A 72,089-nucleotide genomic window follows, 5' to 3' on the forward strand; every position below is an offset into this window, starting at 1 on the left:
ACCGCTACATTAAGACCCTGACGGTCAGAATTCCAGAGTACCACCATCTCAGTGATCCTGACGGACTGACAGTGGGTGATCCTGATGGGCTTACAGTGGCGGAAGTCGGATTACGGCATGGTTCTCCGCCAGCCTTTTCATGGTGGTTCTATGGCCATGAAAATGCTGGCAGAGAACAGGTTTAAGGTGCCACGGGGGGATCTGCACCATGCACTTGGCATGGGCAGTACAGGGGTCCCCCTCCCCAGTACCCTCGTAATGCTGAGCAGACAGTGAACATTGAGAGGTTGCTGGTGCACCCTGCAGGCTACAGCATTGTAGCTGGCTCGATTACGAACAGGAGACAAACCTGCCCCCACTTTCCCGCTAGGCTTACTGGCAGACACCTCGGTTTCTGCCAGTCAGCCTGGCAGGAAAGTCTTAATGGGTCCAGTGGGGAGGTAGCCAGTCTAGGGGCAACTTTCCAATCTGAAGTTCGGCGGACGGATCTTCTCATCCGCTGAACTCTTAATTAGGCCCTTAATGTGAAAACAATCTGTGTATACAGACAAAAAGTATTCTAGGTCTTGGACGTATGGTCAGCGACTGAACATCAGCCTCATTGCAACACTCAGTACATTCTTGTTGCAGCTAACTTCTTGGGACAAGTCAGAGTTGATGAGTCATTTTCAAAATAGCCCAGAAGTAGTTTTCATATATTACTACATTTCTCATGCATCTGCCTTCCAATATTTGTTAACAATTCATAGCTGTCTTGCCAAGTTACCAATGCCTTTTTCCAGCATCCCGTAATTTCTTGTTTGTTTATATGACATAATATCAACAAACACAATATTGATTTACCACATTATTGGGGAAATATCAATTACCAAATTATTGTAATCCTGTAACCAACCAAGAAAAACACAAATATCGATAACAAAAATATCACTTCCAAAAATATTTCAAATAAGATTGATAACAACAATATTGATGAAATCTGTAGAAACTAAATAAAATATTGAAAGCAAAAATATCACCAGCAATATTGCCTACAAAAATAATTTAAACTATTTAAAAAAAAAGTTGATAACCTACAAATGAGATATAATTACTAAAAATATATAACATGTAAATACACCTATATTCTAGGAAAAATAATCAGTTATAAAACAAAACACATAAACTCTAATACAACTTAAAAATAATTTACAATACGCTAAAATGATGACCAAATCAGAAAAATCATACCAGATACAGGAACCTAAAAACATATTTACAAATATATTAAATACATACAAATAAAATAATATCTAAAAATAAAGACACACACACACACACATATATATATAATGTAATTAGTGTCCACCTAATAAGAGACAAATGTCCCAAAAATCAAAATACACACTAACTAACCAATAACATTTCACTTAAACCAATATGCCCAATAGAACGCTTTATTTAATTTAATTAATACACAACTATAAAAGGAATATAGAATCCAGCTACATTTTACACCAAAAATGCTACAACTGGAAGAACATTAAACTCTGCCAAATTTCCAGATGGAACCCAGGAGGAACATTTTACAGCACTACCTACAAGTCACTAAAAGTAAGTAAAAATAACCTGAAAAACTGCAATATAACTTACAGAATTTGCTTGCACTTTAACATAAAATAAAACTAACAAAATAAATAACTGATAAATACCTTTTTATTTATATCACCAGCTGTAGCTTCCACGTCAACACTGCAGATGAACAACCCATGTAAATGGTAAATATAAAAATGCATTTTTGAATGTTAGTAATAAGTATGATACAATGTTAAACACAAAGTAATCGATATATTATTCTACCATTTCAGACAAAATGGCACGTAGAGCCACATATATCACCTCACAGAACAGAAAACAATTATTATCTTTCATGAGATACACACAAAACAAGGGAAGCACAGCCAATGAAAATGTTAATCGAGATGCACTATATATCATGTCATTGCTTGCTATGGGAGGGCCATAACTAAAAATAGGATTGTGATTAATGATAGAGAACACAACCACCTCGTACATGTAACACAGATAGAAGTAAGGCATGTTCTATAAGATCTCAGAGAAGCAAGCACTAGCACTCAGGAAGCCACTGGCACAATTAAACAAAACTACCTCAAGTTCCTGAGCACATTACAGGCCAACTACCAGCAATCCCCAATCTAAAAAGATTACTAATTTGCACAAGAAAATCACAATTGAAATCCCTGCTGGTCCTGGAAGATACCAAGACATAAACACTCCAAAGCACCTAAATATTATACGCAATGAAGAATCCATTCTCTTGCATGATGATGGAAATAACTACAAGAGTATAATCATATATGCAACACAAAAAAATTACCCAAACTAACCAATGTATAATGTAGATGATGAATGGCAACTTCAAATCGTGCCCTCTTCCATTCATGCATATATCACAATAGATGGAGAATATTCCAATAGTAACATACCCCTAATTTAAGCACCACTGCCTTACAAATAAATGGCAACACATTAAGAACTACTACACAAAATTCAAATTCAAACTACAACTATCCTCAGAAAATAATTATAGATTTGGAGCAGACAGTGAGACAAACTATTCTCAAAATCCAAACTAAACCACCTTGGGGAAAGTGTTTGGCACTGAAGGGGTCAGATTTACTATGGCCAATCCAACGCAAACCATCTTGGGGAAAATGTTAGAAACTGAATGGGAAAAAGTTACTGTTCCTACTCCAATCTAAACCATCTTGAAGAAGGTGTACTAAAGGGGTTATATTTACTATTCCAATTTCATACTAAGCCATCTTGGGGAAGGTGTTAGACTGTAAAGAGGTCCAATTTATTATTCACACTCCAAACAAAACCATCCTGTGAATGTGTTGAGCACTAAAAGGTGCAGATGTACCATTCTCACTGAAAACTAAAAACACTTTACACAAAACATACCACTACAAAATCATTAAAATATATACTAAACCCTGGAACCTACATTCAGAACTAACGATTAATTAGTTCTGAATGTAGGTAACTACACATTAAAATACAAATGACATGCACCTTATTTTAATTTATTTGTAGTACTAAAATTTAAATACAAAATTTTTCTTAAGGTGATTTTATAAATATTACTTTATATTAATTTGAAAATGTTATGTTCAAAATGAAAATAACAATCAAAATGTTTTATTGTGTAAATACCCCATGTACAATTTGTAATTAAAAATTAAAATATAAAAGATTTGTTAAAAAATAATAAATCTATTTTAAAAAGTTATTAAAACTAAAATATAACATTAAAATATAATGTTAACACCTAAAATGCAGAATAAATAACTAAAATATTTCTATATTTTAATTGATCCCGAGCCCTTTCCCCTGTAAAACCATAACGCTACTAAAAAGCATTAGTACCTTATTTTTGTAATATTTTTTCTAAAAATTGAATGAATATAAATGTAAATAAGGTAAACAATAATATATTAAATAAACATTTCAAACACAGTTTGGTACGGGTAAGCAGTTTTCTGTCATCCTTGGCTATGCCCTCTAATTCTTTTAACCTCACCCCAAAGTCACAATTCCTGGGGGCGGAAGGAATCAGGTATCCCAAACCCTTCATAATATGTCTTAGTATTTCTTTTCCAGGTAACTAGAACTTCCTGGCCCTCCCACCATGTATGTAGTTCATATCATGCACTTATGGGCTTCCTCTAACATTTCCCATTAATGTTTGAGTAAATCACTGTGACGGGGTCTAGACCACATGGTATTATGACATTGTGGAGAAGGTTAGCACAGGACAGTAGCTGGTAGGTACTACGTCGTTCTATTTTACTTAATTTCAATGCGGCTCACAAGGTATAGAAAGGAAACAGTTCACAGGTGTTATGTCACACCACAATTGTCTTAGCTTTGACTTGTCTTTTTTTTTTTTAGGTTGCCCATGCCTCCTGGTTCATCAGTGTCCTCTTCTTTGGGGGGATACTTCAGAAAACACAGAGAGGGACAACGATTCAGGTTAGTCTTCTTGTTATTCGGGGCCTACTTCAGGAGAGTGAAAGTGAGGGGACTAAGGGTTAACAAAATGTGCACATATTTTCACCCATGGGCCATCATCAGCTTTGTGCTCCCGGTTTCTTTTAATCTTACACTGCACAACCCACAGAGCTTTGGAATAGCCCCAGTGTCAGCAGTGGGTAGTGTGGCGAAGGCACCCTCCCGCATGCACTGACAGTGTTCTGTCCTACTCCGTCCCACTCACCCTTCTCCCTCCAACCCTCCCGAGGGCCCATACCTGTGACAGCCACATTGCCCCTAGAAAGTGGTGGGAGGTCTCGTGCTGAGCAGTGCTTAATTTGTGCTTGTTGTTTCCGGTGCTGAGCACCGCACTTATTTTTGAGGGCTGGCGCTTATTCCTCTGCCCCAAGCATTTGCTGCGAGCAAAAGACACATATGGGAAAGACGGAGGAAGAGAAAAACGAAAAAGCGTCACAATGGGAGAAAGCAGAAAGCTGCAAAAGTGAGCTGAAGAAGCAGGGAGTGGCTGTATATGGATTAAAGAGGCCCAATATGGCTTCAAGATTATGCTGCCTCATTATTTTGTGTTCGCACATTTAATTGCAGCAGCCGCATGTTTAAGAGGAGGGCTTTGAGCACCGGCACGTTTTTATTTACAAATTAAGCACTGGTACTGAGTCTGGTTCACTGAAGCTGCAGATACAGCGGCCTCACTCCTGCGGACTTCTCTGCCTCTGATGCCTCTTCCTGCTTCGCTCCTGCTGGCTCTCTCAGACAGCAGCTAGTTCAGCACTCTGCCTCTCATTTGTGCCCCCGGGGTACCTGCTTTATTTACTTTACTCCTCACTGCGTCAGTGTCCACGTGTCTCGGCTCTGTACATACCGGCCAATCACAATCATCCTCAGTTTTCTCAGGGCTCTCACCAGTTAGGTATTCATTTGTACATGTTGTCTCTATTTTAAAGAGAGCACATCCGTTTTGTTATATCTGACCACAAGGTTTACCATTATTCACAATCAATGAGACCCTTCAAAGTTTTTCCTTACTTGCAGTTTTGTAAATGTGAAAGCCACCTTGTGACCTATACATGAGAGCGCTTAGACTTTTTGTTGAATTACACATTTTAAACAGTTTCTCAAAATGTGTTTGGTGCATGAGCTGAAGACAGTGGAGCCTTTCAGATTCATCATGAGAGAAATAATTTTAACAGTTATTGAATGGCTTTACTTTACCTCACTGGAACATAACATCCATGAGTTTACAGTGATTCTCCTTCCACTTATCAAAGTGCTACGTCTGAAGAGAAAGAGTAAACTCTGGATTGTGCTGAATGAGTGTGACTGGGGGGGGGCAATGCTGCAATGTTTGTGTCCATTGAGATTTTGTTTCAGACTTTGAAAAGAGGATTGAGTACTTGGAGTGGTGACGTTTGGGTCTGTATGATATAGCCAGTCAAATCACATCACAGACCAGCCTACTCTCCAGTGCATGCTCGATGTGGGGCCAGTGTGTTTCTCTACTTCTAAGTGAGCACTCAAATACGGCTTACAATTACACTGCCCTGTAATAGTGTTGAAAAGGGTCCCAGTCAACCTCTTTGTCTAGTCGCCTACGGAACCCTATAGAAATTGTGAGTTTTCCCTCATATGAACTTATCACACAATCAGGCACAACAACCTTGGAAGTACTTTCAGTTTCAAGGTTGCCGCTGTGAAAGCTGAATTAATTACTAATAATTTTGCATTGATTAATAGCTCAGAATTAGCATGAATTATGCTAATCAAGTGTTTTTGGAAATGTGCCCACTGAAGTGACCATCATTGCGAACCCTGAATTTTTAACAATAAAATATTAATGTATTTTGACATATGAATCTGCATAGAATTTTATTAATGTAGAAAATAATGTGCGTCTTGGAAAATGTGCCTACTTGATTGGCACCATTAATCACGAAATGTCTTTATTAAATGCTTATTAATATAAATTGATCTGCTCATGTTTAGGTTAATGAAGTGGTGTATTATATTAATGATCATCTATTATGCATTTGCTTTCTTAAATGTTAGGCCTTAAGTTAGCGAGGTGTGGGCCTAGTTGCACAGCCTCATGTAAAGCTGCACTGTTTAAATAATTCATATAAAATGGGTGTTTAGAGAAATTAATTCATGTATTGTTTAACTCAGTTGACCAAACGTTAGCAGATGTCTTTAACTTTCTCATGAGAACTGGTTGCTAGAATGTCTTGTACTAGTAGATGAAACATTGGATAGTTTAATGTGTGAGAGAGCGATGTTCCCAGGAGGTAACAATGGATGCACTGACTGGAGTACAGATGGATACAAAATTTGCTACCTGACGTGCCTGACGATGGGAACAGGAGAAGAGGAGACAATCATCGACATGTGAAAGACAGTTTAGTTTTCTCTTGGATTTAGAAATGAGCTCTTATTGGACTAATTGTAAATGTACGACTTTCTGACCAATGGCAACTTGGGAAGTTCTTTGGGTAATTGTAACTTAACCTGACTGCAGAGCATGAGACTGAGCCATTCTGCTTATTCTATTCTGCTGGAGGAGCTGACAAGTTCCTAGAGACTTTATTGCTTAACTTTTGATGCTGAATGATGATCCTTAGACTTTGTTTTCTGATGGTTCAGATTGCTTAGAGTCCCCATATCTGAGCCATTCCTTTTCATGGCCCATTGCTGATGCTGACCGAACAGATGTCCAACTGACGAAGATAATCGCAGCTTGCTGATCCATAATGAGGAGAGGCATAACAAAATGCTAATGTTTCATGTGAATTTTGCCTTTTGTTTCTAGGTACCAACTGCTAATTTTGATAGATGTTTTCTAAAATTTGTGTTGACTAAATTGTTTTTGCATGCAGTCCAAACATGCTCTGCTAATAGGATTGGGTAGTTAGGGAATTCTAAAATGCTATAAATTAAGGTTGATATTGATAAGTTGCTGAACCAAGATATATGCTATTTCTATTGTGCAGTTGTTCTTGTTATTGATTTGTACTGTTACTCTTGAGTGTTTAGTGACTAATGCCTTAACAAAATTGAGATTCTTTAGAAGGTTTGGTCAACCAGTGCTTTTTCTATATGCTTATCAGATTGTGTTAAGATTGATTTAAATGACTTTAGCATTGTTAATATAGGGAAATAAACTTTCTAACTTTTACATAAAGGTGTGGTTATTCGTGGTCAGATGGGTCATGCTGCTTGATAATTACTGACTCCAAAGGTAATTGCTGTTGTCGATTAATGACATTCTATTGTATTTGTGATTTATGGTGGGAACTTCTGTAAGCTCAGTCAAAAGGTCCATCGAACCTCTAACACGTCCCCTTATAAACGAAATGTAGAAACCAAATAAAGGCAGACGCGCTAACGGAGATGGTAGTAGAGTAGGATGGTCAGTCTCCTTAAGAGCCCATCATAAGGCCCAGTATATTGTTTGTCTCCTTAGGAGCCCATCGTAAGGCCTGGTATATGGGTTGTCTCCTTAAGAGCCCATCATAAGATCCTTTTTCCCCCAAACAAATGGTAAGAGAGTAGGATGATTAGCCCCCTTAAGAGGCAATCATAAGGACCGTTTTCTCGAAGGTGGTAGAAAAGTTGGATGGGTAGTCTCCTTAAGAGAGCAAGATAATTTGTAGATGTATTAAGAGAAATTGGTAAAGGTTAAGATTTTCACATTCAATGATGCAAACGGGCGAGAAAATGTCTCCCTAAGAGGCTACTATGACTTTCCCAGAACCTTAGAGCTTGCCAATGCTTGTTTGAGGATGTTCCCGGTGTTCAAGTGACAGTGTGAATGAATAGGTTTTGCGCTTGCACAGCTTAAAGCAAATTGCAGGTGAGAGGTGATGTTTGTGAGGATTTAGGGAGCTTGCGTACTCCAAATGAGGTTGTTGAAGGAGTTTGCATACTCCGAAATGTGAGTAGAGAAGTCATCGAACTTCACATGTGTGTAGCACTTTGTGCTAAAAAAAACGTCCACTTGGTTGTAGGTATACGGACCCTGGGTGGTCTTAGACTCCGGAGTATTCAAAAGTGTATGAGACACTTGGTTTTGTTGTAATTTGTCTGTTTGATTGGTCAATCAGGCATGGTTGACAAGTCAAGAGTGCGTGTTAAAGTGAGTGAAAAGTTTTTTGATTGAGATTTGGCGAGTCCTATGTGCACCAAAACAGACCCAATGACCAGTTGAGAGTAAAATTTGCTGGTCGAATTTTGCTTGTGAATCAGGGAAACTGAGAAAGAGTAGCTGTTAGAGTGAAAGGCCATCAGTGAAAAATCTGTAAGGTTTCTGAAGTGTGTTACCCTACCTGTAGTGGACAGACAAATTGAGTTTTTGGTTTTACTTAGTGCTTGCAATATTTTGCATTAGTTTTGTGTAAATCTGAGTTTAGGAGGGCAAGCCGAAATACTTTTTCAGCCGCTGTATGAGAGAGTGTGACGTCATTGGAGCAGTGCTGGGATAGGTCCGTTTGTGAGAAGGGTCGCAAACGGATTGGCTGACCACTATGAAGCGTAATTGGTTGAGAAAGTCGGCGAAAGGGATTCTTGGATTGAAAGTCACTTCCTGAATTTGGTTAAAAGTAGTGTTCGCTGAAGATGAAATTTTTCAAAGCTTTAAAGAGTGGCCTAAGGGGAGATATGTATATTCCAACTAGAATAGGAGAAGTTACACAGCCAGAAGGTACACCCGCCTATGTCGTATTTGAATTGAAGAGCAGGGTGCTGCGCCATGTCTTTGACTGAAGCAACGGTGCAAAGAGACAGAGAAAGATGGGAGCTCAGCATTTCCTGTTCATGGAACATTTAATTTGAGGATTTTGGAGAGTTAGAGGAGGGTACTGTATGACTTGAAACCTCCTCCGAGACCAGCACACCGCAACTGAAATTTGAGAGAAGAATGAGAAAAGCTGAGAAGACTCTAGCTGAGGCTAGATGGGATAGTGATCAGAAATTCTGTAGAACTGAGACTTTATATGGAATTAAGCTGTTTCCTGCAATTACCCAAGAGAATGGGAATGAGGCTTGAAGGAGTACTAGAAAGAGAGATTCTAATCCTTTTGATGACAAAGAGCAGAAACCAATAGAGTCTAGGAACCCTTTGACTCTCAATGAAGACTCAGATGATGATGAGTTCATTTTGCAGTTACTGAGAACTCATCCCCCACCATATGCAGCGCATGAGAAAAGTTAAAATACCAGTGTAGATCCTACAGCTCTACCCCATTTGGGCCCACCCAGAGCCAGATACAGATTAGCCAAAGTATTCAGATTACCCCTGTGATTCAAATGCCCGTGCTGCAGATGGACATACTGAGGATTTACCCATAAATGCCTATCATAAATACCGCAACAAACTTAGTAGTGCAAACAGGACAGGTTTACCTGAAGCCGACTTTAATCCAGAGAGAGTCCACCCCAAATTCAATATCCCCAGTGCAAGCACAGACAATTCCAGGATACACCACGATAACAGGATCTCAGGCAGAAATGTCTGCATTAATGAGTCAAAATACAGGAGTAATGTACCTGAGAGAGGCAAATGCTAGACCCAGTCCAGAGGCAGCGTCCATACCAGTTACAGGAGCAATGAGCAGAGAACCCTTAATCCGAGCCTTGAATTGGAAAGATTCAATGAGAATGCTAAAATGATGACCCCCCCATGAGACCGACCTTTGATGGATCAGGTCCACTGATTGATTTAGGTCCCTTCAGAACCCCTCAAAATAATCAGGGAAGACTCGAGACATGCCCTAATCCAAGCATGGTGACACCAAAGACCCTGATCTTAACGCCACAGCAGATGCCAGGTACAAGTAATAATAACATTTCTCTACAAGGATTAACAGCTCAGCAGTTAACTGAATGGATGGAGAAAAAGAGCAGCACACAAGGTGACTCAAGCGGAGGAAGTGCCCTGAATTTGACTAGACTTACATTGGAAGCAGAAGTACTGATTGAGGGAACAATGGGATTAAACAGAATTGAGTCATACAGAGAAGATGAATTGAGTTACTTATGCCAACTGGTTACCAACAAAGCAGTAATAGTACATCAGAAATTAGCCGACTTAGCGGAAAAATATGACCTAGACATTGAAAAAACAAAACACTTAAAGAGAAGTTGCAGGTTAGAATTTGACTCAAAAGACTATGAGAATATGAGAATACCTGGAATGAAAATTCACATTAGGGAATTAATTCAGAGCATTCAAACATGGGGAGCATTAGACAAATGGGAAAGCAGATGGGTGAAGAAAAGAGACAAGAAGAAAAGAGATTCCAGGAATCCCACTGCAGTTGTGCAACAGGTTGAGGACCCAGTGAAAATATTACCAATGAGAGAGAATCCAGGAAGGAATTTTGTCCATGTCCCTTATAGCAGAAGCAACATATAGTTGTTTTCAAATGATTATCCCAAGTTGAGGGTGAAGCCTGTAGAATGGTACCAGCAAACAGACAGGTTTGTGAAGCTCGCAAAATGCCTATGGGAAGATTTGAACACCCTGTTAGAAATAGTAGTTCCAGCAGATTTATGGGTTGAGTGCAAGAGGAGCATAGATTGGCTAACAAGGGAACCTCAGAGAGATCCAGCAACAGGTGCACCGTCTCCAGATGCAATGAAATATTACTATAGGGTGATTGAATTTTTGAAAACAACGATTTAGCCCAAGAACACTGACTGGCAGAGAATAGACAGGACAGCCCAGGAAGCGAAAGAATCAATACATGCATACTATGAGAGATTGTTGCAGGCATTTAACCATTACAGTGGTACAGAGATAATTGAGCCAAAAGATATGATTCATTTTGTGTTCAGATTTGTTGAAGGGTTGAGACCTGAAATTATCCAGATGATTAAAAGTTATTTGATCTGTTGGCAAGCGAAGCTGATTGATGAGATGTTGTGGTATGCAAAGTATTGTATTGACGAGATTGAATTGAAGCAGAGAAAGTTGAAAGAGAAGGCAATGGTGGTGCAGATTAAGGCGGCACAAACAGGGTTACAAGGATGTTTTCCACAACAGCAACCACATGGAAATGTGGTGTTTCAGAACCAGGCAAGAGGTAGAGGTAGAAGAGGAATGGGAATTGTGAATCGTAGACCTGATCTGAGTACGGTGGTGGTTCAGGGTGATGTGCAAGGAATGAAGAGATTGTTGCCATGTCACTCTTGTGGAGGCCTCGGACATTGGAAGCAAGAGTGTCCGATGTTACGTCAGGAAGGTGCTGTTCAATTCTTTCCAAACCATGAGAGGACTGAGACTAAGGGGTCACAATCCAAATTTTCAAACCAATATGAATCAAATGCAGGGTTTTCAGCCAGTGCCACAAATTCAAATGCCCTATTTGCAGATGCCCCAGTCACAGCAAATGCAGCTGCGAGTTCAAATGGTACCCAGACAGCAAATTCAAATACCTCAAGCCCCAATGGAGCAGCAGGCGGTGATGCTTCCTCAGCAGACCACAGGTCAAAGGTGTAATCAGAGTAATAACACAGTATACCAATTCCCGTTACACAGTGCAAATGGAATAAACGATGATTGGGTGAGTGACAGTTCAGCTGAGAAAGAGTGTGTGTTGGCAGCATCACTAGAGGTAGATCAGAAAGGTCCGTATGCAAAGGGAAAGGTAATGGGTCACAAACTCTCCTTCTTGGTTGACACAGGAGCTACACGCTCTACAGTGAAAACTGCAGAAGTTCCAAACTTGCTCCTTTCAGGGAAGACAATCCAGATCATAGGAGTTGCAAACCAGTTCTTAACCAACCCAGTTACAGAGCCAGTTCAGGTTAAGATTGGCACCTTTAAAGGATTACACAAATTCGTAGTTTGTGACTCGAGTCCGGTATCCTTACTGGGAAGGAACTTTGGGGTGTATTTATAGGCCCCTAGTGCCACAGGAGCGTCACTTTTCGCTAAGCGCTGCGCTGTATTTACAAAGTGGCATTAAGGCACTTTTTGTGGCTTAACTGCACCTTGTAAATACGGCCCCTTCCCATGCAGCAAAAGGAGCAAAATGCCAAAAATGATTGTTTATGTGCAGGAAGGTGTCCCTTCCTGTACATAAACAATCATTTGAAAATGACACTTTGGCACTTCTGTGTGTGCTCCATTGGTCAGCAAACACAGAAGTGGCAAAACACCCACCCCCTCATACACACACTAACCCCCACCCCGACACTCAGATACACCTCCCAACACCCCCATACACACAATAAGCCCCCCACCCCCTCCAATTTATCCACACAGCCCCCCACCCCCATACACGCACAAAGACATGCACCACGCATATAACCATTAACTTACACGCATTCATACACACATTCACACACATATTGGCATACAGACATTCATACACACATTCATACATGCATTCATACACACACTGGCATACACGCATCATTCATACATGTATTCATACACACACTGGCATACACGCATTCATAGGCGCATTCATGCATGCATTCATACACAGACAGGCATACACGCATTCATACACACACCGGCATACACGTATTCATACACGCATTCTTCCAGACAAACACAAACACATGCAGAGCACGCCCCCCACCCTCCCACCTACCCTCCCCTGTCGGATCACCTTACCTGCTCCGAGGAGGTCGTCCGGCATTTGTCTCAAATGGCTAGATATTACCATGGTCAAGCACATGTTGAGAGGGATGCAATGGTTTGAATGTTTAGACAGTTTTGGTTCAATCCCCAGTTTAGACAGTTTGCCGAAGCAGTTTGCCATTGTTGCGTTGTCTGTCAACAAATGAATGTGGGTAAAGGGACAGTGGTCAGTTTGAGCCACAATGGAAGAGCGGGGGTCCATTTAGCAGAATGCAGATGGATTTCATTGAGATGCCTTTGTGTGGAGGATTGAGATATGTGTTGTGGATTTTGTGCAGCTTTAGTCATTGGAATGAAGCTTACCCTACACAAAGAAATGATAGCCTCACACTAGCAAAGTTACTGCTTAGGGAACTGATTCAACGTTTTCTGGTGTCTTTAGAATCAGAAAGAGGAAATCACTTCAACAATTAAGTAATTAAATTGATGTGCTCAGCTTTAAACATTGAGCAGAAGTTGCATTGTAGTTACCACCCTGAAGCATCAGGACTTGTGGAGCAGATGAATGGTACCTTGAAATCAAGAATGGCAAAAAAGTGTGTGTCCACAAATCTGAAATGGCCCGACCACTACCATTAGTTCTGATGACCATGAGAAACACACCCGACAGAAAAACAGGACTGTTGCCACACAAAATCATCATGAGCAGAGCAATGAGGTTGCCAGCGGTTCCTGCCAATGCTCTTGTGAACATGACAGATGATATGGTGTTGGACTACTGCAAGGGTCTGGCTGATGTGGTTTGCTTTTTCTCTTGTCAGGTGGAAACCACCACACTGCAACTGTCTCAAGACCTAGGCCACAACCTGAGAGCAGGAAATTGGGTTTTGATAAGAAAACACGTGAGGAAGATGTGTCTGGAGCCTCGGTGGAAGGGTCCCTACCAAGTAGTACTAATTACTACTACAGCTGTGAAGTGTGCTGGTGTTCTGAAGTGGATCCACGCAAGCCATACGAGGAGAGTACCATGTCCGTTGGACAATGAAGAAGAGGTGTTGGGAGTACCAGCAACGACCTGACCTACTCCAGAATTGGAGAATGGAGAAGGAGAATCAGAGACTGAATCTGAGCAAACTGCAGCTAGTACAAACACCCCTGAGAGACACGAAGCAGAAGGAATACAGGAGGGTGAAAGCAAACCAGCCTCAATCAAGGTGACAGGAGAGTCTCATCAGAGGAGGGCTCTCCCAGAAGCAGACGGTCTTGAAAAACAAGCAGAGAAAACTACAGACCTTGAAAGTGAAGGAGTTGAGACGAATCAAAGCCGAAATTATCTGACTCCTGAACTAGTTGTAGGTCCGTCAAGAGAAAATCCTGCTGAAGCTGCAAATCCAGCATTGAAAAGAGCATTGACCAAAGGCCCACTGAAAGAAGATAAGTGGCCGCAGTCACAAACAAAGAGAAAAGAGGCAATTACTATGACGACAATTGAAGAGGAAGTAGACATAACAAGGAAAGAAGATTTGAGAGATGGCAAGTTAAATTGAGATCGAAGATTGAAAAGAAAGCAAATTGCAAGTCGAAGGTACTCAGGTCCTGAATGGGCGTATGCAACAACAAGAGAATGGCGGAGAGAGTTTTTGTCTTTTTGATTTGATCGAGACATTCCAGGTCAATATTTTGCCACGTGAAGAGGGTCAATAAACCAAACTGTCAAAAGTTGTAAACTAAAAAGAATGACTATTGAAAAGTAACTGGAAAAGACTCTGATAACCTGATTTAACAAGCTGCTAAACCGATTTTGACAAAACCACCTACTTTTAACAAAGGGTCCTGGAAGGAAGACTGAATGCTGCAAATAACTTCTAAAAAAGGTTGAAGATTTTTGTTTTTGATTTTTTTCTGCACAGCTATAATTTTTCACTTCTACTTCCTGATTCTTTACAGATCATGAGTAACCTTAGCCAGCAAGGTAAGAAGAATAAGTGCTGTAGATACATGGGTATTGGTTTGGCAATTGTATGCATGATATTATGTCTGGTGTTGACTGTGAGTGTGACTTTTCTTGTCACACTCACATGTAAACCATACCTCAGCTTTAGAGACAACTACTACACTGACAGAAGTAGACACGTTTAGGATAAATGAGAAATATTTGTATGTAGATAGTGCAAGGGGAGAACTTTCTTCTAATGTTTTCTATCGCTTATTGCGTGAGTATGTTGAGACAATGGATACGAGAGAGTGTTATTTTTGCATGCAGATTCCTTCTTCAGTGGAGGAAGAGGTTACCTGCCATAGTTTGCCACTTACTTACAGGATAAGTTGTAGTCTGTTACTAAAAACATTTTATAATCAGGAGTATATCCAATACTTCTATTCCAACTATGACTTTGTGTTTTTGTTTGTTCCTATAATTTAGTATTTGAGTAGAGTAGCTAAGGAGAACACAATAGAATTAGTGAGAAGATTCTTTGAACCTATCTTGACATTTGGCACAGTTTACGCACATAGAAATAACCTTACATGCTTGCTAACACCCATAGAGAAGAGCTTCTTAGATCAGACAGATGATAGAAGAAAAGCATTAAAGGAGAAGTTAGAGATGGGCTTAGAGAAAAGGACATTTAGAAATGATTATGCACTTAGCGACATAAAGACACAAGGGAAGTTAGTTTTAGATGCACAACACATACGAAAGCTTTGTATATATGGGCTGAAGTGTAACACTGATACGTTGTTTGTGGGAATGAGTGAATGTACGCATGTGTTTTTGTTTCAGAGTAAATGGACATTTATGTTAAATGGACAAGACCCAGGAATTCCAGGAGTTTATTACTTCTGTGGACCAAATGCGTATTACCATCTTCCTAGAGGATGGTATGGCACCTGTTACTTGGGAACAGTTTTCCCAAAGATATTTCAGCTTGAGAATCTGAGTAAGATACCGAAAATGACTGAATTACATCATACTAGACAAAAGCGAGAATCATATTCTGGCATAGTTGGAGACATATTTAGAGCAATAATTCCTCTAGTAGAAGTTATTCTGAATTCAATGAAAATTAGAAAGTTGTCTACTTTTGTGGATAACATGCTGACAATTTCTTCAGGAGCCATAATCCTAATGGATACAGAAATGGCTGCGGTGAGATCTATGACTCTTCAGAACCGCCTTGTGTTAGACATCCTGTTAGCAAAGGAGGGCAGAGTTTGTTAAATGCTGAATTCGCAACATTGTTGCTCATATATACCTGATTATAGTAAAGAGATTAGAAGCCTTCTTACTAATTTGACTAATGATAGTGCTGATTTAAAAGAGCTGAAAGAACCTGGAGTTTGGAAAATGTTGGCAATGGGATTGCTTCCGTGGGGAATTGGTTTGGCAACCTAGGGAAAGGGATAATATTGAAAATGATACAAGTGATATTGATTATTGTGATTTGCATAACTGAGCATGGGGAATACGTAAATTGTATCATGTGATCAAAATATAAAGAATGAAAAATTATCAGAGGAGGGAAGAAATTAAAATGGAAAAATTGTTTAGAGAAAATTTGAAAAGGGAAAAGAGAGTTAATAACAATAAGGTTGATATTGACCAGTTGCTGAACCTAGATGTATGCTATTTATATTGTGCAGTTGTTCTTATTATTATTGTATCAACAATTATGTGTCTTGGTCATTCGATTTAGCCAAGAGTATTATACAACAAGGATCAAGTACGCTCTTTGATAGGCTTGGCTGAATATAGCTCTAAATGTATTGCTAAATTTGCCAGTCATTACCTTTGAGGCCACTACATAAAAAGAGTGTTACATTTGATTGGTCTAGTGAGTGTGAAGTGGCATTTGATTGTATCAAAAAGATGATTGGTGCATTACCTACATCGGGTCATTTGGTCCATATAAAAGACTGTTTTATCTATGCATGCAAGCTTGAGTGGTTTGGGTGCAGTATTATCACAAATTGTAAATGGCGAGGAGAGGGTGGTAGTCTTTGCTTCAGCTTCCTTGAAGTGTGACGAGGAGCATTAAGCATTGCCTGTTTATTGGGCAATATTGCATTTTAAGTTCTTTTTGTGGGGGATTACCATTTATTGTAAGGTCAGATCATCATCCTTTGACTTAAATCTTCACATGTAAGTCTTCTAACATTATCATGACATGTTTCCTTGATCACAAAACTATGCAACGGATTGTTTGTCGAGATTACCTATTGAGAGTGCTTGTGGCATGATTGAAATATTTTGGTGGAATGGATAAGTGAAGATGCAGTCAACGATGGAAAGCAGACTGATGCCATGTCAGTTGATGCAGCATTGGGATTGTTAAAGGAGTACATAATGAAGGGTTGGTCGGAATGTAAGTGTGTATCCCAGGAGCTGAGTGGATTTTGAAATGTACATGATGAGTTGTGTATTGTAGATAACAAAATTTGCAGAGGTGATAGAGTTTTGCCACCTGTGAGCTTGAGAGAGAAACTGGTTTATCTAGCCATTGAGGGACGTTTAGGTAGAAATTTGACCAAGTCTATGATTCGTGGCTGGTGTTGATGGCCAAGGATGGATCATAGGGTAGAACTGGTAGTCAAGGAGTGTTTGTTGTGGGCACAGAATGATGAGTAAATCTTGTATGGGCTGCTCCCTGTGCATCTGTTGAGGTTCCTTCCAGGCCTTTGGGTGATATTAAGACTTAGGGCCTCATTACGACCCTGGCGGTCATAGACCGCCAGGGTGGAGGCCGGATGTAGCACCGCCACCAGCGGTGCTACATCAGGTATTCCGACCGCGGCTGTGAAGCCGCGGTCGCCCAGCCGGGTCCGGCGGTTTCCCGCTGGATTTCCCCCGGCTGGGGGAATCCTCCATGGCGGCGCTGCATGCAGCGCTGCCATGGGGATTCCGACCCCCTTCCTGCCAGCCTGTTCAGGAAGAGGCTGGCGGGAATGGGTGTCGTGGGGCCCCTGGGGGCCCCTGCACTGTCCATGCCACTGGCATGGGCAGTGCAGGGGCCCCCTAACAGGCCCCCATAATGATTTTCAGTGTCTGCTTTGCAGACACTGAAAATCGCGACGGGTGCCACTGCACCCGTCGCACCCCTGCAAATCCGCCGGCTCCATTCGGAGCCGGCTTCCACTTTGCAGGGGCTTTCCCGCTGGGCTGGCGGGCGATCTTTTGAAGATCGCCCGCCGGCCCAGCGGGAAAGTTGTAATGGTCCCCGCGGTCATTTGACCGCGGGGCGGTGTTTGGGCGGTGCCCGCCGCCCGCCAGGGTCAGAATGACCCCCTTAATGTTGTTGGTCCTTTTGAATTGTTAGGTCCCAATGAGTGATATGTTCTGTTGTTAGTGGAATACATGCCTAAATAGGTGGTGACCAAATGTGTATCTAAAGTGGACACAAGTGTTGTTATTGAGTATTTAAAATGTGAGTTTTCTTGTGAAGTCTTTCCTGAGTGTTTAAATCCTGATAATGGAGTGCAATTTGTATCTCATTAAATATGTGAATTTTTGTCTAGTTTTTCGGTAAAGCATATGAGGACAGCATTATACTCACCACAAGCAAATGGCCTGGCAGAACGCATGAACAGGATGATAAATAGTTGTGTCCAAAGGACTATTGACAAGAGGCTGTTCCTCAAGAAGGTGTTGCAAGAAATGTGATAGAGGCATCATAATACTCCCAATTGTGTTACTATTGAGTCACCATTCTGTTTGCTTAAAGGTAGAAGATAATCTTCTAAACTTAACCATGCTCAGCCTAATTTAGACATTTAGGCTCATATTTATGGAAAGTTAGCGCCGCCTTAGCGTCATTTATATTGATGCTAAAGCGGCGCTAACTTAACTCCATATTTATATTTTGAGGCTAGATCTGTCTAGACTCAAAATATTGAAGTTAGCACCATTTTCAGGAATCGCCAACCCATCTTGCATCTCATTGCGACAATGAGATGCAAGCTAGGCGTTCCCTTCCTACACATGACGCTAGCCCCCCAGTGCCACATTTAACTCCTGACGCTGAAACAATGATTAGTGTCATTATTTAACGCCTGGTCAGACCAGGAATGGGTTTTCCTTATGGAAACACCATGGAATGGGCAAAAAGATGCCCACCCCAACCCCAGCATCACCACCACTCACACCACAGGGACAGTACAGGAGGAGGGAGCTCATCCCAGGTAAATTGCAGGTAAGTGCACGTGAGTAAGTGTTGTGTGCTACTGGGGGCCCCTTATATGGGGCCCCTGGCTGGCACTGCGTCTGTTGGGGTTGTCCTGAGGACACTGGTCCCCTGTGGTGGGCATTGGGGTTGTGGTAATGACTCCTGTCTACACTTAGACAGGAGTAATTTTTTGGCTGCTTGTGCATCAAAAAAATGACGCTAAGTTGACTAACGACAGATATCTTGCCTCTAATCAGCCTACCATCAATTTTGACCCACTAGCGCCATTTCTCCTAACGCCATCCCTCACCGGCTATTGTGTTTTTTTTGAGACGCTAGCCATTCTTTAGCGGTGTCATTGTGTCATTTCTTAAATGTGGCTCACGGATGGCGTTAGCTCGTGTTAAATTTTTTTTTGTATAAACAAGTTTTTATTGTTTTTAGAAAGGCAGAGTTTCAAACAGTTAGTACAGACAGTACGACATAATTCAATTCCATGCATTGTTGACCTTAGACCATATAACATTTCGGAGGATAGATATATTACTCCAGCAAGGTCCGACCACGAGGGGCCTTCCCTTTCCATTCTATCTTATAACAGCGTCCCCAGCCAGGCACCCCATATCTTTTCATACTTTCGGGGGCATCTTCTCGACTCGTACGCTCGCTTCTCCTGATTTGCGCACCAATCCACACCTCTCCTCCATTTTTGCAGGGATGGACCAGATGGTGAGCTCCAGACCACTCGTAGTTTCGCGGGAAACAGCAGACGGTATTGAATGTCCATTGCTCTCAATTTTTGTTTGACTTCAAGAAATGAACGTCGCTGTTGTTGTACGTCCCTTGTGTAGTCGGGGAAGAGGAGGACCTTAACCCCATTACAGAAAAGCTCTCCTCTGGAGTGAGCCTCTTGTAGAACCACATCTCTGTCCTTGAAGTTAAAGAGGCAGAGAATCACCGGTCTAGGTGGGGATCCCGGGGGGGCTTCATCTGTAAAGCTCTGTGTGCTCGTTCAATGGCGAACCATGGGGTGAGGCATTCCACTGGAATCCAGGAGCAGATCCATTCTTCGAGGAATGTGGCAAGGGACGCCACGGCCGTGGCTTTGGGCAGGCCAATCACTCTGAGGTTGTTTCGTCTTGATCTGTTCTCGGCGTCCTCAACTCTCCGGTACAGCTCTGATGTACGAGACGTGAAGGTAGACACCTGTGCCTTAAGAGTGTTTACTTCATCTTCCACCGTGGAGATGCTGCTACTTTTTCCCAGAGTGCGGTTTCTGTTAGAAGGTGACACTATCAGCAAAAGTATGAATCTAGATAGGATGATAAAAATGCTGTGAAACTCATCAAATGGACTGTTGCTGATAAAGTGTTAGTGTTAAGGCCGAATTTTGTTTTAAAGAGAAGATCTAAATTCATGGGTCCTTTCTTGTTGAGTGAAGGTGAAAGGAATGTGTTGGTTCTTGATTCTGGTGTACATGTACAGACATGTGTTTTACAGTGATCTACAGACTTCTACAAGTTCTAACAACAAGTCTGATCATAGTGTAAGCACAGGATCAGGAAATTTTGATCCAATGGTGAACAGTGGTAGATCTGCGTTTGCCGGGCCAGGAAGGGTGTTTATGAAGAAACCCTTTTGCCATAATGATTATCTTATGTATATAATGATTAGGTACTTTATAGTGTGTAAACGTATGTTTGGATAAAACAGCAGTGTATTTAAGAACGTTTCTCTTGCTTTTTTCCATATTGTATATATTATCCTGTTTTTCCTTTGTTCCTTTACATTCATTAGCATTGCTTTTCCCCCTTGTTTCTCAATTCGTTTTCGAATTTTGTTCTTGTGTTTGGTTATGGGGGATGTCTTATATGCACATGTGTAAGTTCAATTATTGGGAAGAATCTTGTGTACGCAATGAGGGAACTTTGGGTGTTGGAATGTTAGTGATGGAATTCTGGTGACAGAGATATCTAAGCACTGGTTGGAAGTGGGCTGGATAATCCGGTGGTCTCTATATCTGTACCAGAAATAAAGCTTCAAATCATCTCACCTGAATGCTGAAGTTTGCATGGACTTAATACACTGTCACGTTTACCTCGTCAGCATATACCTAACACTGTAGCTCTCTTGCTCATTTAAGTCAGTATATCTCAGATACAAATCTAGTACATCTAACACTGCAGTCCTGTCACTTTTATACCTAACACAGTATTTATCTCACTGATACGTGTGTATGCCTGAAACTGGAGCACTCTCACATATACAATTCAGTATATCTAACTGTACTGCTTTCTCACTGATAGAAGTCAATATAATAGCATAGTTCTCTCACTGATACATCCGTAGAGCTAACAGTTTAGTCCTAACACTGATATGAATGAGTGAGTATGTCTAACATCAGTCAGTATATATAATACTATGGCACTCTCACTAAAACAAGTCAGTACATTTAAAACTATAGCACTCTCTCAGGAACAAGTCAGTATGTCTAACACTATAGCACTCTCTCAGATACTAGTCAGTATGTCTAACACTGGCACTCCCACCGATACAAGTCACTATGTGTAATACTGTAGCTCTCCAAATGATCACTGAGGTGGTCATTCTGACCCTGGCGGCCACGGTGGCGGTCTACAACGCTGACAGGCCGGCAGTGAAGACCGCCAGATTACGAGTGTGGCGGTTGGGCCTGTGCCAAACCGCCACTTACCCGTTCCTACCACCAGGGCGTTCGGACCCGCCGGGCCGGAGATGAGCATCTCCCACCCGGCGGTCCACCCAATACCGCCGGCGGTATCACGAGCCCCCTTTCCACCAGGGATTTTGTGGCGGTAGTACGGCCACAAAATCCCTCATGGAAAGGCTACAGGTGACAGGAATTTGCATTCCTGTTGCCGGTAGGCGACTTCCCCTGTCTACCAAAGAGCCCTACACCCTCTTCCCTTACAACATTCCCACCCCTGCCTCCACGAACCCCCCAGTAACCCTCCATCCCCCCGCTCCCAGTAGTGAACCCCTATACTCACTCCCTGCATACACGCATGCACCCACACACACCCACAGACAGGCACACCCTGCACTCACTCACTCACAACACCCTTACACTCACGCGTGTGTACACACACACACACAACACCCTCCAAATCCATAACACATTCACGCACAACTCCCCCACTCACACACACACTCACTACATTCACCCCATTCACACGCATACACACTCCATACACCCAAACCCCCTTTTCTCAACATACATACACAACTCCCACCCCTGTCTACATGCATCCACAAAACACTCCGACCCAGCATTCACATTCACCCACACACGCATCACCACATTTACACACACACATGCATGCACAAACACTCCCCTCCCGCCCCCCATTCATGACATGCATACACACACTCACACACATCCATTCACATCCTCACCATCCTCCCCTTGCAGAGGACGCTTACCTTGTCTGACGAGGTGCTCCTCCCAGAGGGGACGGGATCCGGCGCTCCCACTGCCGGCAGCGCCCCAACATCAGGACACCACCAGGCCATATTACTGCTCGTAATACGGCTGGTGGAGTCCTTTTGGTGGGGCGGAGCCAGTGGTGGAACCTCCTCTGCGCATCCAACCGCCAGCACGACTACTGGAGGATTTCCACCCAAATTGTGGCAGAAATCCTTCAGTACTCATAATATGGCGGTCGGAAGACTGCCAGCAGTGGCTGTCTTCTGGTACCCGCGGCTTCGGCAGTCTAAGTAAAAGACCGCAGAAGTCAGAATGACCCCCTGAGTCTGCATATCTAACACTATAGCACTCTCTGTAATACAGGTCAGTATGCTAACGCTATGGTAATCTCTCTGATACACGTAAGTTTGTGTAACACTATAGTACTGCCTCTGATATAAGTAAGTCAGTATGTCTAACACTATGGCACTCTCACCAATACAAGTCAGTATGCCTAATACTGTAGCTCTCTCAATAATCATTGATACAAGCCAGTTTAGCCATCACTGTAGCACTCTCACTGATAGAAATCAGGGTGTCTAACACCATAACACTATCTGTGATACCAGTCAGTATGACTAACTGTAGCGCTGATACAAGTCAGTATGTCTAACATTATGGTACTGTCAACGATATAAGTAAGTTTGTGTAACGCTTTAGTTATGTCTCTGATACAAGTAAGTCAGTATGTCTAACACTAATGACACTGTCTCTGGTACAGTCAGTATGTCTAACACTATTGTGCTCTCATTGATACCAGTCAGTATGTCTAATACTATAGCTCTCACCCTGATCCTGAGTCAGTATCTCTAGCACCGGAACACTCTCCCTGCCGCTCAGGATTGGCGGGAGTATTTATAACTGGTAGATGTCTATTTCGGATGCCTGTGCAGGATGCAATAAGCAGTAAATTCTTTCCTTCGAGGTGCACGTTTCTTTACTGCCACGAGGTTTCCTGCCTGAGCACTTTAGAGCTCTGGGTTTCCGATGGCTGACTCAAATCCACTGGGCACATTGGGAAACACCCGCCTCCTGTCATTTTCTTTTTATATGGTTCCCATTCTGGCAATCGAGAGAAGGTTGAACTCGATGAACCCTTTGTTTTCTATGTGGTTTATGTCGGATTATGGATGCAATACACGCCCTGGCTCGTTATTAGAGGAGAGGTGCGGATGCAGGAGGGGGCATTAATGCTGGCACACCCCCGCGGTTTGCAGTGCATGAATAGCGGTGTAAGAACATATGTGTTTGGGGAGGGATAGAGTTTGCTATCAGTTGTATTCATCAGTAGGGGAAGGGTTTCCTGGGTCCTTAAGTGGTAGGGACCACCCATCAGTATGATAGATGCGGCTAGGTGTGTTCCCTATTGTCCAGGACGCTGGTTCCCTGGTCTGAAATGGAAAGATGGGACTCCTACGCCTCCTGATATTTTATGGCATCATAGTTGAGAAGTTAAGGCCAATAAATCATACACATGGTGTGAAGGTTGAGTCAGATGCAGCATAGCACACCTAGTTATCTCACACTCGTTCTCTCTCGTGGCCTCCTTTAGAGTTTGGAGGGCCGCTTGCAGATGAGTGCTTCCAGTCACAGGCGAGGTCGAGGGCAGGCTTCTGTCACCCGTGCCTCGGCACAGGCATGTTGTTGGCATACTTTTATGATCGAATTATTTTTGATAATTTTGTGATAGAGTGTCTGGTCTTCAGTTGGCATACAAAACAGCAATAGCCTATAATAATCAACTTAATGGTTATTGTTTCCTACTAAGCTCACACCCCTTTGTCATTTCCAAGTCCACCCTCTCTTCTTTCCACCTCCCCGCCCCCCACAAACATGACCCTCCTCTCCTCACTCGGCCCCAGAAAACAACAAAACATTGGCAAGCCAACAGTTGTCGCCTTTGGGACCTACAGTCTTTGCCACTGGTCTTTAGCCATGCTGCACAGCATCCTTGATGAAAACAAGACGGAGGGTGGGAGTGGCGGGAAGCAACGGGGAGGACGTGGGTGGGGGAAGCAACATGGAGGATGGGGGAACGGAATGAACATGGAGAGTGGTGGTGGGAGTACAAGCAACAGGCAAGAGAGATCAATATTGAGGAGATGGGTCAGAAGCACATGGTTGAGAAAGCAACAGGGGGGAGAAGTACACAAGAGCGAGTGCAACATGGAGAGGGAGAAGCACACGAACAACAGAGAGCAACACAGAGCATGAGAAGTACGTGAGGGAGGCAGTGGGAAACACACACTAACATGAAAAAAAAAAGTAGTGCTTGAAGATCAAGCAAGTAAGGACACAAGTAATGTGTTTATGCTCCAAGGGTAGGCCAAACACAAGAAGAGGAAGGAAAGCCCACACAAACCAATAACAAACGTAAAGCAAGCAAATGAGCATTAATGCTTACTGTTATCTGACAGTAGGTTATTTCAGCAATAGCTTGTGCTGCTGCGTAGGGGAGCCCTAAAAAGAAAAAAAACAGCAAGGAAGGAAAAGAACAAAAGTACACTTTTAAACTTGTGAGTATAATTTAGGGAAGGTAGATTCAGGATGATGACGATGTATCTACAGGGAGCAGCGCCATCTAGTGGAGTAAATGTGTTTATACTACAATGATCTGTAAAGAACAACAAACAAGAAACTGTTATGCATGGTAAGTGTCTGTAACATTGCTTGCAACAAATACACACATTCAAAAGAATCCATTACCCCACCTTTGTTGAAGGCAGGGGTAAGCAGAGTATAGTTTGAACACAGGTCACTACTGTGTATTTCATTGCAGATATTACAAAAGGGCGTCTCTTTCAGAATTTCCAGGGGTGGCTAAGACGCATGGCAGAGAAATTCTGCGCAGAAACTGAGGGAGATGTATAGGAATGTCTTTCATCACTCTATAATAATGCCAACGGTGCACTAACATACGCAGCATGGAAAGCAATGCCACAAGCTTCCTCTGCACACAGGACAGGGAAGGCACATACAACATGTAGCGAAGATGTCTCACACTCTCATCTGGTAAAGTATGGACGTACGCAGTTAAGGTGTCCTCACATGTTGAACAAGTACGGCATCAGACAGCCGGCGAACAAGCCTCCCAAGGCCTTTGAACTCCTCACTTGAGCGAAATAGCACGTTGTGGACCGCTAGGCCTTGGGGACAAGACGACCTTCAGTGTACATGCCTAAGTCAGAATATGACCTCCCTTCCGATGCCTCAGCTAGGAAACTGAATTTGGACCAATAGTATAGCCAGGAGATAGCCTTGGAATTCTACAGTTCATTGAGGGGAAGACCTTAACACTCACACCTCAGACAGTACACAGCATCAGTAAGCCACGCAACAGTGTGGAGAGGCCCTTCGAGAACCATACCTCCATGATGGAAAAAACGTAAGACCCATGCCTCATTGAGGAAATGGCAGTAGGACCCCGGACCTTAATGTCACCCAATGTCTCGGTGACAACAGTCCCTTCCTATTATATACCTCTGTGAATGGCGTCTTGGGCCCCTTACCTTATTCATGATTTGATAATGGATCCTCTGCCTCATTTGGCCATCTATGCCTCAATGAAAATGTGGCATAAGTGGCTGTATGAGCTAGTGTGTCAGTGAAACCACAGCTTAGATCATCAAGCCCCCGAGAGATGACCCCCCTCCAACCAAGCCTCAGCGAGTGAATGGCCTTTTCAACCCAGGCCGCAATGCAGAGGCAACTGTAAGAACCCATATTTATGTGGAGAAGTTCTTAAAATCCCAAGGTTCAAGGCCCAATGGATTTGGGACACAATGTTCAAATGATGGGACGTCCTTGAATGATCTTGGGGAGCCATACCTTATTCAGGAGATATGTTGGGACGCTTCTAGCAACGAAACCCCCCAAAACATGTCATGCTTCGGGGGGGAACAGCAGCCTGACACATTGTGGATTAGATACCCTGGTACCCCATTTCTTCATAAGCTGATGTCTTTAAGAACACGCTTTTGGAAATATCTCAGAAATGAGGAGCCGCTCAGAGAGAAATATGTCTCAGACTTTTGGACACCAGCCCACGCCGTACTTAAGAGACAGCCGTAGTACTCCATGCCTCACTGAAGTAACAGGTTTTGGAATCTAAGCTTCATTGTAGACAAGACCATCCATCACAGTGATGCACCAAGGCTCAGCCAGAACACCGACTTCATAATCAATGCATCAATTAGGTATTGTTAGTATCTTCTCTCCAGTGATCAAATCCCATTTAAATCCCCATGCCACAGAGAAGAGTTGCCACGGACGCCACTCTTGCTCCTGTGAAGAGATGGCAACCAGTTCTAACATCCGCAGTTAAAATAAATATAGAATGCTGAGGCCTCAGTAATGAGACATCCATAGGCAGATTCTTCACAGAGGAGCCATGCATTAGAGCCCTGGAGCACAGGTATTTATAGATATTTTCTAAATAATTGAAGAGGTTCCGGCTCAGCTCCATGCAACTTCAGCGTTTCTGTAACACCTTAGATTTACTCTGTGCACAGAGTTGTGCAAAGTGCCATATCACTAATGTGTGAAACCTTTGATACACATATATGGCCAACCGACTACACCTGTGGCCACAGGCATTGTCGAGTCATCCACTCCTCCTAGCACACAGACACTGGTGCATGCAACTCACTGACATTACTTATACAAAACAACTGAAAAAAGGGCACTACAGACAGACGCACCACACCCGCCGACTCATGGGGTTTACGAAAAGCATCACCACTGTTTCTGCTGCACACAGATACTGCATTATGCAGGAGCTGTAAGCTGTAAACATATGACACACCCACACAGCCAAACACCACCACTTGGGATACAGAGAGGCACCGCTGACCAATAGCATTTGGACCACATAGGCAGTGCCACTTAAGCCCAGTGCTTAATTTGTAAATAAAAACATGCCGGTGCTCAAAGTCCTCCTCTTAAACACACGGCAGCTGCAATTAAATGTGCGAGGACAGAATACTGAGGCAGCGTAATCCTGAAGCCATCTCGGGCCTCTTCAATCCATATAAAGCAACTTCCTGCCCCTTCAGCTCACTCTAGCAGCTTTCTACTTTCTCCCTCTGTGACGCTTTTTTCTTTTTCCCTTCATCCGTCTTTCCCAAATGTGTCTTTTGCTTGCAGCAAATGCTTGAGGCAGAAGAATAAGCCCCGGCCCTCAAAAATAAGTATCGGTGCTCAGCACCGGAAACAACATGCACAAATTTAGCACTGCTTATGCCGTACAAACACTGCTGGCCCACTGCTTCGTAGACATACTCTGGAAGTGGTGACGAGTTACCATGTTGGTGAAATAACCAGGTCCATCTGACACAGCGCCTTGGTTGCATGCAAGCAGTGCAGACAAATTGATCTTGTGACACAGAGGCTAGATCCCACCCTGAGCTAGAGACACACAGGCCAAGCTCACACTGTGCCTGAGATATTAACGCACTTCTAAACTCTGCATCTGCAACATACCAATGCCTTGCACACTCACTGTTATGCAACATGCAGACATTAGCGACCTACTGCAACTGTGGCATAGATAGGCTCTCTATACTTGTCAAGCTTGCAACCAACAGGCAGTGTTGACCTAGTCTGCATATCACGGGCAGACAGTGCTGTGCTGATTCACGGGCTTGCTACACACTTAGGGGCATATTTATACTTTTTGATGCAAAACTGCACTAATGCAGTTTTACATAAAAAAAAAATTGCGCCGGCTTGCGCCATTCCTGAGCACCACCCGAGCGCCATATTTATGGAATGGCGCAAGCCGTTACAAAGAGGGGGCTAGCGTAAAAAAAAGACGTTAGCCGAGGGGGGTGGCGGTGGCAGTATGAGGGAAGGGGGATTTGCACCAAAAAATGACACTAGGCTAGTTAGAGGCAAACAAAATGCCTCTAACCACCTAGCGTCATTTTCTGATACAAAACCATCCATACCACATGACTCCTGTCTTAGAAAAGACAAGAGTCATGCCCACCACCCCAATGGCCAGCACAGGGGACCAGTATCCCCTGGGCATGGCTACTGCACCCCCTGCCATGCAGGGTGCCCCAAGTTGGGCCACCGATGGCACTTTAATAAAAAAAAAAATACTTACCTATACTTACCCTACTTACCTGGGATGGGGTCCCCCCATCCTCTGGTGTCCCTCCGGTGGGGGTGGGGTGTTCCTGGGGCTTGAGGAGAGCACCTGTGAACCCATTCCATGGTGTTTCTCCTACCTATACTATGTTTGAATACAGTGTATTAAGCCTAATCCCCATGGGGGTACATCATCCCTCATACCTGGAAGAAGAAGCCTGTAGCCTAGAGAGACATCATTCCCGTGTGGATCAGGGGTCCAGCCATCTAAGCAAGTAGCTGCAGCGAAGCAATTAGCATACAGTCGTGGTCATCTGGCTGGAATCTCCCTCTAATGTGTCTAGGACAAAGGGGTGTTTTTATAATAAAACATCTGACATTCTAAGAAATGGTCCCCACATATGAGTGTGTGTTTTTCTGTGAATGTTGGAGACACTGCATACCATGTTTGTCGGCAACCCTACATGACTGCAGCACAAAGAATAAAGCACAAAGTGAAATAAATGTCCAACTAAGAACGGGATGCTTTCCTAGGCGAAAGTACAATAAGATAAAGAAAATAAAACAGCACTGCAAATGTGGCTATTGCTAGGAAAATAAAGCAATGCTCAATAAAATGTAACTGAATTAAAGGGCACAGCGGCAGGCCTAGTTAGCTAAAACAATACAACAAATCTTTTCTTATGTTTTCACTTTAAGTGAGAGGCCCTTCGTAGAGTGGGGTCCTTGGCAATTACTCTCTGCTGCACCCCCCTTGTGATGGTCCTAATCTGTACTCCAATTGGTTGTGTGATTGTTGTAAAAGTCTTGTTGGATTCTGAATTCTTGTAGTTGGTGCACTGAGTCTTGAAGTTTGGTACAAGCATTTGCGCAAAACTCCTGTGTCTCCCTGAGGCTGGTGTAACAAGGATATATATCTTTATTCAGTAACACACATACAAAGAGGAAATTGCAATAAAGAATAGTTTTTTGGTGAAAGTTGCCCCTTGATGCACAAAAACTATGCTGACCACAGTGCAGACACCCTTTCACTATGGTGCAAAGGTGCCTACGTTGAAGCAGGGTAGCTGAAAGTGCATCACCAAAGAAATAGGGTAGAATTGTACCACTCCTTTGTAGATATTGCGCAGTTCTGCTTGCTCCATTTCAAGCAACGCAGTGCAGCATTTTTGAATGATGCTCGCGTTGACTAAACTCTTTGTAAATCTGAGCCTTAGCGTTTCAATGCAAGAGTCAATCAGTTTGGCTGGGAGTCATGAACCATCAATTTAAGGAAGGAGAAAAGAGTAGGTTACCTAAGGTGATTTCTTTCTCATATTGCTTTGCCCTTCTGTTTCATTTGAACTACAGTGCTTCATTCACATACCAGTGTTTCTGTTACTGATGTAGTAATTACTTTCTTTACTTTTGTTATTTTAACACACTATGTAATGTACAAGGTATCAGAACCCCTTTCAGTGGGCCACGGGCAAGCAGGGGCTAGTGGCCCCAACCGTCGTGGTTAAGACCTTTCACTCCTATTGTCCGAGGGCTCGACCTATTATGAATCCTGCTCAACTGGGCCAAGTACCTCTTCTGCACTAGCTTTGGTACAGAAGTCAAGACTGCCCATGAGTAAGGTGGGGGAGGGGAGGCGTTGTGGCTACAAGTCAGTGAACACAACTCATAACTCAAAGTGCAGACAGTACGAACAATACATCAAATGTCCAGCCAAAAACTTGCTTTTATAAGGAAAAGTTGTATTTTATTTCTAACTCTACACATGCAAAGGAATACGACATTCAGAAGCAACAACACAGTCTCCCTTAAGTTTGGGCTCTAGAAGTTGTCAGGCAAATCCCTGTCCCACCATCCTCAGTGTGACATGTTCAGGGCTATTCCTCATTTACTTGTGGCCGCATTGGGTAATACAAACTATTAGGCCATATTCAGGAGTTTCCATATGACTCTTCAGAATTTCAGCAAAATGAGTTTATGGTGCAGCACCTTCAGCAGTAAATCTCTGGGGGCAACAAAGGCCCAGTTTCAGTCTTACCCGCTCCAGCAGTGTGATAGTGTTTAGTGGTGAAGTGGGAGCCCTCTTCTCGGGTGCCCTCAAGCCGGATCCTGCATGGCAAAGTCTGGATGCTCACGATGGACGCAGCAGCACCCAGTGGCACCGACTCTTCCTTTCGAGCAATGCTGGCAGTGCTTTTCAGTGATTGGAACTGCTCCAGATCGGCAGACATGAAAGGTAAGCTACTCTCCCCCTAACAAAGGTGGGGGGTGTTCTCCAGCCCCAGCTGGAGCTCCAGCAATGGTGCAAAATCATCAGCGGTGCCTGCGATCCTCAGGAAAACAGTCAGGTGCAGTTGGCAGGCTAGACCCACTGGTCACAGCAGTAATATTCTCGTCCGGGCTACAACCTGGACAGTTGGCAACAGTGATTGCGGCAGCCCCTTCGGGCAAATGGGTTTGCCATGTGGCTTGCTAGCGGGTTCAGGTTCTTCAGGGTGGTTGCCCTAAAAAAGTCTCACACTACAGCCCAATTCAGTTCACCGGTGGTCCCTTCTGTAATATGGGTCATCTCGGGGTGATAGTGCAGGCCTGGTGCTTCCTGACCGGTGCCCTTCACACAGCTGAGGTCACAGCAGCCCTCTCCTTGCATACAGGGGCCATCTGACTGTTCCTGCACATGAGCAATGACCTGATAGGTGTGCAGCCTCTCTCCTTACACCTCGCTCAGATATTCCTCTCGGTCGGACTCCCCACTGGACCTCGCTCTTGCTAACTCTCTACTCTTCCTCACATGCCACACTGGTCTTGGCAAGCAGGGAGGCGTTGGTGCTCCAGGCTCCTCGGCAGGTGGACTTGGTTTCCCTGGTGATGTCGCCTCACCCAGCAGGGTGACTTGCAGACCTTGGCCTCCAGTGTTGGTCACAAGCAGAAGTCTTGCAAAGCTTCCCTCCTCAAACTGTCTGTCTGGCTGCTTGATAGAGGACAAATGTTTGGGGACTGAGCTTCCCATTCTCATAGTCCTTTTTTCACACACCAAATGTAATTTAAAGTCTAGTCTTTGAGGTTTTTTGTTGGGGTTCTGCTTCTTGTGAAGTGGGCACTTCTTTTCATCTTACTTCATGAAATATGTCTGCCACAGCAGGCATGACTCTGAAGCTGATTGTCTACAACATAATTCATGGGAGTGATCAGAGTTTAAACCTGGATGTCAGTCACAATGTATGTGCATCAAACCGTTAATCCCAGACCCCCAGTCCCACTCTTTATGATTCTATGATCAGCCCCATCTCCTTTCTTGAGATGTGTCCAGACCCCTACCTTGTGATTTATCACTGCATCAAAGAGTAGTCTTTTGAGATGTGAAAGGAGTCTCATCCATCCCTCCTCTGTGTCCGCACTGAGCTCATGGGAATGCAGCAGCACACAAATCTGTCTGAGGGATTCATCCCCTCCTCATGTCTTTAATAGGGAGGCCTGAACTTTTCCAAAATGGAACCCAGGGCTCTCCATACAATGTACCATTGCAGGCACACTCCCTCAGTGTACTTTCATATCACACTTGCTGTTCTGCCGTAACACCTCTATGCCCTGTACCCTCATATGTACACATGCATTCAGTGCCCAAAGTTCAGCACTGAATGTTTTCTAGCTTCAATCAGTGTGTATTATTTAAAAACAGATGCACTGCCAGCCCACACACTCACTAGGTGCACGCTGCACAACTCTTCACCCTTATTGTATTGTACTTCATGCAAGCACACAGGGACATATGGTCCTGCACATGCACTGCACAGTACTGCATATCGCATGCAATGTTCACCCAGCACATGTACTGAACACACATGTACCGCACAGATTTGCTCCATCCTTGTACTGTACCCTTCCCAGGCACATATACAACTGACACAGAGTCACTACTCCTGCACTGTGCAGCACTCTACATCTACCTGAGGTAGTCTAAAGGTGAATTAAGCACATAGCAGCGGAACTTTCGAAGAAGGTGAGTGTGCCTGTAAGCTTCACTCCAGTAACACAGGGTAAAAAGGTCCTTTTTACTACTGATCACTACACGGTATGCTGCCACCACCGCGCTCACGCTTCTTAACTCCTGGTGATGATAGTGGCTTTTCACCACTATGAGGGTAGGGCCTCGAGCACCCCTCTTGGGCCACTTAGACTGCATTCCATAGGACAGGCCTGTATCATGGTGCACATGCAAGATTTGTGCTCACTTATGATAAATAATCAACATTAAGGATCCAGACAACAGTACAGTTGTGCACTGAGGGCAGGTGTACACGTCTCTTACCATGCAGCCGGACGTTTCTATCCCAACACAAGGTATAATTATATGCTGTTCATTGTGGCTTGTTTTCTAATTTCTTTATCACCTTTCCCAAACTTCAGTAAAAATGGAGCAACAGCACCTCCTAAAATGTCCTTAATTTGGTAGCGCCCCAACCCCTTCAAGAGAGTTATTATTTGATGATAAAATATTTTAACAACCTCTATTTAATTTAAAAATAATAATTGTTATTTAAACAAATATATATTTTAAGTAAATTTAAATTTAGGATGGTTTTCTAAATAAAATTTTGAAAACGAATTTAAAAATGTAATTAAAAAAGAAGTTATAAGAGCTGTAGCACACACACACATATATATATATATATATGTATATATATATATATATATATATATATATATATATATATATATATATATATATATTTTTTTTTTTTTTTCCTGGTGGTGGACACCTCTGGCTAGTTATAGTTAGGTCAGTGTTTCTATAGGAAATATGTTTTTTCTGTTGCTAATAACTTTGGCACTGTTTGACAAATCTCGACAAAACGTTTCTGAAAAGAGTTTTTGGCCTACTGTGTGCATGGAAAGTTTCAGGGTGATACATCAAGTGGGGGCCAAGGAAAAAAAAGGGGGTCCCAAAATGCTAAATCCCCATGCACTTCCCGTAGGCTTCTTTAGGCAGGGCTACAGCAGAAACTAAGAATGGAATTACAGCAGATTTGGCAGGAAGCTAGATATTGCTACACAGGCTGTGCTTTATGTGATTTGATGTAAATCTGTTCAGTAGTTTTTGAAAAATAAAGGAGTAGAAATATTTGTATATCTGGACTGTTGCTCTGTAAGAGGTTTGCAAGGGTCTTGCCAGAGCGGCAGTTTAAAAATAGAGCTGTTTTCCCTTTGGGCAATTTGCTCCTGTGACGGACTCCTGCAGGAGCGAGCACTCTGATTGGCTGCCAGCATAATCAGAAAATTTTTACTGACAGCATCTACAGAACTCGGGGACTGAGGGGGTCATTAGGAGTTTGGCAAATGGAAACATCCGTCCCCCAACTCCCGACGAAGAGACCGCTGCGGTGCTGGCGGTCTCCCCATTGGCCCCATTACAACTTTCCCACTTGGGTGACCAGCGGAAATCAAGGTTTCTGATGGTCAGCCCAGTGGGAAAGGTGTTCCCGGCTCATAATTGAGACTGCAGCAATGCTGCCGCACACAGGGTGCACCAGCACCCTTGAAATGCACACTGTTTGCACAGCAGACAGTGCGCATTTCAAGGGTGCTGAGCAGGGCCCTCCTGTGGCCCCCTGCACTTGGTCTCTGACAGTCTTTTCATGGTGGTAAAACCACCATGAAAAGGCTCGCAGAGAACAAGGTTGTAATCAGCAGGGCGGCGCTGAGTTCAGTGCCATCCTGGCTAATTGCAACCAGGACCGCCATCAGCACATCTGGATCTTGGATCCTGGTGGGCCTGTCCACCAACCTTGTGATGTGGTGGTCAGACCGCCACAGCTGCGGCATTCTGACCGCCACCGCAAGTCTGGCGGCCTAGTGACTGCCAGACTCGTAAGCGGCCCCTTAGTCCTGTGTGCTGATTTTTTTTTTTTGTTTTATGATATATGGTGGAAGTGTAGGGATACCCTGTCACCCAGGGCCCCATGGGGGAGACCCAGATGATCCTTCTCACCCCATGGGCCAAATCAGAAAAAACAGCAATTTTCACCACGATCACACAGGACTCCGCAGGATTGAAAAAAAGTTTAGGGGAGGGGCATGCGGCCCCCCTCTCCAGGCCGGTTTTCAGCCCCAGGGACCCCATCCCTCGGGCCCAATGTATTTTATTATGGGAGAGTCTTCCTGAGCCTTTAATGGCCCCGGAGACCCCATCCCGTGGGGATGGCTCATTTGCTGTTTCTTGTGGAACCCACTCCCAGAACGTAGTGGTTTGTCTGTCTGCACTGGCATGGGCAGGGAAACAATCTCCTGCCAAGCGGGAACAAACACAATGGGCCTGATTACAACTTTGGAGGAGGTGTTAATCCGTCCCAAATGAGACGGATATACCACCAGCCGTATTACGAGTTCCATAGGATATAATGGACTCGTAATACGGCTGGTGGTATATCCGTCACATTTGGGACGGATTAACACCTTCCTCCAAAGTTGTAATCAGGCCCAATGTCTGCTCCCAGAGGGCAGCAGCTTTGAAAATGCTTTCGCCGGCTAGGAGCAGACTTGTGTTCTGTTTCCCTGCCCACAGTGATGCGGGAAGGGAAGCAGAAAAACAGATTTCTCCCGCCATGTAGGGCTTCTCCTCTTCAAAATGAATACGGCCTTTGGGGCTAGAGGTCCTAATGAGACTTTGGGAGGAAGGCCAAAAGACCCCCTTTCTTCTTTTAAATAAGGCTAGCTTGGGGGGACGGGGTCTCTGACGCCTAATTAGGCTCAAGGAGGGGGGTCACTACCCCCTCCTTTTAGTAATTACTCTGACCCAGGGCATAGGGTCCCTGGGCCTAATAAGGCTTGAGGCTGTAGGCACATGCCCTCCTACCCTTTTTTATTGAATTTGGCCTTGGGGGATGGGGTCCCTGGGGGCAAAAAGGCTCAGGGAGAAGGGTTGCATGCCCCTTCCCTTTTTAATTGGCTTTGCCCTCAGTGGAGCCTGATGAGGCTTGCGGAAGAGGAATGTGCAGCCCTCCCTCCCTTTATAAACAAAAAATGTCCCCAAGGTATAGGGTACCCAGGGCCTATGACGGCTTGGGATCCATGGGGCCTAGTAAGGCTCGGAAAGGGGGCTTCATGCCCCCTACCCTAAGATGCTGGCCCTGGTGGAAGGGGTCCACAGTGCCCAAGAAAGCTTGGGGAGGTGGCTGTGCGACTATCCCTTCTATTTTTTAATTATATTTGGCAGGAGGGTATGGGGTCCCTGGGGATAATTAAGGGTCAGGGAGGGGGCTGCCACCCTCCTCACAATAATATTTATGTTTTGGCTCCAGGGGTGGGGTCCCGGGGCACAGCGGCCAAAGGCGGTGCCCAGTGTGGGCTTGGCAGCCTGCTAGTGGTTTGGCCACATGGCCTGGTGGCATGCCAAACCTGATGACTAACCCCTTGATGTGCATGGCCAAATGCTCTGTGCAGCTTGGAGTTGGATGCCTGCCGGGAGTTAGAAGAATGATCCAGCTGCAACAAAGGCCCTCTGGCTACTACCATGTACGAGCAGATTCCATATGCATTGTGGGGTTGGCTGCCTCCGTGTTGCTGCCTGTGGAGAGTTGGACGCAAACCAAGATCAAAGCCAGACCCTGCGGCCAACCCCACGCCATGTGTGACAAAAAGCAATGCGCAGCATAAGGTCGGCTTTCTTCAGGGGGGGGTAAGCCTCCAGTGTCTTCCCTCCAGAAAACTGTTTTTGGGGATAGGACACAAACGCTAAATCCAGTGAGTGGGTACACACTGCTGGTATATTAGCACCAATGCTCCCAGGTGCATTATGGTTTTTGCAGTTCACTGTAGTGTTTGCACTCACATTAAAGGTGGTCACCCGTAAATATCAGCAGAGCAAGTGCTGGACATCTCTGGACGGTGTTCATAGGCGGTGCGGTTCATTAGCAGAGAGCAGTGATTTGTTTGGGGTGTTTAACAGGCTGCCTTGAGTGTACAGTACAGACCACAGTAACCCAGACATGAACATAGGTGTAGGTGAGGGGATAGTAAAGTCCGTGGGGATAGTTGGTCGATCTTTACTGTCTGTGGGATGTGCTCACATTGTATCCTTTGTGTTCCTCTCCCTCAGTATTTGCAATGAGATCCTGTGTATGTCTTTTAAGATAGTTAAAACGTTCTCCAAGGTTTTTCGTTTTTTTTTCTTTGGTGATTGTATTAATGATACTAACGCAATCGTCTTGTACGTATTTTGGCCGATGACCTGTAAAACTAATGAGTCCATATGCTTTGTGGGAGATACCTTGGGACATAACGGCTGAGTTTGGGGTGAACGGCAAGGGGACACAGGAAGCACACAGTGTGTGTGCCTGTAGAGCCACGGAGGCTTTGCAACACTTGTCATCAGACACTTCCGGGACGCCCGAAGGTGCCTTGGGGAACCCAAGAGCCAGAGTTAAGTGAGTCATGTCAAGTCATACCTTGAACTTGTGTCGGGGAAACTGGCTCTGGCCTTTTACTCACACATCGCTGCCAGCCCTGAAGCGTTTACCGTGCTAACAGGAGCACAAATGGGAACCCTGAACCTGAGTGACAACACCCTGCAGAATGTATTACAAAAAGATTAATGGCTGGCTCCCACTGTCTAGAGGAGTGCATTCTTCCTTCTGGGGAGGGTTATGTTAATGTTATGTTCTGGGACAGAAATGAAAAAACAATACAAGCTGAGAACCCATAAATTGAGGGTTGTGACAGAGTTGGAGACGTGAAGGGAGGAATTTTGGGGCGCAGCTCTAGTATGGACAGGGCGAGTAACAGTCACATAGACATTACTTTTTACAAACTCTGTCCAAAAGAAATGGGCAACAAAGAAAAAACGTAATACCAGAGCTGTTCTGGCTCACTTCATTGGTCGCAAGAAGCACCCTGCGCTGGTTTACAGGGTGAAGGAACCTGTTGTAGAGATATAGGTCCCTCCAGCAAGTTTCAGGTTTCAATCTCAGTAAGATCTCGCGGCGGTCGATGCACTTGCAGGAGAGATCTGTAGCACTCTCTGGATGCAGGTTTGAATCATCATAAAATATCTCAGGATAGAAATGTTGTTGCTGCAGAGCAAATTGTATAAATGTGTGTCAAAGACTTGTATTTGCGTAAAATGCCTCAGTGGGTTAAAGTTTTTGCTATAGAGATCCTTGCTTTACCTTGAGGCTGCGAATTATAATCCTGGTAAAACCACGTAGGTGTTAATGCGGCCACTTCAAACAGCTCCAGATAGTATATATATATGACACAAATTAAAAACATTGCAGTTTTAACTGAATCTCTTGTTGTTCTTAGGTTGATAAAATTGGTTTCAGTTAGTGGTAACAAACTCTCATTGTCCAAAAAACTGTTTGTGTTCTGTTCTGCATAAATAAACATTATGAACGCACTTATTCTCACAGAAATGCATTTTTGATATTTATGCATAGCGTCCCTAGACCTATATATGTTACTTAGACCCAAAAGCTTAAAAAGTAAAACAAAAACATTGTAAAGTCTTATTTTGCCTCTTAGTAACTGGTGAAGTCACCCCGCAAGGCATTACTTTGTTTCTGTGAATGGGCTGCTGAGACGCTTGGGTGTTCCTGCTGTGCTTTAGATCATCTCCCGCTGGTCCCACCCTCATACAACTTGGAGAAAAGACCGGTAAGTGAGGCATGTGCTGCCCTCTGGGACACATCCAGGCTGATGGATCCCAGCTCCGGGAATCCGGTAGGTCCCCTCTCTGTTCCAGCACCGGTGTTGTTACCTACTCTCACATAGCACATACAACATTCGGCGTTAGGTCCAAGCGCTAGACAGATGTCGGAAAACACTGGTTTTACGGGAAAGAAACCAATGGAAAGTGGAGCGTGCAATGCAAATGCCACATAATAATAATATGAAACAGGCGAGTTTTAAGATCCTATTAAAATGACTTTAGAGAATAGGAGTCAGAATACCACTTTTACCCCTCCGGAAGGATTGCTTGTGTCCGGAGAAATTGGGTCTCTTTCTCTGACCTTTCAGAGGTGCGGGTGGCGCGCCTAAGAAATAACGCGGCTTTCCAGAAACGCTGCTGAGGCAGTCGAGTGAGTTGATAACATGCTACTGAGATCCTTATTGGTCCGCAGGTCAAGTCGTGGTACAACAAATACACCTTCCGCCCTCCCAATATAAAATACCTAAAACAATGTATAAACGTGCTCCTAATAAATGCTTTCGGGCGAGAACACTGAAAAAATTCAAACGATGTTATTTTAATAAAAATGAGAAGTGCTTGTACTGAGTGCCTGTGCTCTTAAAGTGCTTTATAGTAGGTTCACCTAGGGACAGCCTTGAAACATCACAGAACGCCACATATACGAATGCGTTTATATCTACTCGAGGTACTAAAGTGTTCTTATAACTGATTGCGCAATGGAATTGTACTCATTTTAGCAACTTCATAAGTGCGAAAGGGTCACTTAGTCGGCCTCGGTGAGATTTGTCCTTTTTTCTTAGATGTTGATCACAGATGGAGTTACAGCAGGCACGTTAACCCACGGAACTATCTAACCAACAGATGGTGCGGATGAGACGGATAGCCCCAGACCTCATTACGAAGCATAGATGCCCTTTCACAGCAGCCCCCTTATGTTTCTGGTACATGGTTCAATATTCCTCACAGCTCGCAGCCTTCACTTGCCTGAGCAGAACACGAATACGGAACCGCGACGCCGCTCTTTCAGTAACTGACAGCAATTTCTCCCCATCAGTTATGGTGGCATCAATACTAGATGATGGATGAATAGCTGAATGAACGAAAACCTGGCTAAAGCTGACGATGAATAAACAGATGAGTGAACAAAGCAGGCTGTGGGTGTCAATCCCTGTTAGGAACTGGCCATCTTCTGGGAACGGTAAAATCTCTGGGCAGTGGGCTTTAGGCAACAGCCTCTGGGTAAAGCTGGAGACTAGGCAACCTCTCAAGGTGCGTTGCCAGGTGGAGAAAGTGACAGATTAGATGGGCCTAGAGGTCGTTCTCTGCGGTCACCGCAGGAGCGTGGTCGGGCACGGCTTGATTCAGCGCCCTCAAGGTCGTCGCTTGGAACGGGAGACTGGTTTTATTTTGTATGCAAAGTTGTGAATCAGTTTGAGGCGTTGACATCCTGTGCTTCGCAGCAATGCGAGTTGGAAGAGTGTTTCTGGCAGCTTTTTTAATGTGTGAATCTTTTCATTTCATGGATTGATTACTTGTCTGTAATCGGCTCGTTTTTCATGAATCAATTTGTTTTGGTGCTAACTGTCTTATTTTTCGAACGATCGATCGTTTTTGATCAAATTTGATTCGATTTTGTAACAAATTACATTCCTGCCATGAGTTACTTGTGATGTCGGAGGTGATCCGCAATCCACTGTATAAGCAGTATAATGCCCAAATCTGTCCGATTTCCACATCGACCCCACGGTGCTGGCACGAGCAGGCTTTTTACACGTTTTGTTTGTTTCAATTATCTGAATTTCCGAATTCTGCCATTAAGTCTCTATTGCTTCGAAATACTTACCGTGTTCCAAGGCGCTCTGACGCCCCAGGTTGGGCCCACACACAACAAAACACACACCTATATTACAATTGGGATAGCTGTAGAACGAACGGACGAATTTAGGATTGGAAGAACAATAATGAGTAAATAACTAAATGTATGTCATATTGTTGACTAGGTGATCGATTGTATGAAGTTAGCATGTGCAAATCTGCAAAGCCTGGGGAGTCCACCGATCTGACAGGAGACAGTGGGGTGCGGCTGCGTCAGGCGTCTAGAAGGAAAGCTCTGAACAGGCACGAGAAAAGGACGAGGCGTCGTGGGACTCTCCTTTCAGGCTCAGCACCATGAGATTGTGGGGGCCGCACTCAGTCATCGGACATGACATGCCTTTTAAAACCAAGTTAGAATGGGCTTTGAATATCCTACCATGAACGAACCCGAACCTTCTGCTGAGCTGCACGAGGCTTAGAACGTTTATTCTCCAATATGAAGAGAATCAGCATGGCACACCTAGTGGCAGGAGAACATTGGATGGTCTCGTTCATTTGCTGTACTCTATATAGTGAAAATACACGTGAAAAATGAAAACCCGAAATGTTACGTTTTCACATCAAGAAAATGTGCATCTCTGCTGCAGATGACAGACCTTTGAAGTGCTTGCCATGCATTGGAGAGGGCAAAAACGGGGTATTAATCACCAACATTTCTTAGCGTGCCTGTCTGTTTTAATGGTGTAGAGCTCCTGCATTAAAGATGTGCTAAGCAGAGAATGTGCATTGAGTGAATTACATAATTTCAATATATATATTTGTAGCAAGGTCAGCAAGTTCCTGTTCCCAGCTATACACAATATAACATCTGAATTACATTTAAAACCAACCTTTGAATTTCCTATGTGAAGTCCCAGCTTGAGTTCCTCGTTTAAGTCCTTTGAGAATGTCAGCATTTCTCTGCCGATCTTTGGGGTAATTGTATATTTCCAATATAGCAGCGTAAGTAACAGCAAGCAGGAGAGCCGGAACAACGGCTTGGAATACAGTCAAATGTGCAGAGATGTTCTGGAGGCTAATTGGCACCAGAGCGAGATAAATTAAGTAGTTGCTTTACCTCGTAATTGAAACATATTTGTAAAAGAGAACAGCCAATAAGATGTTAATGGGGTTGTGTATGATGCTGAAGTGATTGTACAAACTCATCATGCAAGCAGCGAAGGAAAAGAGACAGAAAGTGTATTTTTCATATTTGTAAATTAAAGTTGATAGACACGAGAATATGTGTATGACAGGTTAATTTCTAATTCTATTCCCCATTGATATAAATTATATATAGGTTTATTGTGTCCGTAGTTTGAAGTTAGGAATTCATTTGGAACTTTTACTGTTTGATATGCGATGTTTTTAACCGAGTGAATAATTAAATAGTGTTAGAGGTGGTCATACCGTAGAGGATTTTAGTATCCAAGGTGACCATGTGCCATTATTGGGTGCGGTCCTAGAGGGTAGGAGATTTTTTCCTTGTTGACCATCAGCAACCCTTCATAATAAAAAGACCAAGCGGCCTATCCTGAACAGGACATGTGGACCAAGCGGCCTATCCTGAACAGGACATGTGGACCAAGCGGCCTATCCTGAACAGGACACGTTGACCAAGCGGCCTATCCTTTAATAGGACATGTGGACCAAGCGGCCTATCCTGAACAGGACATGTGGACCAAGCGGCCTATCCAGTGGTGGCAACAGTCATATTTGCATTATCTTGCCAGGGCCTGAAAAGCATGAGAAGGGTTAGATAAAGGCTCTAGGTTTTGTTACTCAATCCACCCATCTCTCTCTAGAGTGAAGAGGGGAACAGAACTCAACACATCATTGTATGTGGATCTATTGTACCTGATGCCCATTGCCTGAGATGAGTAAGAGAGGGGATCTGTTCCTGTGGTCGCCTGCTAAAGGAATGTTCCTTTGAAAATGTATGCTGCAGTGCACTGGAGAGTTATTCTCAGTAAGTCCTATACTTAGTGAATGTTTCATTATATTAAAAAATGTGCAAATATAGTGAAAAATGTCAATGGCTTATTGGAAGCCACTATCATGTAATAAAATAAAGAATTACTTCAAGGTTAGAGGCTATAGTGAGGATTATTTGACTAGGTTGGAGAATAGGGTTTTGAAACTGCAAAGGAAAGATACACTAACGAACAAGTCTTGGCAACAACAAACGAAGAGGGATAAAATGCCGGATGCTGAGATTGCTTTCATTATCCAATATGGGACCTGATTTAGAACTCGGCGGAGGGGTTATTCCGTCACAACGGTGACAGATATCCTGTTGTCCAAAATCTAAATCCCAGAGGATGGAATGAGATTCAGATTTTGGCAGACAGTATATCCGCCACTATTGTAACGGAGTAACCCGTTCGCTGAGTTCTATATTAGGCCCATAATTCCCATAGTGGTCAGATTAGTAATACACATTGGTACATTCTCACAGGTTTCAGATGCCCCCTGATTTGATTTCCAAGAAACCTACAGTAATCTATAAAAGTGGGACTACAATTAAGAACAAAATACATCTCAGCTCTATGAAAATAAATACATTCACCAGTAAACTGGCTAACTGGACCCCAGGCAAGCCGAGGGGTTTTAACCCATGTGGCATGTGCAATATGTGTCCCTATGGGAATAATAGGCTTCAGGAATTTAGTTACAATAGCAAGAAGAAATATAAAATCAATGTCTTCATTAACTGTAATACAACTTTTAATATCTATGTGGTTGGATGTCCCTGTAAAAAGATTTATGTAGGGAGCAGTATACACCTTTTAATGATCAGAATGCAAGACCATGTAAGAGTGATTATGAATAGGAATACTAAAAATCCTGTATCAATGCATTATCAACAAGCCCCTGCAGTTATAAATGATATATAGCTTCAATGTCTAGAACATGTCAAGAAACATGAAACGGGAGGCAACAGAGTTGTTTCTGAGGAGGATGGGAGCAAAATGGATCAGTAGGTTAAGAAGTTTTGGTTACAATACAGTAAATTAATTTCACCATTTTCTATGATTCATTGTTGATATACTGTTTGGTTTGACATTAAGGTGACTGTATAGATGTATTATTACACTAATATGGCTTTCTGTAGGACCTTATAAGCGAAGAAATTCTGGAACTTGTGTGGTAAGGCCCCCCTGGACCCGAGATGGTTCCCCCAATTCTTAGCTTTATTTTAGATTTCATATTTTAAATTTTTTAGCTGCATCACTTTTAGCAATGACATGTCACACACCTTACTTAACTTTGCCTGCATATTATTAGAGGAACAGATTGTACGAGATGCTTGTATTAGTTAGCCTTTTCTCAACATGTAATCAGTATATTCTGTGCTAGAGTAGGAACACAGTACACAATATCCTAGTACTTGTGTTTCCCATTCAGGAGACAGCTTCTAACATCTAGATAGCATTGTATCAGAGCTGTGTTTCTAAGACAGTGCAGTTTTATTATATGAATAATGCACTGACAAGGAAGGGGCAAAGGATCATTCCAGCCGCAACCATCCTTGCACGAATGCTGTGCTCAAAATGCAGCTCTGCTGTCTCTAATCTACCAGTTTCCTAAGAGGATTGCCATCCACACTACAGGCTGACTCCTGATAACATTTCCAGGTAGGGGGCTAAGGTTAAATCCTTAAATTGGGCAAGACAGAAGGGTACGCCCTCTATGCTCTCAGTATAGTCTTAGTATAGCCCTAGGGTTAGGTTGGAAGCTCTAGAACTTCTAGAGCCCATTTGCCATGGTTGGACTGTTTATTATCTTTACCATGTTCACATTCTGGTAACTTTGCTTTGTTTCATCTGACTAATTATTGCATCTCACTCTCTGTGTGCAAGATTATGATTGTTTCAATAAATGTATTGGAAACGTATCCCATATCTCTCTTATGTTTTGTCTGGGCGTGCATGAGTAATGCAACGAAAGGGTGAGATCTGTCTACACAACTTCCTTGGAGAGTCAGATTGTCATATTCAGGTTGTCATGATCACCTTCCACCCCAGTCAGGTTAGGGGTTCAGGTGAGGCACTGTGAGTTAGTCAAGAATTGGGCCAACAGTTTCCGATGTTGTGGAAGGACTCAGTTCCCCCCATTCTGAAGTTCTGCCATCCTAATACACAGCCCATTATCTCAGTAGGAACCGTGTAACACTTGGATATTCTGTTTTCAAAGTTTGCATTGGTTATATGGTTAACATGTATGTATTTGGGTTTGGACAAACAAGTTGGCGCCTTTTAACCTTAATTTGGTACATAAAATGGTGTCTAATATGCAGAACATTATGAATACCTTGTTACATGAGCATGGCTTTTGGCTTGGTATTTTAAATATGAACATCAGGAACATGAAATATTGATGAGCCTTTATGAATAGTCTTTATACTCTAGTTTTATCACATTGATATTCTTGGTGTTTTATTGATTTATGCTAACATCATAGGAATGTTGGATAGGTCATAATTTATTGTTGGTGTTTGGGTTATTCTGAGTTGGGAGCCCATAGTTAATTTTTATTGAGAATGATGGACAAAATTACTCTTGAACTTTCTTGCAGAATGTTGAATATTGAAATTGGGACTCTATTGGTCAGAGTGAAGTTGTTTTTAGTTTACCCTATCTATTGTTAACCCACTTGAAATGCATACTGGGGAAAATTAGCACAGTTTTTTTTCCTTCATAGTTTGAACTTTGGGCTTTCAAGATGGTGGATGGCTTCAATGGAAAAACGGTGGTCCGTTGCCTCTATCTATCAATAATTGTGGTCTCCTGCAATCTGCATTCAAATATTTTAGATGGCGCAATTGTAGACTCCTATTCAAAGTCTTAAATATTAATAATGGGATTTCATTGGCCAGAGAGAGGTGGCGGTTTTTTTTTTCCCCCTTTTTATTGTTACCCTCATAAAATTTTTCATTCACACCGTCTTTGTTTTTCGTATTTGGAGTTTTTGACTTTAAAAGATGGCGTATATTGGCACCGGAATAACGTGGTCCATTGTTCCTGTTTATCAAAAATGATTAATTTCTGGAACATATATACATGCATCCAAAATCGCACATATGTGGAACTCATGATACAGCTGCTAAATTTGGGACTGAACTCCACATTACAGGTCCACTGCTATGCCGGATTAGGAACACAAGATAACACAGTGTGGATTTTTGTTGAAGTGCTTTATTGATAAGTATCACATTGCCCAATTATATGTTATTTAGTTAATTTTACTTATGTTATTACTGAAGCCACTACTGGTTTTAAATTGTTGTGTCCTTGGGGGTGGTATTGACTTAATGCAGTAAACGGAAGATAGAAAGAATTAGGTTTTAAGACATTATTTTGGCTGGGGTTTGGATAAAGAAGTGAATGCAGAATAGATAGAGTTCAGCTTTAAAAAGTTACAATAGTTTAACTTTCTAAACTCAAACCGTGATTTGGTATGCATGTGCTTATCTGGCCGAGGACTGGATTTCAGAATGTAGTCAATGCAGAATAGTTGATTGTTTGACTCTGAATGAAAAACGTCATATTCAATGTACATGTGTTTAGCTGTTTTATGAAAATATGAGTAATAAGATCTATACAGGACACTTGTTTGGAACGCCGCTAGTAGAATTTAGCTCATAGCTACAAAACAACAATTGGATTAGTAATGATCACTTTTTTAATAGGCTGTGTATTCCTGTACAACTGGCACAGTATTTCCTTATATGAATCCTATATGTACCTTGTAATGGATCGGTTCCTTAATTTGATTGAGCTCTTACTTTATCATATATCGTAGGAGGATATTGTGTACCAATGATTAACTCTGGAACGGATTGCTCGAAATGGTAATTTTTTTAGTTGATTTAGAAATATATCGGACACATAAGGTACTATTTCGATCCTCCAATAACTTGGATGCTTTTTTCTTACCTACGGGTTGATCCTTAGATGCCTTTTTCGGTATATGATGACTATATATATATCTGTGTGTGTTTATATATATATGTATTTCCAAACACTATGATGGATGCACTATGACGCTATAAGGTACTGGCTGAGATAAGAATGTATGTTGTATATAAGATACCATTCCGATCCTTCCCCTTTTGATTGCCTTTTATTATGTTATTTACATAAGGGAAACATTTGAATACACACCCTTGATTGTGGCAAAAAACATACACAGGTGATGAAAGATATCAGTGATTTATGTGGATTTTGCAATTAGTTAAAGTCTCTCTATTAAGTATATTAGCACTGCTTCCCCACTCGGTTAAATATGCATTGTTGTTCCATTGTGGGCAAAAAAGTGAATCGTACGCAAAATTATTTTTTTATAGAAAGTAGACGTTTTGATTACCATTGGCAGTCTGTTTTTATTAAGTGTTCTGGTCAGTCATCAATTTTGAAGTTTTGGATTTAAATTTCGCCTGGACATTTAGTATAGAGTGCTGAACCATACTCTAAAAATACTATTGTGTACCCTCCGCTGACGTCTCACAGGGACAGTGTGGCTACAGACATGAGTCCATCTCACAGCCTTCCAAATCATTATCCAGCTCATGGGAGGAACAAGATATTAGTGATGTGCACTGTGTGATGATCGTGACATGACTGCGGTGAGCGATCAATGTATTTTCGGTCTTTATGAATAGTCCTTATACTCTAGTTACATCGCACCTGAAAAGAAAAAAGAATATTCAAGACTTAGGGCCTGATTATGATCTTGGTGGATGGGATACTCCATCACAAACATGACAGATATCCTGCCCGCCGTGTTACAAGTTGCATTATATCCTATGGGACTTGTAATACAGCGACAGGGTATCCGTCATGTTTGTGACGGAGTATCCCATCCGCCAAGATCACAATCTAGCCCTTAGTCTGATTCTACCAAATGTTATTAACACCATTCAACCAACCTCTTTTTAACTATGAACACCTACCTAATGAATTCTGAACTGCAGGCATATTGGAGCTGTGGTTTCGCCTACATAGAAATGAATAAAGTTGAATGCATTGAAGGTCTGTGATTCTGCAGTAGCAGGGCAGCTAACAACACGAACCCACTGATACGGTGACAGCTAACATGTACAGCCAGGTACGGATATCAGTTTTTACCTTTTAAGATCACAAGTACTATATAGCATTGCTCCTGATAGCACTCATATGTTGAAGTTCTCAAACCAATTTTTGAAACCAGGTAACTCTCTAGACAGGTGGAAAAAGGACTTTTGGTCACGTTTCCTGACCCTTCCCAGGACTCAGCTAAGTATTTAGCTCTGTTCTATTTTTTTGGAAGCCCATAATCCTTCTCAGAGGGATCAGTGTCACACATGTTCTAATCTATTATTCAGTTGTCCAAAACGAATCATCTCTACCTACTTTGGTAGTATGACTATCACTAACTTTTTGTATGTACTCATATCCACAGGTGCTAAATTGCAGCACACCATCAACACAAGGATGTTCTCTAGTACAGCGTTTAGGACTGAAGCGATTGGGAAGAATCGTCATGCCACAGTTTGAAACACACAAAGCTGAAGAGCAGAAGCGCACGCAGGTAAGTCCTTCCTAAAGTGTAAACTCACAGGTGGAGTGGGGCTCCTCTGTGTCGTAGTTTAAATAGCAACTGCTCCTACTAGAGTTGGCAGATTCTCGGCAGAAGTGACTTCCCATAGAGCTCATTTACAACAAACTGAGAGGTGTAGCCCAGAGACTGTGGCCACCAAGGGTAGAAGCTATGAAAAAATAGAGCTGCTGGGATGGCAGGAAGTCTCCCAGACCGGTGTTTAGCCAACTACCTCGGTAGATCACTTCTGGAGGCACCACAAAAGGTGGCTTAGTGGGACGCTAAAGACAGAAAGTAATTTTGGCTGTAAATAAACCACAACCCCTGTGTGCATTTTGTTGTCAGCTGCAACGAATGTTAGATTAATTTGAGATTAAAATAGCACAAACTGCTTTAAATGTAGGGTCCACTAAAGTCAACATGTCATCATTCCTTTTCTAATAAGCAATAGTTCTGTAGCAGATGTTGATTGTAGTTGTCAGTACCTATGCATTTTATCTATGCACAAAGTTCTCCATATTTCTTTTTTTTAAATATTTGAATATTTTTATTCAAGAAAAAGCCAAAATAATTGACATGCAGAGAAGTGCAGTGTACAATCTAACGTAGCCTCGCATTTACCCTGTGGTAAAAATGCCTCAAAAACGTAGAATCAAAAAGATATACATTACATAGGTTTGGTCCAGTCTTTATTTTTCCTTTCCAGCCGGGTATATGAACATCAGGGAGAAGCCAGATTGCATTATGAATCAGGACTTTCTACTTGAAGCCCTTGTCTTTTCACAATTCTTAAGTCAGCCTTTCTCTTCTTAGTTCAATTTTCCATCTTCATGCGCGAGTCTAAGCCCTCTCTATAAATGTTCAAATAGTGTGCCTTGTCATTCTCTCGTGCCACTATGATGCCCAGGTGGTACAAGATTTGTTTTCTTTTTGAGGTAATCAATATTTCCTTCTATCATCAATTCTGTGTGGGGGGCGCAGCATATATTGGACGCCAAGAACTTCAGTAAGTTATGTGTGTGTCCACATCCACAGTGTGTGAATCATTGTACACTACCAAAGTTATGAACGAAAAGAACTAAATAACGAAAATAATAACTAATAACTCCCTTGCGAAATCTGCAAATTGAGCTTTCATCTAGTTGCACTGTTAGGAGGTCTGACCTGTTACAGTAAAATCTTGCCAACATTTTGAACTGGATGTGCCTTAAACTGGATTGAATAGCCTCTTCTCCTAGGGGTGGCAGTGCCTCTTCCATTTATCCCTCAACCCCAATGGCGATTTGGGAAAGTTAATATTTATTCTGACATTGATTCAAGAAACTGCCCTGTCTCTTAGTTATTCCATCAGCGCACAGGCTTCCAACGGGAAGTGGTCATAAAGAGTGGTACACACTACCTTGTCAATTTCTAAGGCACGCTGAACTTCTAATTAATATAAGTCTGTTTTTCTGGGACAGATCAAACTGTATCATTATCTTGGCAAAGGACTTAGGGACTGATTACTCCCAATGAGGAGACCGCCAGGGTGCTGGCGGGCTCGTCACTGGCCCCATTATGAGTTTTCCACTGGGCCGACCGGCGGAAACCAATGTAGAGCCGAGTCCAATGCTGCCACACAGGGGGCCTCCCTAGCACCCTCCAAATTTCATTGGTGCTGGGGAGGGGGCCCCCCGTACTGCCCATGCCCATGCCCGTTTGGCCCCCTGCACTTGTTCTCTGCCAGCCTTCTCATGGCAGTTGAACTGCCGTGAAAAGGCTGGGGGCGAACATGGTTGTAATCAGCACGGCGGCGCTGACTTCAGCTGACTGCAGCGCCGCCGTGGCTGATTACAACCATGATCGCCGCCATCCCGTCGAGATCAAAGATGCTGGCGGAGACGGCGGTCTTTTGGCGGTAGGACTGCCAGGGTAGTAATGTGGCAGTCGGAGCGCCACTGCCACGGCGGTCCGACCTCCATTATGAGTCTGGCGGGACTCGTAATAGGGCCCTTAACCCCAGTAGGTCTCATTATGTCTCCGGGTTTTAAAATATCTATTTGTTCTTACGCCATGTGCAAATTAGTGTGACCAGAGTCATATTCCCCCTTCCTGCCCACTGTCCCCATCACACACTCACAAATGTTTAATCACTTTCGCTGATCTCCTTTGGAGAACTAGTTTTTTCTTTCCACAAGAGTGCATGTGTTTTCCAACTCTCTCCCTTGTGTGCTTCTCCCTGCCAAACATCTGCCCCGCCATCCCTGTTTCTGTCTCCCTCTTATTACAAGTGCTCTCTCTTGTGCTTCTCTCTGCCACTCTGACCTCTTCTCCTCTCCGTGTTGCTTTCTTGCTTGAGTGCTTCTCTCCTTGCCCCAGTATTCCTCTCCTTCATGTGCTGCTTTTCCCTGCCCCAACCCCTCTTCTTGACCCCTCCAAACTACTCCTCCGTTGCCCCCCACCCATGGTCTTTTTAATATACTTATTTATTATGTTTTGTTTTGGGGAGGGGGTAGGCAGAAAATTGCCTTTGGCCCCTCTGTCTTTAAGAGACACTTTCACGCTACTACTTTTTCCATCTACAATATTATACCGCTGCTGCAGCCGTCCCACTGCGCCTTTTTAACGTTAGGCTGTGCTGCACAGCTTCTTGCAAGAGCTATTGACTTTGATATTACTTGCTCCGCATTCACAGTGAAGTTTCTGGTCCAGTGCAGTGGCTTCTCATTTGTTCCAAAAACCCAAATAATTTCCCAGGCAGCCTTCTTCCCCTCACGGTATTTGTTATTCCTAACCTTTGAGTAGTGGGTCCTGACTGCATCGGTCACTGTTCCCCTACACTTAGCCTCAGTTCGAGCTAATGGTTTGTTAGCATCAGAGGGCAATGACACATTACTCTCTGGAGGAATAGTAGCAAATTCTGGGTCCTTAGCTGCACGATCCCTGATTTTTTCTTATGTGCAAAATAGAACGCTGTCTGTCATTTTTGTTTTCATTTCTTAATATCAACCTAGGTAATTTAAAGGGTATTATTTCGCGACATTGCAGCTAATTTTTTACCCGAAGGTTGAACTCAGATTGAAATCAATCTTCTCTCTTGTCCCACAGAATACATAAAACATATTTCAATAAATACGAATTCGCTTGGTTGTCAAACCGCAGGACGCCCAGGGTCATCTCAGCAGCCTTGTCTTCCGGGGCACTATTGTTAGCGAAGACTGAAACACAAAATTACAGGTTGTTTTCTATGTGTAATATATTTTGATGAAAGTTGATTTTCTACTTGGTAAGCAGTTGTATTTTACGTTATTTTGTATTTTTCTTGACTAGGCCATTCATTTTCTTGCTTTGTTTATGAACAATAGTTGCGATTTGATTAAGAAAGGCCATTTGTTTTTGAAGTTGAAGTGCAAGTATTCAAGACTGGATTTACTAATAGCATTTTTTTTCGAATCCACTGCATTTAGATACAAAAATCACAGGATATCGAACGCAAAAATACAACAATATTGCTAACAATAAATCGTGACGGGTCCAGCGAAGAATACAGGGATAGGAGTAATGGTAGCTAATAATTAAAACTAAACTAATATTCGTGTTTATAATTGGGTCAAATGTAAAAGATAAATTAAAACTAATGAAGAGAAGGGTACAGTGTGGGCATAATCCCATAAAAACTTAAAACAGCCCAAAGTTTTTTTTTATTAACAATCAATTGAATTTTATGGACAACTTAAGCCTCTATTTTCAGTGACTCTTGGATTTGTCTGAGAATCGCATGAGATTAGCGAGGTCAGAAAGTCCAGATCTGAGTGATTAAATGTGGGTGGAAGATCAATTTCTTTCAGGCACCAAGACTACAGTAGCCTCACTGAGTTCCTGAATCAGTGGAGACCTTTTCACCGAAGCAACAATGAACGGATTCTGTTTCCAGCCTCCCATTCTCAGTGTCCTGTCAGCTAAGGTGCTGGCTGCCCACAGTATGCCCCACGGCCAGCAGAGTCCACTCCACCTCATGCCCGCTTTGCACTCAATATATGCCCTTGCACCTTCTCCAGGCCCTGTGCTTCAGCTCGCCTATCAATTAGCTCACTCCTGTGACTAACAACCATATCAGCAGGAGAGCAAAAGGGTGAAAGAAGGTATTTGCCTGGCTACTGGCCACCAGGCAACAGGAAGACCATGTACCACCATGCTTCTCTGGAATTTAGTGAGTCCTGTATGAGTTTGCGCTGCCGAGAAAGCTCCCAAAGGTGGAACCTTGACATTGGGGAGAGTTACCTCCAAACGGTTTCTGTTGGGCAGGCCAAGTGCGAATCAATTCAGGGACTCTGAACTCAGGTGTCTGGGCAACTGATCCCGCTGAAAAATCTGGATTAGGTAGATGGGGGTCATCCCATACAGCCCCTCATGGACAGTGCCATGGTTATGAACTATAATGCTGGGATGAAGTGGTCAGATCTATGCATGTTCAAAATGAGGCGTGCTACATGTCTGTGAGCTCTTTGCCAATGTTTTTGGCAGGTAGACCAGAGTAATTTGAATTACAGTAAATGCAGCTTTGCTATAGCCACATTATGATAACTGTGATGTGGTGTGAGTGTTAACAGGGGTAGGTTACACCTAAGTAGACATGGGTAGGTTGAAAATGCTTTACACTAGATTGTCAACTTGTGAGACAAAAGACAGTTCGGGATCACTCATGAGCTCAAGGTTTCTCTGAAGGCTGAGACAGTGGCCCCCAAGAAGGTCATCTAGCTGAGCGGGATACAAGGAGCTGCAGGACTCATCAGCAACATCTCAATATCGGAAGCATTTAAGCATAGCCTATTTGGTGGATCTAGTCTTGTATCTTTGCTAGGAAAGGTCCAATCTTTTGATATTTATGACTACACATTTTCTCTCACATGTATATGACAAAATATAAAAAGAACAGTGTCTTTCATTGCTCTTCATCAAGCAGCAAAGAGTGAGCAAGGCCAGAGGCTGGATTCATATTGTGCTGTTGTCCAGGAAGTATTTTCAAGGTTGAAAACAGGAGTCAACTTGTTTTAAAGTGCCTACTAATATCCCTTGGCCATATAGATTTATGTTATGTTATGCTACGTTACTTAGATCCGAAGTTGTCATGGCACTAAAAGGACAGTGGATGAGCCAAATATTTAAGAAATAAACAGTAATGCTTTAAGTTTTTCTGAACTCTGTGGGAGAATTGCTGGGCCTGACATCTAAAAGAAAAGCGCTCCATATTTGAGGAGCTAGGTAGTAAAATGTACGTCCACCATAGTTCCGTTTGCATATCTGATGGACTACCAATCACAAAGCTCTTCATGGATTGTTAAACTGGATTATTTTGGGCGACAAAGGTTGTTGGGAACCAGTCAGAATTCTGACCTTTACGGGGAGCAAACGTAATTGTGCAAAAGGGGTGAAGCTTTTGAAAATGGAGGGACTGAGAGAGTTATGGCCTCATTACGAGGCTGGCAGCCCTAGGACCACCAGCCCCGAGGTGGCGGTTGGACCACTGCGACTGTGGCAGTCCGACTGGCAGATTACAAGCTTGGTGGGCAGACCTGCCTAACGACCGCCATTCTGACAGGGTGACAGTGGTCAGGCTTGTAACCAGCCAAGGTGGCGCCAAACTCAGTGCCGTCTGGCTGATTACAACCCTTCTTTCCGCCAGCCTTTTCATGGTGGAAAGCCAGTGCTGGGGGCCACAGGAAGACCCCTGCACTGCCCATGCCTGTGTCATGGGCAGTGCAGGGGCCCTCCTGCACTGCACCCTCAGAATGCGCACTGTCTGCTTTGCTTTGCAGACAGTGTGCATTCCTAGGGTGCTGGAGTGTTCGGATATTAAGACCAATATCCTACCACTGTTCTCGCTGAGCAGCCCGGCAGGAATGCATATTGCAATGTTCCGCCGGTCAGCCCGGCGGGAACATTGAATTATGCTGGGGGGAATGTGACCGCCATGGCGGTGGCGTCTTCCACGTAAGTTTGGTTGTCCTGTGGAGTGACCGCCAAACTCATAATGAGGTCCTTAGTCCTGATGCCTGGTTTTGTAGGAATTGTAGGATATGAAATAATGATTTATTGAAGCTTAGATATTTTGCATTTCAGTAACAGAGAGGAGAGTCTGTCATGGCTGCTTTTCAACTGAATGGTAAAAAAATACCATAAGATTCAGAATAGATTGTACATCTGAAACATACAAGCAGATGCAACAGGAGAGATTTGGTGTCAGGGTTAAGAATTGTCACGCTGTAGTGTGGGGCAGCAAAACTTGTAAATGGTGGAAAACTGGAATATGACACCTTAGGAGCATGTTAGCGGTCTAGCAGTTCCTGGCAGGTGGTTCTGGACTTGTGACCTTTGCTGCCAGGTTACCTTGAGTAAACGTGCATAAGACGGCAATTAGAACAGTTAGGCTTCGTCTGTCAATCGTGAGTTTTGCTAAGATTTATTCTCCAAAGCTTCAGTCTGCCACATGGTATTACCTTCCTCCACATTTGTTTTTTTCTCCCATTGCCTTCCCATCGGTTTCTCTGATACCTCTCCAGTTAGACAGGTTCTTGCTGCTGTATTCGCTTGATTCCTGCCGCTACCGCTGCTCGCTTGTTTTTTTGAAATATCTTTTAATGTTTCAAATGACGATCCTACAGTAAGGCAATGTCAAATGGTGCTGCACTGCGATTACAGATCAGTGGACTGTGAAAGGGTCCTGAATTATTGAGAAGAGATGCCTAACTCGTTTCATGGGTTGCAGCAGAGAGGCACTGACTTAAGGAACCCAATTGTCTGCTGTTGGACAAGGGGCCGACTTCCTAGTTCTCCGATTGTAAGCACCAGGAGACCCTGACCAAGGTTGCTAAAAGCAAAGGATAGATTGAGCAAAATTAGTGCACGACACTGGAGTCTCCAGCCATCCATACATTGCGTGGCTCTAGTGGTGCTGATTAAGACAAATCACACAGGAGTCGCCTTTATGAGTGAAGTTAGGTTTGTAAACTTTCCTTATCATTTTTTGCTGCCATGTGTCTGCCATAAATTCAAAACTATGCTGGGTGCACAGGTGATAACTGGTGAACATATTTTTTTAGAAGATGAATGCTGAATATCCTTTTGACAAGATGGTGATTGAAAGTTGATATTCACACCACTGAAAGGATTCCTCTTATGGTCAGTGTAGGAATTTGGGTTCAGCTGACCTCTTTAAAAACTTTAAAAGGAAGGCTAATTCCACTCTGTATCGCTGCAAAATATTTGCTAATAATTTGATGAATTCTGATGATTGACAACATTTTGGAAAACTGATTGGAAGCTGTCTCCTCTAAAAAGCGCTGCAAAATGTTTTGGTTTAGCATCTCTGTGCACTTGATGCAATGTAAAGTTGTGTAATGCTAAAATATGCTTTTAGAGCCCTACACACAGCACTAAACTGCTTCATGGTGCCTGTCTTTAAGTAAGGAATCTGGAGGTACAGAGACAGAGTGAGGTAGGTTAGGGATATTAGCAATCGTTCATTTTTAATAAAAGTGTTTAGGTCTGTGTGTTTTAAAAAATGCGCAGGATCGTTGGATAATTGCTTTAAGTGCTTATCTCCCAGGGCAGAACATTCCAAAGAGGTGGACAGTGTAGAATAAAACGACGACCTCTGTACTTCAGTTTGTAGAATCCGGGAATAGCGACGGAAGGGTGAATGCAGAGATAGATGTAGGAAAGAGGTTGTCGGCGGTGTGGCAGGCAGTGTGATGCATGCTGCAGCCAACAGTAGCTGATGGGGTGTCTTCTGAACCTAAGATTGGGTTCCTGCAGAGGCTCCTTTGGGTGCCAGCAGGTGATCATTTGGGTGCCTTTAGGTCCTCAGTAGAAGTACCTGCGTTACCTCCTTGTGATCCTGCAGGAGCACACTGGGATGCCAGTGGGACCTCTGTGTGATGCAATCATGAGCTCTGATGGGTGCTGCAGGACCTCTGTTAGGTGCATGCAACAAATAAGTGGAGACCAGCAGGAGCTCAGTGCAGTGTCTGCAGGAGGTTAATAGGATTAGTGCTTGAGGTTAACTGGGTGAGTACTGGAGCTCAGCTGTGGTACTTATAGGAGCTCAGCCAGTTCTCAACATGCACTGCATTGGGAGCCTATGGGGTCTCAGTAGGGTTGTGACAGGAAGCCCCTAGGGGGCATGCAAGAGCACAGCTGTGTCACTGTGGGAGATTAGTGGGCTGCTGGTAGGAACTCAGGTAAACCGAAAAGACACTTTACTTACAGTACGCACCAGCAGGTCTATAGAAATAAACAAAAGACACCCTATGCTGACATCAGAATATTTTATCTTTTGTACTGAAGTATCTGCCAATCATCCTGTGAATGAGCTCTGAACTCTAAACCCGGGGTAAGACAGTAGCATTTTAGAGGTGTGTCTTGTCTAATGAATAACTGCTTTCCTAACTTGCTCTCAGGTATGAGGTAGGACACCGGATACTCCAACCAAGGAACAGCACCTTCAGCAAGTACTAGCTTTTGAAAGCACATAATAGTACCCTTTACCTTTCCGCCTGACTCATCCACAAGCCTTGTCAGAAGAGCTCCCTCCTAGGAAGAATTGAGTAAGAACCAACTGACATGGCTCTTATCCATACCGAGTCCATGCTTAACCTCCTCAAATGATCACTGATGAGGGAACACTCCCTATCACATTATGGATGCCCCCAACATCCTAATCTACAATCTGACCACTACTCATTTCAATAATTTATGCCCTGGGTTCAGGCAAGCCTGTTTCTCATGAAACCTAATGGAAGTACTGGACCTTCTGCCTGCAATACCTCACCTCATAACACTTCTTTGACCGGAGTTCATAGCTCAATTTACCTGGAGCCAGATCGGATCTCTATTGCCAGTCACATCAGACCATGACTACCAACACGATGGCCGAACAAGACCACTCTAGCACAAATAACAGCAAAACTAAAACAGGCACAAACTGCTTCTGAATAAACTACCCACAAAACCTTCCTAAGAATGCAACGAAGATCTTTAAGCACATGCTCCTGAAGACCACCCAGAAACTCTCCTCTCTGACTCATATTTCTGTATGGACAAAGGAACCCTGAAGGCCGATCTTATTTGCTTCACATGTTGCACTGCTCTGTGAAGAAACACTCTGAGCACACTCCTGGAGTTCTCATAGTCGACAAAAATGTTGCTAGAGCTGACATTTTTCGATCCCCCTTTTTTAGTGCAGAGGCAGTGACCTCAATCTACAAAAATTGTAATATTCTTATTCAAGCATCTAATCTGAATCTGGAGACCTTTGACCGGATTTTTACACAAACTAAAGCCCCACACAACCTCTGAAAGTCAGCTGTCACTTGCCACGGTACTCCTGATACCCACACCTGGCAGGATTCTAGGTCCCTTTTCTGGACCTAATGCTGATAACACTTTCAGCTCACCATCCCATTCCAGGCCATCACCCTATGATATAAATTCTTGGCTTAACACAGAGAACGATTCACTAGCACCTGTAAGTCTAAACTCTGAGAACCGCATAGTTCTTCTTCCCACCTATATATGCAGGTCGACAACACGGCCCACCACAGCTGCTCGCAAATTCACAGCTATCTGGCGACCTCCCAGAAATCATTCCAAGTCCCCCAACAAAGAGAAAGATCTGCACAACATCTCTAGTTCTTCCCTCCAAACTGAACACTTCTGCCATTAAGGTGGCCTATCGACCAACTCAAACACCAATCTGCAAAGCCCACCCAGAACTCCGGAACCAAATGGCCAGGTTCCCCCAAGCACCATCGTCAAGCTATCCCCAACAAAAGCCCACGCAGCATCACCTAGAAAAAAGAGCAGGTTTGTAATCAATGAAGCCCTACTCGCCCTGACACCCTGTCTGTATCTCTCTGTCACGCCATGAACTGACTTGTCAGATCATTATCAAATCTTTTTTTCACATCCCAACAAAGACAAATACGTTTAGAGGCTAAGGACTCAAAGGACCCAAACACTGGACTAGAGACACGAGAAATTTAAACAAAGAGGACATTGCCTCTCTTTGTCAATCACAATCTACATGGACATGAATCTGTAGCTGAATCCAAACAAACATCTGTCCCAGGGAGAAGAGTCAACTAATGAGAAGGTTTATACTCCTAATTACCCCTGGAAATAAAATAAATGATCTTTTTGGAAGAAATTTCAAACCTTCATTGAACATTATGTCAATAATATCATGCCACCAACGAACCAAACCATGCACTTCAACAACTCCATCCCTTCTATGAGTTTTAAGGACCTCAGACAACTGTTTTTCCCCTCTGGATGCAGATTGCTAACTCCTCACTAACTCAAGGAGAAATCCCTAAAGCTTGAAGATGGGCAAAGTAACTCTGATCCTGAAAATGCCCGATGTTGATCTGACTTACTTAAACAATTGTTGGCAAGTCTCAAACATATCCTTCCTCACAAAACTATGAGAGAAATGCACACATCTCCATCTCTAACAACACATTGAATAGTTAAACCTGCTAGACGCATTCCAATTTGGCTTCAGACCAGGACACAACATAGAAACAGCCATCTTACGCATCATGGGTGATGATATCAAAATCCTGAACCATAACGATTCTTGCCAACTCATCCTCCTTGATCTTTTGTGAGTATTCGACACAGTCAATCACAATACTCTCCTAGTACTACCGGAGAACAGAATGCAACTATTCGCTACAGTTCTAAAATGGTTCACTTATTTTCTCCGAGATTGCACAGAAGTCAAAAAGGACAGCTTGCTGTCTAATGAATCCCCACTCAGGTGTGGAGTCCCTCAAGGTTCCCCCATCTCTACCACACTCTTCAACCTTTATATGGAACAGCTGACGGAGTTACTCAAGAATGAGAAAATCGCCTACCACATGTATGCTGATGGCACCCAGCAATACATAAAACGTTCCTCCGTGGAAGATATCAGCTGACTCAATGACACCCTAACAAAAACCCAACACTGGCTAGCATGAAATCACCTGTAATTAAACTCCATGAAAACAGAATTCTATCCTCTTTCACCACTCAACACTCTCATAACAGAATGGATCAACCACCATGACGCTGACAGTGCAAACCAGTCATCTTCAAAGCGACAAAGTCCCTCTGAACTTTGACAATCACTTTAACATGCAAGCTCATATTAGTGCATCCACTTGTAGTGTGGCCCACCAACTCTACCTACTCAAAAAGGTGAAATGTTCATCCAGCCCTCTGTACAGTCACTAGTTGTATCTAGACTGGACTATAGGAGTGCAACCCTCACAGGTTTACCAAAATCACAAGTAGCTCCGCTCAAGGCAGCCTTTTATGTTGCAGCATGGTAAATGACAGGGACCCAGCGCCTCTGCATTTCTCCTTCTCTCAAGACCCTTGTCTGGCTCCCTTTCAAATCCAGCATCCAGCTAAACATCACATGCCTCACACAGAAAGCCGTAAACTACAATACTCCGCCCTACCTTGAAAAAAAGCTCACAATATCAGGAGGTAGCCGCTCTCTTATCAGTGCCAAGTCCCTATGGCCTAAACTCCTGAGATTCAGAAAGTTAAAGTCCTACACTTGTACTTTATCCAGTTAAGACCCAAAAATATGGAACTGTCTTCCGATTGAGATTCAAATGAACCCTTCAATCATAGCCTTCAAGAAAGAAGTTAAAAGACTGCTACTCAACAACTTCCTTCCGTAAGTTCTGAGATCAAGGATGGCCCAAGGTCCATTTGACTCCCTTCTACTATAATGCAGGAGCTTTGAGCCTCTAGAATGAGACTCATGAAATATCATTGCTTAATACATTTTTCTAAAGACTATGGCCCATATTTATACTTTTTTTTGCGCCGCATTTGCGCAGCTTTTTGATGCAAAAATGGCGCAAATTTACGAAATACAATTGTATTTTGCAAGTTTGCGCCCCTTGTGCGTCAAAAAATGATGCAAATGCAGCGCTAAAAAAGTATAAATATGGGCCCATATTTGTATATATAATTTGTCACAGGACTATATCTGTCCTGTAACTGGGGTGGGTTGTTCTTTGTACAGCGCTCTGATACCATTAAGTCATGTTCGCACTACAAAAAAGTCTTTTAAATAATTAAAAATAAAATAAAAAACTCAGTGAGCTGCTTGCAGATCAGGAGGGTGGCTTCTGGAGCTCAGATGTCTGGCTGTAGAAGCTTGGTCGGATGCCTGTACATGTTATAATGTGTGACTGCATTGCCCAATTGGATAAAGTCATGAGCTCTCATGAGTGCCTTAAGATGTCTACATATGCCACAACATATGTCTGTTACTAGTTCTATTGGATGTCTGCAGGAACTCAGTGAGATATGGGGTGTTCTTCATTGTATCTGTATTTAGTATAGCATTTTTACAACAAGCATTTGCAATTCAATAGGTCTTGCATTTGCTTGAGCTACTGGCATTGTAAATTCATAACTGAACTTTTCTTGCCACATAAATAGGCCAACCCTGCCTCATAATGTTGTCTTTTCCTGCCATATAATTCCAGTGGCCCTTCATATAACTAAATAACTTCAATTTACCTTATTCCTCTATCTGCATCAAAAAATGAAAATGTTACCAGTTAGCATCCTAATTTAAATCTGCCATGCTAATTTCAATAGAATACCACTTTCAGCACCCCACTATCAGAGTTGCTGGCTAGCTAACACAATTCCCCCCAAAAAGACACAATACAGCCACAGATTAGAAATAAACTAGAAGGGTCACCCAAAGATATCAAGACAGTTCAAACAGTTATAGTGTTATAAGGCTGTTACGTTGGCCTGAATTATGGTCATAATTGTAATAAGGACAGATTATTAAAAAATATACAATTATCATATAAACCTTTATCAGAAATAAACTTTTGGCATTAGACTGTAATGCTCAAAACAGCCCTTAGAGGGCACCATAACGAAAATATCAATTGTAAGAAACATGGTCTTGTAACCATATTGTTAGCTCCTAGAGGGCATAACCCCATGAAAAAAAACAAGCAAAAGTAATGCAATGTAACCATGTACTTAGCCCCCAGATGGTGTTTTTAGGGCTAGCAGGCCTACTGCAATGATATTACAAACAAGCCCTTTAAAACAAAGATTCTCCCAACTGTAAAACAAAAGTTTTAGCCACGAGAAAGCTTACAAAACACTGAATGGTGGGAGGAGTTATTATTTTAGGGTCCCCACTAACCTAGTGTGTGGACCCAGAGAGGATGTAGACAGAAAGAGTGTTTTGAAGGTAGTCTCATTCTCCTGGGACAACGACAAGATGAGTTATGAGCAAAAATGTTTTGTGAAAGTAATACCCTGCAAAGACATATGGGACAAGATTTTGTGCTGCAAATATTATAGTATGTTGGCAGCAATGCTCAGAGCAGCCCCTAGAGAACACCACAATAAAAATAGCTTTTGGAAGAAACATGGTCATGTAACCATACAGTCAGCCCTTAGAGAGAATAACCACATGAACAAAGAATGGGAGAAAATAATGCAGTGTAACCATGTATTTAGCCACTAGAGGGCGTAGTGCATTATACATTTTCAAGGATAGTAGGCCTATTGCAGTGATATTATAAACAAGGCCCATAAAACATAACTTCTCCCAGCTGTAAAATAAGAGTTCCAGCCATGAAAGAACTTAAAAAGATTATGAATGGTGGTAGGGGTTACTATTTTGTAGTCCCTACTAGCATAGTGTGGGGACCCAGAGATGATGTGGACAGAAAGAGCACATTGTGGTCAATGTTTTGAAGGTGGTCCCATTGTCCTAGGACCACCACAGGCTGAGTTATGAGCAAAAATGTTTTGTAAAAGTAATACCTCGAGTGTGAGAAAAGGTCTTTTTTTGTCATGGTTATCCCACCCATTTTGACTGGTATGTGATGTAGCCTGAAAGTTGTTAGTGCCCAGGGCCCCTGCTAACCAGGTTCCCTGGGCCAGATCTCTTTCCCTAAAATGGTAATGATGCATTACCACAATTGGCAACAGCTTTAGCTGCCATTGTCAGTCCCTAGTAAATGATACCTAGGTACCAAGGGCATGGGGTACTATTAGTAGGCCCTGAGGGCAACAACACAGATTTTGCCACCCTCTAGGGCCATGCATCCAGAAGCACCCTGCACTGCCATTGCAGGCTGAGTGTTCTGATGTAATCCTAAAAGGCAAACTCGACAGGGCACACACACAGCCTAGGTGCCCTGTCCACCATACACTGCATGTGCTATAGGTAAGCCACCATTCTGGCAGGCCTTCCTGCCCTAAGGCAGAGTGCACTATATGGTATGTTTGGACATAGGTGCATGAGCAGTAGGCTCCTACTGTGTCCTTGCCAAACCTGGGACATAGTAAGTAAATGGGGCAACCATTTCAATGCATGTGCTGGACGCTGGTTAGTACGAGTTTTACAGCGATATGATGGCTACCCTGAACCCTGGGTTGCTTGGTATCAAACACCTCAGAATGATAAATCCAAACTGGTACCAGTATTGGATTTATTACAAAATGTACCCAAGGGGCACCTTGGAGGTGCCCCCCCGCAAAAGCTCACTACCCTGGCATGGTTGCTGGCCAGTCACAACCAGCCTGCCACCACAAAACAAGAGTTTGCATCCCTGGGTGAGAGATCCTGCTCTTTGGGATGCAGAACAAAGCCCTTCCTGGGTGGAGGTGCTAATACCCCATCCCTCAGGAATATGCACTGCCCTGCCAGTAAGCTTCAAAGGGCCCTTGAAACTCAACCCCCAGGCCTGCTGCTAGCAGTAGATGGCCGCCCCCATTGCAAACCCCCACTTTTGGTGGGAGAAATGTCAGGAAACCAGACAAAGGACAGGAGGAGTGGTCAGTCCTAGCTTGCACCACCAGGAGCTCCCTGCTGCGAGATGTCCAGAAGTGAGGGGCGAGGTGGAGGAGGATGAGGGGGCCCCGGTAACGAGGGGCTTTCTTGCCTCCCTGTTCGATTCGCTCCAGAGCGACCTCCAAGAGCTTCGAAGGGACATCTCTCATGAGGTAAAAGAGTTGAGAACAGAGGTCACCTCCCTAGGCGAGCGGGTGGCTCAGGTTGAGGAGAGTGAAATCTCCCGAGGTGAGGAAGTGGCTGAGCTCCAACAAGAATGTATTCGCTTGCGGGAACAACAGGATCTCCTTCAGCTTGCGGTAGAGGACCTAGAGAACCGGTCACGCAGGCATAACATCCGCATTAGAGGAGCATCAACTGGGGCTGAGAAGGAGGACATTGGAGAGTTTGTGGTTGAGTTATTCTGCTCAATTCTAGGCCTGGAGGAGCCCCAAGAGATTACGCTTGATAGAATGCATCGGGTGGGCCGGGCCCGAGGTGATGGAGATCGCCCTCTGGATATCCTGGCATGCGTCCATGATTATGGGCTCAAGGAGAGTATATTGCAACGGGCACGTAATCTGCTGCAGATCCAATTTAGAGGGCTCCAGTTTCAATTATTTCAGGACCTCTCGGCACGGACTTTACAGCGACGGCGCGAGTTGAAGCCTCTTATGGAACACTTGAGAGCACAGGATGTGTCATACTCTTGGGGCCACCCGTTCCGCCTTATCTTTCGCTGGGATACGCAGCTCTATCAAGTGAAGTCCGTATCGGAGGCGAACCGGATCCTGAGCCTGGTGGAGGGTGGCCAGGACTTAGGTGCGAAGCTGGGCCCGAGCAGAGAGGACCGTCTGAGCTGGAGGAGAAAGGAGAGACGGAGGAAACGACAGCGACCTACCGCGTCGGAGCAATTGTCGGAGCGGCAGTCTGCAGTGAGCAATGTGGCAGCTGGGACCAACATTCAGGATCAGGGCACTTGAGGGCGACTGGTCAGCATCGGGTCGCTTATTAGCTGGCCTACTGGCCATCAAGGAGGGGCCTGGGCGGCGGGGTGGATGGGCCTAACTGAGGAACTTAAGAGGATTTCACGACCCAGCTGGGACTTTTTCCTCTGTGACGATGTGTGCACGAGGACTTTTTTGGTTGCGAGCACCTGTTGTGCGCAATGGTTGTCTGTTGATATGCTTCCCTGTGAGTCCGGTCCATGAGTGTTATTGGCGGAGTAGCCCCGTGCTCTTTCCCCTGGAGACCCTCTCCCTATTACGACATGACAATTAAGTGTCTAAGTTTGAATGTTCGTGGGCATAACAACCCAACCAAGCAGTTAGCGATTCTGTCAGGCCTGGAGAGATCTGGGAGTCACATTTGCCTTTTACAAGAGACCCACTTGTTACACAAAGATACGTTTTGCATGCGCTCACGATGGTTCCCTAGGCAGCTTTGGTCCTCAGCTACTACGAAACATGCGGGGGTGGCAATATTGCTTGCGAGGACTTTTCCTGGGGAGGTAGTTGGGAAGGTATTTGAAGTTCCGGGCAGGTTCCTTGCTTTAAGAATGCGACTTGGGGCTTTCTATTTCACCGTTGCTTCCCTTTACGCTCCGAATTCCCATCAGGAGACTTTCCTGAGGCAGTCAATCTCCCCTATACTTAGTTCGCCAGATAGCGCCATTCTGATAGGGGGGGATTTTAATCTGGTGATGGACAATAAGCTTGACCGCTCGGGCCAACGCTTTGGGCAAACTGGGGCATTGACGGAGATGGGGCGCCAATGGTTAGCGGAGTGTGGGTTGGAGGATGTGTGAAGGAAGTCGCATCCTACACTTCAAGACTATTCCTTCTATTCTGCGGCGACCAAGACCTACGCACGGCTCAATCTCTTTTTGGCTTCGCTAGAGTTTATGTCCCGGGTCAGAGAGGCCACTACAGAACCCAGGTCCTTGACTGACCATGCCCCTATCACTGTTGAATTGACCATGGAGGTGGGCCGCGTGGGTACCCCGGGCTGGTGCTTTCGGGACTCCTTGCTTCAGAGTCAGTCAGCTGTGGAGTCGCTTCGGCGCGCGATTATGGACTATATTGCCTTCAATGATATCGGTACCACCTCCATGGAAACTCTCGGGGAGGCGTTGAAGGCAGTAGTGCGGGACGAGGTGATGGCATTGTCTGCGAGGGATAATAGAGCAAGGAGAGAGGTGAGAGAGAAGCTAGAGAAGAGAGTGGCTGCATTGGAGCGCTCCCATAAATCTACTGGTGCGCCCAGAATTTGGCGAGAGTTAGAGAAGGCAAGGCAGCAGCTGAAGGGATTAGACTGGGATAGGGCGGAGTACGCAGTAGTACGTCTCAAGCACAAATATTATATTGGAAGTAATAGATGCGGGAAGTTACTAGCGCACCGGTTACAAGCGCAGCGTGCGGCATCGGCAGTCAAACTGATTCGCTCCCCTTCCGGAGAGGTGGTCTATACGAGTGACCAGATTGCTGAGGCCTTTGCGGGATTTTACCGGGTTTATATGCGGCGGATGAGCGGGACAAGGCGCCCCTGGACCCTTATTTAGAGAGCATAGCAATTACTCCTCTTGGTGGGAGGTTGGTGGCGTTATTAGACAAGCAGATAAAGCCAGAGGAAGTCACATCGGCGATTTCCCGCCTGAAGACTGGGAAGTCCCCCGGCCCGGACGGGTTCATGGCATTGTTTTACAAGACTTTTTGCGCGGAGCTTGCCCCGCTTCTCACAAGGCTTTTCAATTCCTTTTGGAAGACAGGGTCACTGACGCCGAGTATGCTAGATGCTACCATTACTGTTATACATAAATCGGGTAAGGATCCAGAGGACTGTGCTTCGTACAGGCCGATCTTGCTTCTGAACATAGATTCCAAATTGTTCACGGGGATACTTGCCTTCTGCCTTAATTCTTACATGCCGGGTCTTATAGATCCCGATCAGTCAGGTTTCATTCCTAATCCGCAATGTGGCGATAATACGAAGCGACTTTTGCACCTGCTAGATAAAATTTATAGATCTCGGAGAGAGGCACTTTTTCTTTCTATCGATGCTGAGAAGGCGTTTGATAGGGTTCACTGGCCATACCTCTTCCGGGTTCTGAAGCGCTTTCGATTGGGTCCGGGCTTTAGATCATGGATCCAGTGTGCCTATTGGCTCCCTAGAGCGGCAGTTCGAGTCAATGGTGTGCTTTCTATGCCGTTTCCGGTCGGGCGGGGGACCAGACAGGGGTGCCCACTCTCCCCCCTCTTGTTTGTGTTATATATGGAGCCCCTCGCACAGCGTTTACGAGACTGCCCCTTAGTTTCTGGAGTGAAATTTGGCAGAGACCACCATCTTATTACCCTATATGCAGACAATGTGATTCTTACACTTGCCGAGCCCGTTAACTCTTTGCCTGCGCTTATGGAGCAGCTGGCTGAATTTAGCCAGATCTCGGGATTTAAAGTAAACATGCAGAAGTCCCAGGTCCTTAGTCTCTTCTTGAGCTCTGACCACGAGGAGGGTCTGAGAGCTCGATATTCCTTTATTTGGTCGTCCTCGCGCCTTTCCTACCTTGGGGTGGAGCTAGCGACATCCGCCGCAAAAACGGCGAATCTGAATTATATGAAGCTGGTACGTGATACACAGCGGGATCTAGAATTGTGGGAGAGGCATAAGCTGTCTTGGTTTGGTAGGGTGGCGGCGATTAAAATGAGGGTTTTGCCGCGAATACTCTATATGTTCCAGGTGCTCCCACTGACGCCACCCCCCCGGACACTTGCCACTCTACAGTCGGCGGTCCTGAGATTTATATGGGAGGGCCGAGCGCCGCGTTTATCACGGCAGGTCTTATACCGCCCCAAGAGTAGTGGGGGACTGGCTATCCCATGTCTTCAGAGATATTTCCAGGCAACGCAGTTACACTTTCTTGTAGAGTGGAGCCGCCCTCTCATGGAGAAGCATTGGTGCTTCATGGATCAGGCGGTGGCGGGCTCTCATATTTGGAAGGAGCCTTGGCTCCGGCACAGACATAGAGCTGGAGGTCTCTATGTGTCCCCGATAACTGGGACGACGCTACGAGTATGGGACGCGGTGGCTTGCCGTTCAGGGCTGACTTCTTTCCCCTCCCGATGACCCCCATAGGAGCGAACCCTGACTTCGAGCCTGGACTCCGTCTGGAAGGTCTGAGACGTTGGTATGAGGGGGGTTGTAGGAGAGTGGGAAGTCTTTTTGATGAACATGGGGTTCTGTCATTTGACCAGATGAGAGAGGCCTATGGTCTGGTGGAGGCGGATAGGTTGATGTATTATCAGGTTAGACACTGGGCTCTTTTGCCGGCGAACAGAGCTCTGATAGATAGGCCTCTAACACCATGTGAGAAGTGTCTGTTTCTAAAGAAGGATGATAGGAGAGTTATTTCGGAGCTCTATCGTCTCCTGCAAGGAGAAGGCCGCCCGCCTAAGCCAAAGGGTCAGCTGAGATGGGAGAGGGAGTTGGAGAAAGAACTCTCGGATGAGGAGTGGGACAGCATATTCTATAGAATACACCATACAGCATATAATGCCGCAGGGACAGAGACATCGTACAAAGTTGCCTCTTACTGGTACTATACCCCCGCGCGGTTGCATGCATGGGACCATGATAAGACAGACCTTTGCTGGAGAGGGTGTGGAGCTACAGGCACACTGTTACACTTGCTTTGGCACTGCCCCAAGCTACATCGTTACTGGGAAAACATTATAGACGATATAGATGCAGCATTTCAGGTTAAGATTCCGAGATTCCCATCGTACATTTTATTGGGGCTGCCCAATCCTCTTACTTTTCCCTTAAGATCTCTAAAAGGGAGGCAGATGGCCCTAGCATTCAATGCGGCGTTGCAGCTGATTCTGGTCCTTTGGGGTACAGATAAGGTCCCGACTCGTGTTTCATGGCTTCAGAAGCTTTGGTTTATTCTTGCAATGGAGAAACTTACATTAACCTCCCAGCAGCGCATAGGAGATCTGGGAGAACTGTGGAAGCCGTTTCTTAGGCTTCTTTCTGCAGAATTCACTGAGCTGACCTGCCCGACCTACTTGAGAGTTTTGAGGTTGATCTGAAACCTGGGTTGGGTTGCTGAGAGGGAGGGAGGACGGTCGAGAAGGGGTACGGTTGAATGATGAAAGGGGCTGAGGCGGGGGAGGTATAAGGATGACATGGGCTTTGTAGGGAAGCATAGTTGAAGTGTTATTAAATATAATAATTAATTTGCGGGATCGTCATCCTGCATAACTATTCGACATAATCAGTAGGCACATGGCTCAGCAAGACGAGGTCTGGTAGGGGGGTTCTCCTATGCAGGGTTTGGGCATACATGAATAGACCTCTGTATGAAGATGTGACATTCCTTCGGTGCTGATATATTGCATTTTATGTCCTGTGATGGGTGTGTTTTGTATGTTTCTATCTTTATAAAAACAATAAACAGATTTGATCCTAAAAATGGAGGAGAAGAAGATGCTCTTAGATCACAAGCTCAAATTAAAGGAGCTGGGTCAAAGGAGTAGATCCAGCAGCGATGGTGGCAGCATTACCTCAGTGCAATCATATAGATTAGTCCACATTCCCAAGAATGTAGGAAGGGAGTACAAGAAGGGAAATGATACCCAGAGGTGGTTTCAGGGATATGAGGCATCTATCCACAGTGGCCTGGCAAAAGCTCCATCATCGTTCTGCAGCTGCTCCAGCCGGAACCGGCAGTCGCCTGAACGTTTCCAGCTGGTCCAAGGTACCCATCAATGACCTCGACATACCTGCAAAAGGAGACATTGGTAAATGCATTGCCTGATTTACTGTGAATTTTCGAAGTATTTCTCCAATGATTCCTATGGTGCGTTATTACACACAAAAAGACTATCTTTATTAAAACTTTAAAAATTCATAACTTAAAAAGTACTTACCCGATGTTGATGATCTTGGTCTTAAAATTGTATTAAAATCTGTAGTCTTTTTGTAAATTGGTCTTGAGTGATTCTTTTGAGTGTGTGCCTTAATTTATTTATACTGTGACTACAACAAATGCTTTGCGCTTCTTCAAGATTAGCCTAACTGCTCGAACAAGCTACCATAAAATGTAGAGCATTAAGTGGTATAGTTTTTACCTCTGCAAACCGACGTGTGGGTGCCTGGACCCCCTGCATAGTGTGCCTAACTTTGCACACTGCATAGAGGGCCAGCCTCCTACACTGAGTGCAGTAAATATTATAGTTTCAGCTCTCCCGCTGTGCTGGCAGAGCCGCTTTCACTTTGAGGATTTCTGTTTTATATAAAGCATTTAGCAATTTCAAGTGTTTTAAGGGGAGAGCCACAAGAAATGACTCTAATTAGGTAACTGTGAACAATGTGACCAGCGCTTCCATATCGCCGATCGAGTTCACGCTGTTGTGCCTGTTCGCACTGTGCTCGCCATGGCCGTCATGCAGCATGAAGGGGTGAGACAAAAGAACAAACTAGTTCACCCACGCTAAGTATGTATCGGCAATTGCGCAATAATCCATGTAACAGGGGCAGTCTGGACGACATGACAAAAACAGCCTCAAGGCGGTACAAACGTAAAGCATTTACCAATGACACCAAGTGATTTTTGAAAAACAAGCCCAGGAACGAATGAAAGTAATGGGTGTGGTTAAAATCCCACAATACTTACAACAGGTTAAAGCACTTGCCCGCTCGACCTAAAAAGGGCCGTACACAGCTAACAAAAATGCAATTCAGAACAAAACGTGAGATGACCAGTTGCCTATCCGGAGAATCAAGGTTGGCTGGATAACTAAAAGAGATGGCTTGCAGTATTTTTGAATGAATTACAGAGAGATTTTGAAAGGCAAAAGAGAATTAAAGTGAATTAACAAAGCTTTTTAGCTGGAGTGTGTCATGAATATAAAGAACATAAATAAAGTGGAGCCAGTGAGTGAACACACACAAGCTCAAGCAACTGAAAACAAGAGACACATGCGGGATGTTTGGGTGATCTATGGGGTGACCAACACAGAAAGAATAGCAGTAATTAAGACAAGACAGAACAAGAGTTTGAAACACAAGTTTCAAAGACGAGAAGGGAAGTAACTATAGGATTTTATGTATATTTGATAGGTGAAAGCTATAGGTTTTTGAAACAACAGGAATATTCAGTGAAGAATTAATTCACACCCAAGATTGTGGGCTAAACAAACACAGAAAGAAGAAAGAAAATAAAGGTGGGGGCGACAAAGGCCCCTGTTCGGTCAGGCGGAGTAAAATTACCTTGTGGAAATCCAAGTGAATTAGTTTTTTCACATCTGGTTTTTCAGGGTTTTGGAAGTATGAGAGGTAATTTAACTGTGCATGAATTCCGTCCAATAAAATTGCATAAGGCTTTGCTGCTGCAGCTGCCAAGCCTCATTCCATGTTATAGGTTCAGCCTTCAAGACAGCGCATGTGCTGTTTGTTGCGAGACATATTGTGGCTTACCATGAATACAGAGGAGCTTGGAGCCTGCCCATTGCTACCAGTGTGTGTATTTTCTTTCCACTCTCAATTACCTGCTTCTTTTTCATGGCCTAGCCTCTCAGCCTTGTGGTTGTCCCTCCCCCATGGAGGATTTTAGCATGTGTGTTGTTTGCCTGGTGTCTGTGCTTGGTGGGGAGCTACTTTAATCTTTTTGTGTAAGCAATAACACAGAAGGCATGTGTCTTTGAGTCGTCTCCCTCATGCATTTCTCTCCCCCCTTGTGCCGCGCCCTGACCCCTACCCTCTTATGCTCGCCAGTGTGCTTCTCCGTGTTGCATCCAACACCACCCTCGCTCGTTCATGTTGCTTCCATGTCCCCCTGCTCTCTCCTGTGTTGCGTCTGCTTCCCCCACCTTCCGCTTGTTCTTCAGTGTTCCCCAGCTCTCGGTGTTGCTTCCGTATCCCCTGCCCTCCCGATTTTGCTTCTATCGTCCCTCAACCTGCACTGTCTTGTTTCTGACCCCCATATTGTTTCACCCCTGCTGCTTCTCTTTGTGTTTTTACACTCTCCGGGCTGCTTGAAAAATATGTCACCATTTTTTAACCATTTTTTTTTTTGTGTGTGTTTAGTTACTGATTCGACTCGGATCGGTATTTAAAAACGAAAAACCCCAGCTGGTCACTTTGTTGGTGTGCCCTTGCGTGGTACGCGTGCCTGCCAAAAATGACTTGGGCAGCCTTTGTAAAAGTGCTTTTTTTGGTTTTACCTTTAGCGAAGTTGGACAGCATCAAGGGTGGCAAGGCCAATGCCAAGGCCAATGGATCACATGGCAAGAGCTATTGGCTTTGCCAGTGCTTGTTTTCTTCTGACGGGCAAGTATTCAATGCCCCCTGCCAGAAATAACCTTCACCCTTTCCTCCCTACTCCCCTCACCTCCATAGCCACCCCAACCCCACCCCACCCCAGCACCACACCTTCCACTCCACCCACGTATATATTTACAATGGGAAATTCTCCGGGGTATTACTGACTGGAAAAATTGTTTGCACATGGCAATGCCCCAGACCACGGAGTTTTACTGGTAACTGAATGACGCTGGGTCAGATTTACCGCACGTTAATGGTAAATTTGCATTCAAATTTGCTGTGGTAAATCCACCCAATTACCATGAAACTCTTAATGAGAGGCAAAGTAGGTAAAACAAGATTTTCAGGGTTAGTCGGGTCAAATTAAGTTTGAGAAAATAGGAGACCGCCCACACCTCAGCTGCAGAGATACAGGCGGAAAACAGAGCTTGGGGTTCAGTAGAGCAAGAAGGAAAGGTAAAAAAAAAATGGGAATCATTTTCATAAAATTGTAACTCGAACACAAAAGAGGAAATCATTGAGGATAATTTAATTGTATAAAGGGAGAAAAGTAAAAGATCCAGGATAAGCGTTGATGAACACCAGAGATGCAGACAGAACTAAGTAGGATCAGATGGACAAGAGTGGAACCAGACCACAGCAGATTCGGTGAGATCTATTGCAGAAAGAGAATTCGGAAAAGGAGGCCCACCGTGTCAAAAGCCACAGAAAAATCCAATAAGGTAATAACGAAGGAAGGCTTACTGAGAGATGGCTGAAAAATAAAGTTAGAACCATAAACTAGAGCAGTTTCAGTAGAAAGGCGAGGGCGGGACAAAGCTAATGAAATTGAAGAAAAGAAGTTAGGTGAGGAAAAAGCAATATGATCAAGAACTTTATATAAAGACGGGAGAAGGGAAATATGACTGGAATACAAGTGAATATTTTGTTATGGAGAGGGACATTTGTAGACTTTTAAAAGTGAGGGGAAACACTGGATGGGTAAAGCATTGATTAATATAGAAATATTTCACAATCTTTGAGTCAAAAAATGCCAAGAAGTCTTACCACGGGTGTAATCATGCAGTCACTGATTTTACTTTACAAAAAAGGCTTCCTCAAATATATATGGATAATTAAACCCTCTTTTGGTGCATCAGGGATTTTAAATTCTGATGATTCATTTTTAAAGTCTATAGATTTGGTCTTGTAGGCTAGACTTTCTTCAAAGCCTATTGCAGTTGCTCTGCCCGACCATCACTTTCTTTCTGTAAGTCATGTGAGTACCAAAATTTATAAGCACGTGGGAACTGTTTGATGCTCCTCTCCGAAGTGATTCAAAAATCCAATACCCAATCCAGTTCACAAAATAAAAAGTGCTGAGTTTATTTGCTGAAAAATAT

This window comes from Pleurodeles waltl, chromosome 3_1, assembly GCF_031143425.1.
Source record: "Pleurodeles waltl isolate 20211129_DDA chromosome 3_1, aPleWal1.hap1.20221129, whole genome shotgun sequence".
Lineage (NCBI taxonomy): Eukaryota > Metazoa > Chordata > Amphibia > Caudata > Salamandridae > Pleurodeles > Pleurodeles waltl.